The sequence below is a fragment of the Athene noctua genome, chromosome 2 (assembly GCF_965140245.1).
Source record: "Athene noctua chromosome 2, bAthNoc1.hap1.1, whole genome shotgun sequence".
Lineage (NCBI taxonomy): Eukaryota > Metazoa > Chordata > Aves > Strigiformes > Strigidae > Athene > Athene noctua.
The window spans coordinates 127,612,174-127,684,262 of NC_134038.1; the positions used below are offsets into that span (position 1 = coordinate 127,612,174).

The 72,089-nt window shown below is 37.2% G+C and overlaps 1 long non-coding RNA gene across 1 annotated transcript; it reads left to right on the forward strand.

Moving 5' to 3' along the window:
• Positions 1-619: 619 nt before the first annotated feature.
• Positions 620-42,581, forward strand: LOC141957085 (uncharacterized). Its single transcript, XR_012633061.1, has 3 exons — positions 620-720; positions 21,351-21,459; positions 42,474-42,581. It is a non-coding gene; the product is annotated as an uncharacterized LOC141957085 (long non-coding RNA).
• The last annotated feature ends 29,508 nt before the right edge of the window (positions 42,582-72,089 follow it).

A 72,089-nucleotide genomic window follows, 5' to 3' on the forward strand; every position in this document is an offset into this window, starting at 1 on the left:
AAAAATAATATAAAAATTATGATAAGAATTTCTTGTCATTCTGTTTTGTAATTTTTAATATACGAATTCTCAAGATAGGGCTTTTTCCTCTTTGCATACACCTAAATATTCACACAATACTAGTGTCCTGGTTCAGCTAAGATAGGGTTAAGTTTCTCCCAAGCAGGGGGAAGGAATCTCCAGCCGGAGATTCATACCATGCTGACGTCAGGTCCGGCGTGGTGCGGGAAGCTTTGCTTTGTGACTTTGGTCGCAGGAAGCACGGGGCTGTCTGTATCCATTGTGATATTTCTCTGTATATCTTTTGTCTTGTTTACTGTTATTGCTGTTTATTGTTAGTGTTATTGCTATTGTTGTTGTTCAGATTGTATCTAGTACACTGTTGTATTAAATTTCTCCTTATTTCTACCCCAGGGTTTGTGCCCTACTCAGTCTGAGGGTGGGGGAGGGACAACGGCAACGTGGTCTCCGGTCCCGGCAGGGCTTTAACCACCACAACCAGAAATGCATACTAATTTTCAAAAAAAGTCAGGTCCGGTGGCATACATGTTAAATATTAACAAGGTCATCTACTTTTTAACCTTTATTCTCGTCACTGTAGAGCTGACACATCTGTGCTCTTCATAGTCCCTGAGAAGGACATCTGGACATCCTTCTGAGAAGACATCAAAACCCACCAATGGTTTGAGGTTTGGGAAGATGAGTTCTCAGCATGGTCAGGTCAGAAACTTGGGTTCTTGTGAAGTTTGGGGTGGAGTAGACTAATTCAGGGGAGAGAAGGCATAAAGTTGCTTTGGCATGGCAGTGCTAGAAATTATCCTATCTTGTCTGTATATTTTGGGTTGCAGAGATATCCACTATAGAGCAGTTCCAGATACTGGAATTTTCTGTAACTGCAGTGTGGTGCAGGGATCTCAGAGTATACCATACCTCCATTCCCTTTCATCCTTTTTAAGTCAGGCCTTTTCTGCTATTCCTTTTGACCTTACATGAAAAAGCTGCATGCTGAGCATGAACTGTAAAAATCTTGAACTATTAAATTAAAAAATGTACACATTGGCAAGGCAAGTGAGAGGAGGATGGTAAAACCAAAAGCAGGAAGAAAGAGGATTCAAACTCCCAGCAGGATGGAAACTTGTCACTCCAGCTCCACCTGCAACAATTGCCTAGAGAAGAGATTCAGGGCTCTGCTAAATGATGGGGAAGAGAAGAGAGACATCAGGCAGCATGACCAGGGTCTTCAGACTGAGACCAGAACTATGAAGAGGACAGCCATAGTCCGTGGTCTCCAATTACAGCATTTGTGGGGAAGATGCACCTATTTTCCAGCAAAGGAGGTTTGCTGCACCCACCCCTCTGCCGACTCCCCATGTGGGCATCATGAGTCGGAGAGACAACTTAATGATAGATGAACAGGATAGATGAACAGGAAAGAGCAAAGAACTCTGTGATTTTTCAGTCTCAGTCAAACTCTGCTCCCGGACCTCTCCATGTGCCAGCACAGTTTCTGAACAGACAGCCAGCAGTGGGAGAGCAACAGGTTAGAGAATACTTTTATGAGATGGATGTGTTCAATGCCAGAGTTCCATGAGACACACTTAAGAGTACTAATAGATGTATGATGTGATTGCAGACTGTTTATTGTTTGTGAAAAATCATGACAGTTACAATAAATTAACTGAAGTTAACTGAGCATTATCCCAGTTCTAATTTTTTCCCTAAACACAATATAGGTATTTGCTGAACAGCCAATATTGAATTGATCACACTTCACATATATATTTTTTATTTATATAAAATAGAAACTCCTGGCACCTTTTAAACTTTCTGTAATTCGCACATTATCCTTAACCAATGAGTCAGTACTCAGCAATAGGAAAATCTTCTAACAGCTGCAAGATGGTGAAGAGACTTTGTTTTCCTAAGTAAATAGTCAACATCTCTAAAATAAATACTTACATATGTTAGAAATATTTGGGTTTAAGTTTTTGGTCAATTTACTAGACAACAGATACTGTGCTGTTAATGGACGTACTTTGCTTTACTTCTGAGCTACTTTACAGAAACGTCTGTTCCATGGATTTTCGGCTCATAGCAGCTCTTTACCCTAACCATATACAACTGAAAAAGGAGCAAGATTTTTTGCAATTGTTTCAGCTTACTGAATTTTTATGATTTGCAGTTTTTACTGTTGGTCTAAGTCAGACTCGGTGTTCTGATTTTCACAAAATAATGGTGCCAAAATGTGAATTCTAAAGATACCCACATAACTTTTTTCTGCATGAATAGTCCTCTTCCTAATACCTTCTATTATTCTCACAAGTCAAAACATTCAGATCCAGATTCAGCTCCAGACTTTCTCAACTTACAGAGTGATCTGGGTCTTTGCCTTTGGGCTTGTCACACCTACTTGTAAGTGTAGGTACTGGAAGACTGTCTAGAAAAACTTTTTCCAGCCCAATAAAAAGTTCAAGAGTTTTCCATCACTGAATACCAAAGTAAATCCAAACACTCTTCAAGACTTTACATGAGAGATAAGTAGTACCTTTCCCCTTAAGGGAAAAGCACTTAAGGTTCTTACCAAAGCGGGAGATCTATCTTAGGATCTGCCTAATTTTCTCCAATAATTTTTACACTGAATTGATCCTACCCAGACAGTATGGTTTGGTGAGTGTCTGGAGAAGCACACCTGTAAAAAGCACGTGTCAGCTTGCCAGTTTTGCCCTGCCTGACTTTAACTAGAAATGATGTGGATGAGCTGACATTTGCTGTAGAAATAGCTGATTTCCTACTGCTCAAACAATAAATAACAGACATAGATTCACATGAATTTAAAAGAATTTAGGGTTTCCATCCTAGTAAACTTTCTAGTATCTATATCAGTTTAATATCTCGATAAACACAAGAACAGTTTGCAGACTAGCTCCTTAGACAAACATCTTTTTAGGTTGAATATAAAATCCATACTGATGTTCCACTGTTACTTTTCAGTATTTTCAAGAATTGAACACAGATTATATAAACTTTAATGTATCTAATAAATGCAAACTAGCTTCAAAACTTCCCATTTTTACAAAATTGAAAACTGATCTCTTTGAGAAGTTCTACATCTCAAGCCCCACTGAGACACTTAATTTGAAAGTCTAAGACAATGAAGTTGCCTCCCTGGGTTTTTTTTCAGAAATCTATTTCAACAATAACCACCTAGAAAAACTCTTTTTCTGTTACTCTTTGATCCTCTATCACTTCTTTAGCAAGTGCTCATATCTAAAATCCTTTTCCTAAAGTAACAGTTGTTCTTGATTAATTGAAAAGGATGGGGACTCTGCAGGTTTTCCTATGAATAAGCACAGACAAGAAATTATTACATTCACTTCCCAGTTTGTAAGTGATTTAGAAAACTGAATTTAGGATCATAGACATTCAATTGCCTTCAACAGACTGCAGAACATCCAGAATGAAATCTGTGTCAGATTCCACTCTTTAGCCCAAGGAAACTACAAAAACTGGTAACTGAAAACAGCTTGGTGATTTACAAGAATCTAAGTGCACAAGTATAGACTTAATACTGATATTGAGTAGTAACAGTTAATCAAATGACAAACATGTATATCTTATCTCTGAGCTTTGCAGTGCTGAGTTTTCCATGGCCAATTTGCTGCTCCCTGGTAAAGAGTGGATTAGAGAGAATGCTTGATGAATGTTACTGCTGGAATTGTCTTACAATATGAAGGAATAATCACCATATTGAAAAACACACTGTACTCAAAGAAGTACTCTGATCTATTCTGGATTTTTAACTGAGCATGAGTAGTGCCAACTAAAATGGCTAGGGCTGTATATTTTCAGTAGTATTCATCCTGTGCAGAGAATGAATATTAAGAGAGGGTTTTCCCCCACCGGAGGTTGTTTCAAAGCAAATTAATACAAAGCTGAAGATTTCATTTCTTCTCAGGTATTTTAATCAATTACAGGGAAGGAGGGAAAGACAGAAATATATTAATGGACATGGACATTGTCAGGCTCTTCCTAGACAGACCTCCCCAATCATATTTTTGCTGAAATTTACCACTGATGAATTTGCTAGAAAGAAATGTTTTCTGATTATAGACCGAGGACAGTTTTGGAGACTGGACTATGTGGTATCTCTATACTACTTTATGACCCTTTAAGAGGCATCCACACTTCTTTACAGTCATTGCTTAAGATAGCAATGATTTAAAACTATCATCTGTAAGGCCAAACAGATAGTATGTTATTTTCAAAACGATGAAGCAGAGATGAAAATGATGAAAGACCACTGAAAAAAATCATTACTGTAGACACAGGCATATGTGGTTATGAAATTACTCAGGGTGTGCTATTGGTTACCTCATATATTGGAACAGAACTGAGAATAAAAGGACAGTCCCAGCATTATGTCCTAGTAAAGTGAAAGAGAAAAGGTAGCTGCATTTTTGGTTTCCAAGCCAGCTTTAGGAATTACAAAGCATTTCTTCCAAGAAATCTCTAAGAATGACCACCAGGATAGCTAGGCTCAGTTCAACACTCATTTTGCAGATTTCATCTTTGCACTGCCTGTCTGAAATCATCACAGAAGTCACAGATGTATTTCAGCACAGATCAAAGACAAGATATAATTCTACCACTACTAAAAGCAGTACTTGTCTACAATCAAAGAATAAAACAGCAGCATAGCAAGATCATTTTTAGCCTAGGGCTTATGTTTATGTTTCAAACTTAATAATCTTTTTCACTTTGGCCTTGCAAAGGGCAATAGCTCAACACTGACAAACATCACCCACAGAAAAACTTCACGCCACCATGCCTGGCTCCCAGTCATAAGTCAGCAGCATTACCCTGGAAAGGGTATAGAAATTATGTAAATAGACAATGGTAACTCCTCTGTACCTTTTGCAAATTCACAATGACCTATACATCAAGGATTTCCTGAGCCAGAAGTGATCTTTTGTATGAAATAATATTCCTGGACTGACATTTTCCATGAGTTTGTATATCTGCTTTTTAGAGCTCTAAAAGCTTCTGACACCTACTTTTGAGTGTGGCCAACCACCCCCTGGCTGACCTACACATGGTGTGAGAAGTTACCGTCTTCTGTCTGTTCTGAAACTGAGACCTGATCATTCCCTCTAAAACTTCTCATTCTTTTATGAGAAGAAAGGACCATGAATCCTCCTACCTTATTTATCTTCTCTGCTCTACCCTTCGTGTCCAGATCAGTCCTAGGTGGGGCAGGTCTGTTCATTTTTCTCATTTGAAAGATATTTCATACTACTGATCAGCTTTCTTGCCTTCCTAGTACCTTTTCTGGTTCTCCTATACACTTCTTGTATTAGATGAACTACTGCTACACACAGGATTTGCAGTTTGGAATACAGATTTGGACACTAAAGTCATCTTATTTTTCTTTCCTTCAGTTCTTTTTGTAACAATTCCTGACACTTTGTTTGCTTCACCTGCTACCAAACATTAAGCTGAAGTTTTTGCAGATACATTAGATCTCCAAGATCTCTTTCCAGAGTGGTGACAGCCAGTTCAGAGATCATCACTGTCCCTGTAAAATGAGGATTGGTTGTCTCTCATATACATCACCTTGTGTCTATCAGCATTGGCTTTCTAGTGTGACTTCATCACATATTCATCCAGTACTCTGAAATTCCTTCCCAGCTCTTTGCTGTCAGCTTTTTGTTTCTCATCAGCAAACCTTATTTTATCTATACTTCATACCACGTTTAATTTATATTTTAGGGCACTTAGTTTTTACAGGCCACCCAGATATGCATTTATATTAACATCAACTGTAATTCAACACAATGACACATTGTCATCATCAGTAGGCATTTGCAGCTAGATTATCCAGGTCTGTACTCTGAAACAATTACTGTTAGCTTGTTTGGGGGAAAACAATTACAACCACCAGAAAAATGCCTCTCAATATAATCAATAATGTTATTGCTAAAGCATTTTGGAATTCCCAACTTAGGACAATTTAAATGAACTCAAAGTAGAAATTCAAAATATTATTTAATTATTTAATTCAGTTGTTACTTTTGCTTCTCATTTTAGGGGAGTTTATTTTAAAAGCTGATAGAAAATTGAAATGTATGTTTGAATATAAATATTCATATGGAAATATATATTTGGCATTAATATTTGCTGTAAGACACTTTTTTATTATGTTTTCAGTGAAGCATTTCCACAGAATTTTCAGTTAGTTCAAGTGTTTTTGTACACATCTAGTGAGCTTTGTTTTACTTTTAAGACCTCTTTTGCTCTGATATAAGAGTAAAACCAAAATGTTAATTAACTTTATAGCTGCATTCATGCATTCAGATGTTTTAATCACTCACTTTAGACATACACAACTCGGCCATTTGAGCACACAGGCAACAAGAGTTATCTCTATGAACTTGGAAGATCAGAGTAAATGACAGAGAAATGACAAACGTAATGTTTATCTTTCAAACGGAATATGGAGAAGCCCAAAACCACAAGACCCATGGGACTTCAAGTCTCAGAAAGCTACTCGAACCATTTCATTTCTAAAGGGATTAGAAGAAAACAGGGGTTGTAGACCAGAGCTTGTTTTTCTAAAACAAAATCACATTAAACCTTCTCCAGTAGAGTAATGGGGACTGCGTCCACAGGTTCTGGGGACACAGGCACGGGTGACAGATTCCACATTCAATATCCCAGCCTAAATAAGGATGTTGTCATTATTTCGTGTGCCACTGTAAAATAAACTAAGGTCTAGATGAAAACACAATGGAGTTTGTGAAAACTGGGTGGAAAAATTGCTCTTGAAGGCTAATTTTCAGTAGGTCCTTACAGAAATCATAGGAGAGAGCCAATTAAAAAAGGAGAAGGATGAAAATTTGTTGGTACCTCCAAGCTGGTTAGAACAGCCCACACATTGGAGGACAGGCTTAGAATAAAAAATGGTCTTCACAAATTGGAGATACGATCTGTGGAAGATGATGCTGCTTAATAGGGACAGGAGTTCAATATTGCTCCTCAGTAGGTATAGGTACATAAATAAAAAAGGTATGGTAGGAATTCTGCAGAGGAAGATCAGTAGTCATTGTGGATTGCAAAATGGACATTAATCATCCATGTCATGATGTTGCGAAGGGCACGTGGAACAAGTCTTGTCACTACCCAGGCCTCAGCTGTACTATGTCTAGTTTTGACAACCTTGATCTTCAACAAAAGGAGGTCAAACTGTAGTGGAGTTCAGAAGAGACCACCGAGATCAATCACAGGTCTAGAAAACATGAGGAAAGATGCAGTGGCTATGGAAAAGAAGGCTGAGGCAGACATAGTAACCTTCCAGTACGTAACAGGCAGCTGTTAGAAGGAGCAGAACACTCTCTTCTCTGTATGCACCCTGAACAGAAGTAGTAATGGCTGCGAAGCGTGACAGAAGATTTAGATTACAAGTAAGAAAATACCTTCCATAGACAGAGCACTGAAAAAGTTCACTGGGGAAGGTTACAGTTTATCCTCTGACCAAAGTTTCTCAGAATAGGAGAAACAAACCCCTGGCAGGAATGCCTCAGGGCAGGCAGATGCACTAAACGAGCCTCTTGGTGCCCTTTCCAAGAGCATGATTATGTGACATATCACTTGAAGAATCAGAATATCACTTGGCTAGAATTCGTATGTGGTCATTTACAGTATGCAACATTGCTTAGTCAAGCCACAACCTTGAGCCTCTTAGGAGAAATTCCACGATTGAAATACAGATGGGATTCAGTGAAGAGTTTAAAAATGCTGTATTCTTGAGTGTCATATCCAACACAAGCACACCTGCCTGCTCGTCAAGTTGAGCTAGATGTTTTTAAACAATGGAAGGAGACTATGTTAAAAGGTTACCCTTTACGGTAGGCATGTACCTACTCACTCATTAAAAACAAGCACACAAACAAACAAACAAACTCAAAACTGGTTTGAAAACTACAGTTCTCTCACCAAAATTCACTGGTCATCTGGTGTCTTTAATGAACTGCCAATAAAAACAAATTTAATCATTAATTAGACCCTTATATGTATATTTCTTAGCCACTAATAAGCCTGAGATCTCAATGCCACATAATTACCAGTTTCAAATATTTTCATTAATCCAGTTCACATACCATTTACTAAGCTTCTCTGTCTTTCTTAATGATTTTTTTTTTTTTCTGGTTTGATCTTCTTCCCCCCTGTGTTCTCACATTTTTTCTCTAATTGCTGCCAATTCAGTGACTTTACTTTTAGATTGGAAGGAAGAACAACTACTTTCAAGATAACTTTGGATTGTTAAAATAAATACAGCCAAATGTGCATAGCCATCCCTGAAGCTCTTTGTAACAGAGAATAAGGAAATACAAATGGTTCTTTAGGCATGTTTTGAATTCTTGGACTTCCTAGAAAGTAGGTTAATATACTAACATTTAAATCTCTGTGCTAATCTGGGGGACTGACAATGTTGTTATGTATCTGCTCCATGCTGAAACATTCTTGCACTTTGGGAAAAGGATTATTATTAAAACATTTATGAGATGTTCCACCCTTTACTTTTCCAGAAGTTGTTTTTAATCTTATTTTTTAAAAAACATTGGAATTGTGAGTAATCTGTGGTTTAAGGTGACCTGTGAAGAATTGTGCCTAACTTTTTACTGGTTTTGCCAAATAAGCTTGAGAATCTTACTTTAAAAAAAAAAAAAATCCCCTGAACAAACCTTGTTTTAACTTCAAAATAACCAGAATATCTTCTGTCTGGGAATCAGCATTGTTCACTGGCATTGTGTCTGGGAATCAGCTTTGTTCATACTCAGCTGAATAATATTTTTTGAGAACTAAAAACATCCTGTTCCTTTTGCAGCAAGATCAGGCAGGAGTGCACTCACTGATCAGCTAGGAGTGCAGAGGCAAGCTTCCAACAAAGACAGCTTTCCTCCTAAGTGTTTTAGGCACTTGAATTAGATAACTGAGACATAAATTTATAGCCTATAAGATTATATTGCATAAAATTCTGACCCGTTTCAGTTCTCCAGTTGCTGCTTCTTTTATCTCACCAGAATCACAGGGAGGCATGTCATTCACTTCAAATGGTGTAACTGGCCAGCAGCTTAGTCAGTATATCAACAGATAACAGGAGATAGAAATGTCTGAGAAAACAAGCATAGTTAAAGAAAAGAATCCAGCCTTTTCTGTGACTCAAAAGGCTAACATTAGTGCTGGTTTTTTTAAACTCATGTACCTAGAACTACAGAAAACTACCGTAAATACAAATTCAGATTTTTCAGAAAGAGATGTAGGAGGACTGACAGTAAAATTGGCTAGAAGTAGCTAGCCCAGATAAAATTACTAGACTATTCTGCTATACTGCTAAGGAACATATTTTACTCTCTTAAGTCAAAGAAATTTCCATTGACTGAAATGATAGTTTCAGGCTTTATCTTCATGCATAACTTTAATGGCAAAAGAAGCAGTATGCATACAGAAAAGAATAAACCTATTAGTTTGCTTGGCAGGATGTTAAATATCCACTTTTTAATAAGATATCATGATATGCAGAGCTGTATTCAATTTCAGTCTGTTCTATATTTTTAGTGAATTCTGCGCTGCATACCTATGTCATTCAAAGCACTGCTGTTAGCCTGGGAGAAGATGCTGTTAGTGTGAAGGTTGCTGTTAAACTAAATACACGAGTAACTAAACTTTAGCTGAGAAAGAAGACTGTCAACAAGTATTTTAAAAATTGTTTACCAATACAGTAAAAATATTTCTACCCCTACTGGCTAGCTATTGTTCATGCATTGCTACTGATAGCAAAGACAAATGTGCTGTAGGACTCATCTCCACTAAGCTGCGTTCTACACCTCAGTAATGCTTATCCTTGTACTTGCCGTCATTCATGTTACATTTTTTTAATAATCTGATAAAGGAAAAATTAAAAAATCCAAACTATGAATCAGTGAAATAGCACATTTACTTCTTGTATTTTATAAGAACTTACACTTCTTTGTTTACTAGACAAAGTAAATCTAATTACGTTATGTGCAATAGAAATAAACGTTGCCAAAATTTTAAATAGGAAGACCATTAGGAAAAAAAATGTGTTTTGATGTTTTGATATTGCTATTTATTAATTGGGCTTAATCTATGTAAAGCCCGTACTCACAACACAAATAATAAAATCTGAAAATATTTAGGCTGCCTGTGTGCTGAAATAACTGTCTATCAAGGTGACGAGAGTTGTGTCATCACTTCCTTGTATTCTCTTGGCTGTCTTCTATCCATCTCTTTTCTTATACTTGGGGCATGTCAGGTTTAAGCAATCCTGAGTCTGCTTCTCTGATGTTTAGGCCAGAAATCTGTATCACAACTGTATCTGGGGCTGAACCTGAGCTAATATGTCCTGCTGCACCAGGCTGCTTTATCACACAACAAGCTCCCTGGGAGCAAGGCCATCTCTCTTCTGGGCTTGTACATCACCTAGCACATCAGGGTCCCAGGGTCGAGCAGAAGGACTCCCTGGTGCTATAAATGTGAAAAAAAAAAACAGTTAAAACAGGGGCACTTCATGAAGTGTCATCATCATTCAAATCCCCAGAGGCTTAGGTGATTCAAAAAACTCCATCTCACCGTACACTTTGCATAATTGCCTTTCTCATGAGCTGCTTCCTCCACCACTGGTCCCATCCCTGGCTAACTTCTTAATTAACTTTTTTTTCTGCTGACAACCAGGACAGGCTTAGAAAATTCCTTGGTGTCCATAGACAGTAATTTGAAAACTACTGATCATTATATTCACTGCTAGAAGAGAAAAAAACTGTATTCTCCCTTTGAATTCCAGCCTGCTCTAGGCACTGAGATATATTTTAAAAGACACAGGTATAAATAGTTGGCTTCGTCCAAAAATAATTTTTACTATATTTTGTTTTCTTTAAAGTATCAACACATTACTTTTTAACTGAAAATCAAAATTCTTAAAATTCAAATTCCTCAAAAAAAAAAAAAAAAAGCACTCAGGGAAGATGCTTGAGAAGTCTTCTTTTTTCAACATTTGCCTCAAATCTTTCCTAGCAATCCCACTTAGAGATTATTGATATGTTTACAGTGCTATGTTTTTCTTCATTTTAAGCAACCTTCAGCAAATACTGAATTCTCAGTAGACTATAATGGAAATTAACTACTAAGATAGATCAAACTTTATATGGGTAGTATTTTGACATGCAGAGTATTCTTATTCCTGTGTGAGAAGTAGGAAGACAAGTAGTAAAAATCTGTAAAAGCTGCAGTAAGGGATATCTGAGTCAGCTGGATTTCGTTTACAATGCCATTGATCTTTATAATTCAAATGATTATTCCTTAAACCTTTTGAATTTAATTTCATTAGTTCTCTGCCTTTCATGAATCACTTAATTGCTTTTTGGAGAAAAATAATCAATGTAAAAAAATACATTTCATGACTGATAAAAATGTAATTCCATAAAGATTGATTAAACTTTGGGAAATATTCCAGCCTGAACGTAATAGCTTTGGAGAATGAGTCTTTACTTGAATGGAAAATACCACTGCAGTCAGGGCCTTGCTATTAGTACCAGAAGCCTTGAATACCCACAACTCCAGCTGAAGTCAGCTTGATACATGACTGTTCAATACCTCCAAAAATCACGTCCATAACCAGCTTCTTCCATCTGCAGCTCTGCAGTATCACTCAAAAGTTTTACTAATCCTACTGAGAGACATGATGAAGGGGAACTCAGTCACACCTTGTTGGGAACAGATGTTGCAGCTGAAATGAAATATAGGTAAACTGAGTTTACGCCCTCCTGATTTGAATAATATATTTCACAGCCATTCTTCAGAGGAATTTAACCCACTCTGGGTTTTCAATTAGTGCTGCGATACTGTTAAGAAGGCTTATACCAGCACAGACCTCTCACAGACCATTGCCTTATCTGCAGATGGTGACTGGCACTAGAGAAGAGGAGACCAATTCCCCAGTATCAAAGGAGAGTTTTCCAAATCCAGATTGTTAAAGGGTATCTCAAAACTTATCTCACAAGGTTCTTTTTTCCTTCTAGCATTTTCTCTTAGCATTTGCTTTCATAATCCTGACTATTCATCATATATGTATCTGTTAAATTACTTTTTTTAATCCAAAAGGAAATATCAGTGTACTGCAGACAGGGAGGAGATTATAGCAGTTTGGGAGAGAAGAGGCTGTGCACTATCTCTGCTGGAAAACAGGAGTAAAAAACAGAAATGTGGGGGTAGGAGCTACCCACAACAGCTCCCAGCGCTTCCTTCCTCATGACTCCCAGACCCTAAAGCCCGAGCTCCACTCCACACTCTAGGCAACCCTCCCAACTAATGCAAGGACCTTTCAGTATTCCCCGTTGCCTTGATTTCCCCCCACCCATAATCCAAATCCTTCCCTGCACATCCCAATACACTAAGGGATTTGCTGATTTGGCTTCCCATTTCAGAGCTCAGGAGATGGTCATGGCTCTGTCCAGCTGCCAGGACTGCCACCAGAAACCCTCACTGTGTTGCTCCCTGTGACTGAAACCTCAGAAATCTTCTTATTGACCACAACGTACAGTCTGGCCCAGACCATTCCCTCCCTTCACCCTCCTTTGCAAGTGTGTGTTGTTTCACGTAACAAAAATCTACTCAAGGGGCACTCTGAAGGCAGAAAAATGGCATATACAGGGGAAAAGCCAGAGGTAAGGCTCCATATTCTTGTAAAACTTATGGATGGGAATACCTTTGTCAGTCCCATAGCTTAATTCCACCAGGTCTGAAAAAGTATTTTCTTTGCACATTTTAAATTTGCCATATTTCAGAAAAATCTCTTTGTTCTTTTTTTTATGAGGTTGTGAGAGCAGAATTTCTTTATCTGTCATCTCTAAAGTTATTTTTTCATTTTCTATCCTTGCCCCTTGCACAGGTCTTCCTAAAATAGACACTCCCCATGCTTTCAGCATTGTCATTAGAGAGATTTTCAAACACTTAATCATGCTATGACCTTTTTCTGATTGCCCTTTAATTTAACAATATCCTTCCTAAAATAGGATAACAGTCCCTTGTGCAGTAGTTCATGTGGGAATAATAATATATATTATTTTATATTTTCTTCTTTATCCACCTTACTCTCTTGTTTGCTTCTATCACCAGAGGCAGTGTGAGCACCAACCCTCATTAGGCTGTCCTCAAACTTATGCAGATACTTCTCTGAGTTCACAAGACCGGTGGTCAGGTACAGTGAGAGGGAGTTTAAGGCATCTGACTGATTTCAGAATTGCTTCTCTGCAGCTCTGCCAAAGACAGTACAGACCTGACCACTAAAAGGAAGGTGTCAGTGTGACTGGGCTGATCAGATCCAGATGGTATCTGACCCCTTACTGCAGGCCACTACACTGTTGTTCTTTTTCCCTTCAGTGTTTCAGACTTAAACACTATTTTATCCCAAAACAAAACCCATCCAAACCCATGGTATCACAAGCCGTACCCAGCCTTGACAAGTAGATGTCCTTGGTTAAAAACACATATTCAAAGATAGGATAAGGTTATCAGAATGAGATTTTTAGTATACAGTTTCCAGGATTGTCCTGCAAACAATTGTAAAGATTGCAAAGAATTGTAAGATGGATAATACTCCTTTTGGAGTGAGGAGAGAAAATGCCAGACTGCCCTCATCAGAGAAAGAGATGGCATTGAGATAGATGCAGGATGAAAGTTCCCCATAAATGATTTAACAAGGCCACAACTAAAAGGAGTCCAAGAAAAGGTTCTATACGGATGGGGGGAAAAACAGCCACCACTATCAGGAAAGGAAAAAAACCTATGCAAATAGGTAACAGGGTTTAAATACATCAGCTGGTGTGAGAGAGCACAAAAAAAGACCAGCTGTTTATGCTACAGAAGTTTATTGATGCCAAGGGAAAGGTGAGTAACCTCTGCCCTCTCCTTTCTTCTAGAAAGAGACATGCAAGGAAAAAATCCTGTGAAAATGTTAGTCAGAACCATGGTGATGTCTTTCTGCTGTTATATTTAGCTTATTTGAAGTACCTCAGATAAAGACACTATTTGTACAATAAAATGAGTCATGGTGGATCACAATTAAGAGATTGAAACCCTTGCCAAGCACAGAAGAGGAAAATTATCTTCCTGTGTGATCTATATTAGTCTGTGGGATAAACTCCCCAGAGCAATCATATTTGTCCAGAGGTACATGGATAACCAGTCCAGTTTATGGAAAAGTATTCAGTCAGTCAATACTGAATCCATATTGACCCAGAGAAGTGCAAAGTGGTCTGAAACCCCTCCTCCTGCTCTGAACTCCAAGCTCAGACTCCAAGCACTTGTCTGTGAAACAAGGTTGTGAACAAATATCTCGTCCATTTCAAACCTCTGACAATAGGCACAAATTACTAAAAAAAGATGTTCTCTGCACCTTTTTAACATGTTCCTTACATGTTCAACAGTTCAGAAGCCATTTCTTGCAGATGTTTAATGCCACTATATTCTGGCTAATTCTCAGGAGTACTTAAGTTCTAGTTCCCCCTCAACTCTGGGCTTCTTGAAGGTAGAGGACTCTTTGACCATAAATGAGTTAAGAAATTGAAGATGAAAAACTATGTCCATTAAAGAAGTGTTGGATATTGTTTTGTCATCTCTTAGGATCCAACTATATTAATTCAGCTAAAGGTGTACTATATGAGGGCATTATTTAAGGACTGGCAGAGAAAAAGAGGTATTAAAATAAATATAAACAAGAAACAAACTTCTAACCCCTTCCCTTTCCAAAACCCTTAGTAATTTTGCAAAGAATCCAATTTGATGAGAATAAAATAACTCACTGAAATTAATATACAGCATTTTGGTTTGCCTCACATGTATGAATTGCTTTCATTTACGTTTAATTTGTTAGGAAAAGAGTCCTGATAGAGCCTTACTAAAGGAAAATCCACTTTTGCACTCACTCATTGCATTATTATAGACCAATGTGAACACAAAATATCTCAAGAATGCTTTAGGGGGATACAAGCTTCATTAGAAAGATAATCCACTGCAATATGATAAAACATAAGGTAGCTATTCACTCTACCATGGCACAGATGAGGACTTTATTTTAAACCCATAGCAGATTGAATTTTTGCATGATGTTTTCTTTAAACTGCCTTGCTTAATCTAGAAATACATTAAAATACTCATCTGCCAGCTGTGCTGGTTTCAGCTGTAGCAAACTGATGATTAGTATCCTCCTGACATTGTTTTCTTCACATGGAATAAAAAATGACTGTCACAGGATTATAGAAGAGGAAAAAATCTAAAGTTCATTATGTCTTGTCTTTTTTTTTCATCTTACCCTTGAATTATTTCCATAATTAACAGGTCTTGCAAATATCTCTGGTGCAGAAATGTAAAACGCTGTATTTGTCAAGTTAAAAAAAAAAAAAAAAAAAAAGCCACTAACATTCCAATCTCACTAATTTGTAGAAATGCTTTCCACAGCCACCTAAACCGACTGTATTCAGTGTGAAGGCTTGTGATGTTCTGTGATACATTGATGGTCGAAACCAGCCCACTGACTTCAGAAGGTGAAAAGTATTTTTGACTATGTCTGTTCTTCATTGTCAGCCTCCAAGGTCATTTCAAGAACTCTATATATCAGCTCAAGAACTAGACTGGCTATACTTTATGTTTAAAGACATTTTATCCTGACACACTGTTGACAAGTGCAAAGTATTTAATCCTCTAGGATTCTTTTTTTTCCTTTGATATAGATGACAGAGGCAACAAAACCACTGAACTAAGTGCAAGCAAAAATGTTATATTTCCATATAATTTTCAAGCATATACTGCATTTAATTTTTGAGCCTAGATGCAAAATATAAATCCCATGTTTATAGGATACCAAAATCCCTTAGTCCAATTAAGCTACATTTATGTTAGCAAGCAAAGCAGCCCAGCAGAAGTGGCTCTGTAAAGTGAAATAGCTGCTGAGGACCTGACACCCTCCCTGCTCACATTATGTGGGTTTTTTCTGCATCAAACTAGCTGTGTTCTGCTCTCACAGACTGACTGCAAACTTGCCACTGGTGAACTGTTGGAGTACACCTTCCACTTAAGTTCCACACAAAAGGAATCCAGTTCATATGCTCTGAGACTGCTCCACAGTGCAAACCAAAGCACAGTAGGGGAGTACAATTGAGAGGTTCACTGAACTCAGTGGATGATCCATAGATACCCTGCAAGTCTTGATCCCTTCCTCAAAGCTAAAACTTCCTGGAGTGCTGCTGTATATGTATTTCTGAGGCCTGGTCTTCAGCCATAATAGACTACACTGGATCCCACTTCTCTTATTACATCAGGTGGCACTGCAAGAAAACAGGTAGGTTATTATGGCACAGCCCGTAAGGATTAGGTTTCTACCAAAACTGATTACAGAACGGCTTTTAGCCTGACAGACACTTTTGCCTTTCACTTCAGAATGGGTGGGTAGGATTCAGATATCTTATGATAAAAAATCCTGAGGAGACCTTGAGCACACATGGCCTTCTGATATGGCTTATTTTGTCTTAGAGAAGTTGCAGGTTGAAGTCCTTCACTCCCCGCCACCACTGAGGCATCAGTGACCCTGACAGTAGTTTTGCAACGTGGGCACTTTGCTGTTTGATTGTAGTCCACTGGCTCTCTTCATATATATCATCAAAAAGCCACTGGGTAGGGGTAATTTTTTTTTTTTTTTTTTTTTTTTTTTTTTTGATTTTTCACCTAGCGGCAGATCTGAGTCAGTGACCTTGGGATGAAGGGCTCTATATTTCAGTATCATGCTCCCCAAGAAATGCTGTAACTCAGGCTGATGAAATACCTAAAGATACAATATCTCTAGTCACTCAAGGAACTTCATTTTAACTGCAAAGTGACACTACTCTGACTTACACACACCGACTATCTCTACTTTTAAAGACAGAAATGTGATCTTCTCCCAGGTCACTCCAAATACTTCTCTTGATGTTATCCTTTCCCTTCATATCAGAAAAAGGTCCACCCCAAAGCTTTCTCAAAAGCAGGCATGCAGAGAAAACTGATTTTTCTCCTGTGGATTTTAAATAAGAAAAAAAGCATGGCTTAAAGTAGGCTGTCATTTTTCCTTTTAGATGTGATCACTTCAGCTCTGGGACTAGGGCTAGTTGGTAACTCTGCTTGCTTTACTCCAAAGGAGGAATATCAAACATAACAGATAGTTAGATGTTTTTGTGTTTCATCAGACTGCAAGGTGGCAAGTAGATTTAAATCCATTGGCACAGTCTCTACTTTTCTACCACTAATCCAGGGGCAATATCACTGTCGTCTGGAGCAATCACAGATAATCTGCAAAAGGCAATCTGTTTGTGGCACTAAGGACAGGAGTGAAAATGGAGATGCAGTCTACAGTGCAAATAAGACAGCATCTCAGTGAATATAAATACTTAGCTTCCAAAATCCTAGGAGTGAAAGAGAAGAGCTGTCTTTTGCCATTTTTCCCTCCTAGAGAAGTAATAGGAAACCAGCCTTGGTCTGGAAAGTGAGATGAAAAAATGAGAAACTATAAGGCAAGTGAAAGAATAACATCACAAGCAACTGAAATACCTTCTGGATATATGTCTGGGATATGAGGAATAAACAGGAATAACTTGAAGACTTAACTAATTGGTATAACTGGCATCACAAATTCCTCATGGAATATAGTAAGTGTACAGGGAAGGACCTTGGGAGGAGTGAAAAGTACGTGAGATGCATTAGTAGAGTGATTTCTGAACTTCAGAAAAAGTATATCTGATTAAAAACAGTTTTAATGGCTCTGGTTGAGATAAAAAGAAAGAAAGGACAGTGTTGAGGCAACGTCTCTGCCGCTAAATCAGTGAAAGGCTGTTGGATATGGTTGTTTAGAGAAATATCAAAGGACAGCCCAAGAGAGGTAGCCTGTTATTGTCTGGGGTCATGACTTTCCTTTCTGTATTTTGGAACAATTACATTGTGGGGCCCAAAATATTTGCTGCATGTGCTGGAAAAAATCTTCTATTTGGAAGGGGGATTATTACGACAATAGCTATGTTAAATTTGATTCTGATTAAAGTGAGAAATCATTTGAATTAGACACATTGTTGGAAAGAGAAAAAAAAAAACAAAAAACCCAAAAACAGCACTTTGAGAAAATAGACATCAATGGAAAGAATTTATTGACAGGGTCTTTTGCATGGATAATTTGCTTTTTAGAAAAAGTGTGAGACCTGGTGGTTACTGGAAACTTTATGTCAACTACACAATTGAAACTATCATCTCAAAGATAAGAAGCTTAGTAGAAGTCATTTTGACTGTATTCATAGCAGTTTAATGGTCTGAAAATGGAAAAAGGAACTGCACACAGAATGAAAACAATGGCACATTCTTAAGGATATAAAAGAATTGATATGTAGGTTAAACTCAGCAAGGCTAAGGCTAAAATGAGTTATAATTAACAAAGGACATAACAAGCAACAAGAAAAAAAATCTACAAATACACCACACATTAAAGAAGTAAAAGGAAGTATTAAGAAGGGGATGAAATAATGACTCAATGAAGGCTAAAGTATCTATGCCTTCTTTCAATCTTCAAATAAATGTTAACCATGATCCAATACTTAATTAAATTACATTCTTAAAAGATAGGCATGTCTTCATGAATATGGGAAGGGACAGTGAAAAAAAGATAGAGATTTTCAATTTAGCTTAGTCCAATGAATTTCAATTAAGTATACAAAGCGACCACAGTAATCTCTGAATCATAGCACTTACCTTGGAGAGTTGATGAAGGATAGTAGAATTCCCCGAAGATAAAAAGAGGACAATCACAATGTCACACTTAAAAAAGGGGGAAAATATCTCTACTTGGGAGGGTACATACCCTTTTCTTACTTGAAAAACTCTGGGTAATTTACTTAAAATCCATTTATAAGGAACAAGAAAATAAGATGCTGATAAAAAAACAGAAAACATGGATATATCAGGAACAAATCATGTCATATCAATCTCGTTTCTTTCTTTGACTACTAGCCTAGCTGGATAAGGGAAAGGTCACAACTGTGATATATTTGGACTTTAGTAAATCTACTCTAATATCTCAGATAATTTCTAATGTTCTGGTATACAAACCAGAGAATTAACACCTAGATTAAATCTGTGAGGGACAATTTGTAAAAACAGGCCTGCAAGAAACATGGACTGAGAAAAACAGCCTGAGAAAGAGATAAAAGTTAGCAGGGGGAGTGGAGGCCCTCCGAGCTAAGGAATGTCTCAACCACTCTCAAGTAACGAAACTATAGTCACAGGGTGGATAGTGTGGAGGCTGAAGCTCATAAGCCCGCCTGGCCAGCACAGGATGCAGCTGGAGGGGGGAGACCTGTGGAGACAGGACGGCCCTGCTCTGGGGCACCTGCTCAAATTTCAAGGACCATCTGTCCCATGAGTGACCTTTGCTTCATTATCCACAAAACGCATATCAAATTAACCCCCCCGAATATGCTAATGAAGACTAACAAGATCATGCTAATTACATCATCCCATGAAGCACCTTACCCCTCCCCATACATAGGGTATGTGGTATGTGGGTCGACCCAAGGAAAGTGGGTATAAATTGGGGGGGGGGAAGGGGTGGGGACGCCCAGAGAGTGAAGTGAAGCAAAGAAGACAGATGCCTCCTGGAACCCTCACTGGCAGGATCGATGCAGGAACCCAGACCACTGATCTCTATTCTTCTATTCCCTCCATCTCCCTCCTTTCCTTTTTCCCCTTTTCCCTCACTGCTATTAAGAAATGCAAGGCATACTGTACTGCCTGGCACAACTTATTATATACTTAGCCAGTTATCGTGTATCCAATTAGTACACTGCACGAAGTTAATAAATGTTTGGACTTTGAGACTTGTCTCACCATTGGGGATTTATGAGTCTGAGTCACTTGTCTCCCTCGTCTGAGCGGGACATGACAATATCACATTCAGATAAGCTGAAAAAAATGTAGAGAACATGACCTGTGAGGGAAGATTTAGGAAAACCAGATCAGTTTTGTCTAAGAAAGAGCTTGGAGAATATACCATAATAGTTTATAGTACATCAAAATTTGCTCTTTTTTATATATGGGTGTATATATGAATATATATATATGAAGGCATATATATGAAAGGTGAGACAAACAAGCTTGAATTGCAATGTAGGAGTCTGGGGCTTGGATAGTGGAACAAACATTATTAATTTTAAGAATAGATGAAACACCACAATGACTGCCTGCTTCCTCTGGGCATGTAATGCTTCTGCTCGGAGAAAAAGTTTTCCTTCATTTATTTTGAATAAGTGATGATAGCAATATTTCAAAGATGTCCTGTTGCCTTCTAGCAATATTTGCTTCTTGGGTCAACCAAAAGCCTGCCAGAACTTGAGAATTATGCACCTAACACAGGACTTACAGAGACAACTAATCTTTAAGACCAAAATTTATGAGAAAAAAGTTCCTTGTTCAGCAGCTACTTACCCCTGAGCTCATTTGGAGCTCCCTGTTTGGTCCGAAAATTACACATATATACAGACAGGCCTGCTCTTATGATTGCTCAGAACTGCCCAGCCAGAGCTGCAAGGCATATAAGTCCCTTTTAAGCCCCTGTGTGACACAGAACAATGCCTAAATATCCAGAAGGTGAAGACTTCACCACACACCAAAGCACGATGAAGAAATTTAATGAAAAAAAAGAGGCAACCAGACATCCTACACTTTGTACCATAGTCCAGTGCTTTTAATACTTACCCAATATGTCCTTGAGGAAGCTCCTGTTACCTTCTGTCAGAAGCTTATCTAACCATCAGGTTTGAGACTGACCCAAGCCAGGTTTGGTTGCTCATGAAAAGTGAATATCCATTCACTTCTACAGATGTTATTTCCAGAATAAAGTTGGGGCCTGTCTTATTTTGCAGAAAGTCTGTATTGTCCTAGGAGGCGGAGGTTTACAGTAAGGCTACAGTATCTTTCACTGTGATCTTTTCATTTAGGTGATAGTGTAAAGGGTGGCATGGAGAATCACTCTCAAGTTCCCAGCAGACTGAATTTTCCTTGTATGCCATCACACAGCACAACCAGTCCCCAGCGTGTAGGGCATCCTAAGTGTTTTGTTAGACCTTACAAGCATTTCTCAAACTGATGACATTCTTAATGACCAAAAGCAAGGTCTAGTGAGTGGAACTAACAGCATGTCAATACAGCAATTTAGCATATTCACTGAACTACTCTGCATGCACAATATCTCTGGTTTTCTGTTGCAGAGGGACAACTATCAAATGAGGGAGAATCCAGAAATTATTCAGCCAAACAGAAGAGCATGTGACCTATTGCAGCATCATCAGCTGTTTGCAGTATACACTATAGTCAAAGGTAAATATTCTCAGAAATAATAATTATTTAATATTTATGAGACTTACTTTAAAAGGTTAGGAGTTAAATTATTAGAAAACTAAAATTGAATGCATTGATTATCTAACTCCTGAAACAATAGATATAACTTACCATTCAAGCAACCTTGTTCTCTTTATAAACCTCTGCATCCATGTGGGTCAATCTCCATTGCTCATTCATTTCAAATAGCCACTTGAACCTTTCTTTCCAGTTTTGGGGGGTTGGGCTAGGGGCTTGTTGGTGCTTTTCTGTTATGTTTTCCTTAAAATATAGCTGGGAAGCAGCATTTGCAATTAGTATTTTGACATCTTTGTTTCTTCTATTTATAAACACTTACCACATTTTTCCAAATGCTTTCATTATTCAGAATTTTTTGATGAATTATTTCTTCGGATAACTCTTTCTTGTAGTTTTGCACTAGGATCCTGATGTTACTGTAAAAAATTGGAGCTGCTGCAACTAGAGACATGAAATATGTATCTATTTGCATACCATATATACTGTTATATAAGGTTTCATTTTTGTAGAAACCTTATAAAACTTGCAGATGAACAATTGAAAAATTACATCCGATCACAACATTCTGGATACCTTTTTTTCTGATGACAGGTATTTGCCAGTCACTTGAATGGTTTGCAAGAGCTTTCTGATTTCTGCATCATTTCCATAAAGATATCTGAGTTTTTTACTACACTGTCTAGTCATTTCAAGAGAAGGCAGAAAGAAAGAAATGAAAATTAGGACAGAAAATATGACCTTTTAACCACAATTTTAGTGCTTTTGCAAAATTTTATTATCCAAAAGTGTGTGAAAGGATAAATACATATGTGAAAGCTATCACAAACAGGAGTTACATTCCTGCAAGCAACTGTATTAAAGACTTCATGATGTTCTCCACTACTCTGCTCCCTTTCTGGAAAGGAACCAAGACCTATTCTCCTTGTTTGTTTTTGTCATTGCTTCTCCCTCGTTTCAACTTGTCATCTCCTTCTTTCATTCTCTTTCTCTGACATGAGGCTCCACTGTCTGCAGCAGCAGTGGAAGATGGCAGCATTGGCCATGAGAGCTCACCTACAGGCTGACCTTTGTCAGGAAGAGATTGTGCTCCAGCTTTGAGGCAATGCACATCAATCTTCCAAAGGTTAAATAAACTGAAGCCACCTGTGATACAACTGATTCTTCTCCTAGTATTGGTTCATTTTCATTTATATCCTCCTTTAAAACACAAAGCAAAAGATTAGCTTAGTAGTTTCAATTAAGTAAAGTTAGAAGACTCTGAAAGACTTTCTTTTGCCACACAGTTCCCTTTCTTAAGAACTAACCCAGCTTACTTTAGAGAATATATGTATTACATCAACAGTGGAAAAAAGAAAACAAGCCATCCAACTTACTGCTATTGAAATGCTCAAGTATGTCCCTCCTAGTTACATTTACCAGTTTATCCACTCAATACTACCTCAGGGCAGCATAAATTGCATCCGTAGATGCAGAAGCTCCACTAATATTTTCCCCACTCCACGAAGTTTCTACTGTATGTCTTACATTGTCTCTATATAATAATAGTATTGTCAACACTAGTGACTTCACTAGCTTGTGACAGGTTATTCTTTTGAAGAGCTTCTATTCAGACTAGCACGAAGAATCTTTACCATTTGTCAATGAAATAAAACACAGGGAATAGCAGATGCCATAGCCTGGATACCAGAACAATGCTTGTCTCTCTATTTTGTTGTATTTGTGGTGAATCAGTGAAAACATAATGAGGAAGAATGAGAAGCATTTTTTCACTTATTTAAAAGATAATTGAGGTAATTCTATGAAGGTAAAGGAAAGAACTTATTTAACAAAATGTATCTCACTGTAAAAAATAATCTAAAAGCAATATTTTTAGTGATACAAGCAATAAAATCTTGAAAAATAACTTAGCTTGAATATGCATTTACATTCCCATTGCTGACATTCTTTCTTTTTATTACTGTCTTTCTCAAAAGTCCAGAGGTACTCTCATATTCAAGAAAATGTGCTCTTACACAGCCAGGCTCAGACTTGAGCCTGAGATGTCTTTATTGAAGTTAATTTTACATTCTTTATGACCTCAGTTCTTTTTTTGTGCTCTAAAACTTGCAATGAAACTGGTAGAACTGAAGCACTTATGATTTAATCAACCAGTTAACAAACAAGTACTCAGAAACTCATGTTTAACATGCAATGAATGTTCATGAACCACTGAAAAACAAACAGTATCAGGTTTGTGGTTTCAGCTTAACATGGAATCTTGTCCATGAAATCAGTTAATAATGAACTATCTTTTTCACTTATCTGACAGTGCTCTTTTTTTTTACAACACAACCTGCAGCTAAAATGGCATGCAGTCAGACAAGGTATTCCTAAACTTATAGAATGCTGTCCTGTATTGAACACTGCAATGTAACCATCATCACCTATCCACTTTAAACATAAAAAGTCTGGAAAAGGAAAACAAACTTGAGTTTTGAAGCAGTTCATGTAGTTAATAACCTCCACTTTATTGTATGTCACACAATGTTTCTATTAATTGAACATGGACCCCTTTCACATTTTTAACATTCTAGGGTGTCTACCTCACATAGTAATCTGTATCACTAGACACTATTTCAGAAAAACAAACCAAAACCAAACAAACAAACAAACAAATAATGTTTTGGCTTAATGATTGTTACCTTCAACTGGTTGGAATGTAATTTTTATGGCCCATGGCATCTTCTCCCTTTTATCTGTTTCAGAATGCCTGACACTGCTGCTGTCCAACATTATAAAATGTGCTGATATTACATAGATCTACGGTCCTTTAAGACCTCCAGTCATAGTATTTGTAAAGTTCATGCTTAACCATACATACCTACTGATACTGTCTTATTCAATTAGGCCCTTAAAAATTAACTCCCTTCTGGATTTTTTATTTGCACTAAGAACTTAAGTTTATGTTTGAGCTGCTGACTGTGGATGCCACACCAAAATCAGGAATGCAAGTCCAGGTTGGGCATTCAATGAAAACTTCCAGTGGGGCAAATTTTGATATTTTTAATTACATTGAGTAGAATATTAGTCCTCAGATACTGCCAGGAATAAGAAATCTGTGAGACTGGGCATGAATAACACAGTACGGATTTCAGAGGTTAGGAATAACCATAGCTATGCTTGGCTGTTGGTGCAATTCCAGTAGCCCATATGCTTGAAAAATACTGAATAATGGGATTCTTTCTCAGTTTGGAATATAAAATGCATTTGGCAGGTATTAAATATACTCTGTATTTTGATGACCACAGGAATACTAACATTCCCAAGTTTTTCATAGCAAATATGTTTATAAATGTTATTTATTAGCACAAGTCTTGAGAATGAACTTAATCCAAAATGTCACTTAAAAGTGTGAAATTATATCCGAGGTCATTGTGCCCCAACTGTGGCTACTTCAGTGGTACAAGAGGCATTTGTAGTTTTTTAGACTGATTTCCAATATCTTGCAAAATAGGGCTTCTAAGTACAAATACGAAGGTGGCAGATGTTGAATGTTATGGAAGGTAAGTTTTATTAGACAAAATAGTAGAAATTATTTCTGACACAATGAAAATCAAAGAGTCAATAAAAGTTTCATTTTGTGGACAATCAAGGATTTTGGTCCAGAGAACTACTTAAAATATCTGCAATCTAATTCTGTGTCTCTTTCAAGAATTGAGAATGTAATAACTCTCCAACAGCACCCATGTTGAAACACCACAAGTCTGAAGTAGGATACCAGGACCTATTAAACGAAAGGTGCAATTTGGAGAGGTGAAACAGCTCAATGGTGAAAAACAAATAATTTCCTTGTGATTCTGTACATGTACAAGGGATGTAATTTACTCCCTACACTGTATCTAAGGACCAGCCGCCAGGCTGTAATGAACATGGTTACATTTTCAAATAAAACAAGTGGAAAACTGGGAAAGAAGTGTTTGAAATAAAAGATTGACACTCTTAGCCAGTTGATTCAAATTTTCTGAACCTAAAGACATAGGTGTGTGGGAATATTTCTATTCATTTCAATGGAATTTTGTTCTGTCCTGCCTGAAGAAAGCACTGGGAAAAAAAAAAAAAAAAGTTAAAAAAATCCAAATATGACTGCTCACATAGTTTAGCAGGACAGAAATGTGCTTTACAGGTAGTATGTAACAAGCAAATAGAACATATGGCCACCACTGCCAGTCTAGAATTCAATCATACCAAAACCACGTCACAGGTTCTTCTGCTTTTCTGAGAAGCTAAATGTCATTAATCATGCTTTGAAAGGGAAAGTCCCTGTTCTGCTGATACGACCAGGTTATAAATGGCCATGTTATGAAGCACGGTGACAACCACTAAGCCACTCTATACATTCAGCTATTTATTGTTATCTTTCTTCCCTTTTTTTGCAGACTTTCTGATCTTGCAAAACTCTTTAATCTTTTTGTTAATAATTGAATTATAGTTTGAAATTCTTCTTAGGATCTGTTGGAACAAGGCACATTGATGGTTAAATTTAGACGAGATTCAGGCAGATATTTTAGCATGTCTTCCCTTCTAAGCCGACAAAGGTTCATACTAAAAGAACTTTTCAAACCGAGCATTTTGCAAATGAATCTGCTAAGATTAACAGTCACCAGTATAGTCATATTTTGAATCATGATGCTCACACACTAACATTACATCCAAGAAAAGCCATAATGGATCTATGCTACAGTTAAGTACTGAAGTTACATAGCAGTCTGTGACTTTCGGCGTTTCTTTCAAGCCTACACATACATATATATATACAATATATATATGTGGTCTTAAAGAAATAAGACTATATGACTTACAGTGTCCCTCAGATATTGTTGAATAGTCAGGAGACCTATGAATCTGTTGTGAAAGCCTTTAATATTAACATTTTCTCAGAAAAGAGGAATATTGAACACATTAAAAGTAATATGAGACAACAGCACGTGGTCCTGTGCTAACCAATATACAAAATGAATTGCTCCAAAGAGCTACCAAAAAAGTCAAGAAGTATACTTTTAGCAGACTCTAAGGTGGAGAAAATGTCATGCAGTATGACCATACACTATACAAGTGAGATATTATATATATGTATGGTAGGATCTATGAAGAAACTGGCTAAAAACAAAGATTAAAACAAAGCTGCCTGCACCAATATAGAAAGAGAGGCACTTTTACAATGTTAATTTCACAGTGCAACAACACACTTGCAGACTCTTCTTCAAGCTGAATATGTTTTAATGTTGACAGTATTTACCCACCAAATCCTACAGGGAACACTGACAAAAAAACCCAACTGATAATACTGTGGAACCTTCCGAGAATGGCCTGGACTAAGCCAGCTGTCTCCCATTCCTTTGCTAGCACTTTTCAAATTTCATGCAGTAAACTTAATTTTGAAATAGTGTTATACAAATGTATTTGATTTCCTGCACTTGACTTTTGGCAAAGAAAAAGCAAGGTGAACCAGTATTGACAAAGATGGCGTGTATACATAGGTGATTACAAAACAGCACATCAATCTCATTCCATCATGATGAAATAATATGCATGGTGGGCACAACTGCAACCAATGAATAAAATATTTAATTTGACCACCATGAAAAATGAGACAAAAGTGAAGAAGGCAGCAATTTTGCATAAATAAATGAGTATACTTCTATAAATGCTCTCAAGGGACTTTATTATATAGTAGAAAAAAACTGCTATAGGATTTATCATTAAAAGAATCAAAATTTTTTTAAAAGCAGAAGGAGAAGAGAAAGCAAATAGAATGCAGAAGCTATTCAGGTCCTGTTCCTAGTAGAAAAGAAGAAATTCAATCAATAGCCAGGGTGAGATGTTCAGTAGCTGTAAATCAACAGTTTCCATTGGCATAATAGAAAGACATTGATTTACTCTACCTGAGGATTTGGCCCCTAGCATTTTGCTGTAAGTAGGAAGTTCTTAAAAGAAATGTTTAAGACAAAGGTTCATCTTGTAACATAGTACACATCTACCAATCAGAGATGTCAAGTAGATACTAGGTAATTATCCACTCGTGAGAAGATTCTTCACCGTGATAGCAATTTATTCTAGGCAAGGTAGTTCAAAAACAAAAGATGAGGATTATCTGATTGGAGAGCTCAAGCAGTCACATAAAAGCATGTGTCCAATATTAGACAAAAGACCTTTAATGTAGCCAGAACAAAGGTACAAACCCAAGTTATAATTCTCCAAGGTGATCAATGCCCTCCTTTAATAGAAGCCAAGAAAGCTCAGACACTAGCAGGAGAAAAGAAGTTTTACATTTGCATCTCCACTGAACCTAAACACCCTGCCCTTGCCATTTAAGACCTTTAATGCAGCCAGAACTAAGGTGCAAATCCAAGTTTCATCTCTCCAAGGTGATTAATTCCCTCCCTTAATAGAAGTAGAGAAAGCTCAGACAGTAGTAGGAGAAAAGCAGAATTATATTTGCATCTCCACTGGACTCTTAACCTAAACTCCCTGCCCTTCCCATTGGCCTTATCTTTTGACTTCAGTGCTTCTTCTCACTGTATTCAATATACATGAGATTGACAATGCAAGCCGGAAAAAAAGATGCATCGAGCACACATCTTCCACAGAAAATGCACAGGTTCTTGGGTTGTGCTGGAAGACACGAAAAGAAACCTCTCAAAAGCAGACACAGATTCTGTCCATGTGATATGCAGGGTAATGCTTGAGGGAAGTTCTCAGCTGTTCTGAGCCACATAAGCCATCCTCCTACAACACAGCCCACTTAAAGCCTTCAATACCAGCATCTTTGATACCCAAAGTAGAGCTTCTGTCCAATTTAATGTGCAGACTACTTTTTTAGGCTAGTCCCTGACAAAGATAGGTATAGAAGGACTGTGAAGCAGCAGCAGAGCACTGAGAGATCGCTGCTGACAGAACTGCTACACTTAAGGCAACCAAACCAAAGTAAATTTGAAACATTGCAGAAAGTGTTGTAGAAAAGTAGTAGTAATAGTCTAATGAAAATGGACAGGTAGTGAGTTTATAAGATGGACAGTAGCTGGAGCTGGGCTTCAGAATAATCTTCAAGTCCTCCTTGACTATCAGAGTTGAGACATTTTCACTGTCACATAAGAAACTGGAATTGTATGTTCTAATCTACATAACCTTGTCACATACCTATAATCCAGCCTGTTCAAAGTTTATCTGTAGAAAGTGTTTAGAAAACACTACAGTTCCGTTTTGCCTCAAAGATCATGAGCAGCTGGTAGGCATGTGACATGCCTTATATATAGTTCACACTGCCTTCTCCGTGAGAGCACCAGAGGTAGAGGATGAATAGGAGCTCTAGTGATAAACAGGCAACAGTTCATCCTGATGACTAAGAATAAAGAATGAAACACTAAGATCCTCTTTTTTCACCTTCATTTCACCTTCAAAGATAAATTTTATCTTCAGTTTTCTCACAAGAGCATCCTCCATGCAAGATGAACTATAAAAATGCAGTTATTTCTGATCATTATTGTGTGAACTCAAGAATATGTTTCTTCCTTTACTTTAAAGCACGTTAGTGATGTTGCATTCTCAAAATGAGGTCTTAAATCAGTCAAGATATAAATATAAAAAGATTATTTTTCCTCTGACTTCCAAATAAACCATTCATTATACCATATAGCAAATCAAATTGGGTTTAGGTACTTAGCAGAAGAAATGTGTTAACTGTCTAAAATATGTATGCCAAGTTTCAACAAAGAGCACATTTTGCTAACAAGTCGTGAGCTCCTCAGAGATGTAGGTCAGCATTATTTCTGTCTGATTTAAGGGAAGCATTTGTTTGGGCAGCTGCTGGTCATAATCTGAAGTTCTTTTTTAATTGAAGCATTTGTGTCTATTTCCATACTAGCTTTATATGTTGCACTTTTTTTTCACATTCTCTTAGCTGCCTGGCATTCACTGTGTTCATCCGAGGTGCCAGTTAGCTTGTCATCTCCACTAGTCACTTCACCATTGAAATGTGCCTTTGCTTTACTTCAGGAATCAAAGAAATAATTACAAATAGTTAGTAACTCAATGGTCAAGTGGCTTTCAGATCAGAATATGGGTTAGAAAAAGCTAAATAGGGCTTTAGACCCATTTGCAGTTCTATAATCATGTGCTCTGTCTTGCAACTCATCAGTCAGCTCCTTGGAGTTATTTACAGCTTGCAGCTGCAAAAGTCAACTTTATCCTCAGTGACTTTTCTCCACATATAGGTAAGCATATTTTGACTGACTTCTGGTTTAATCACCATTCTCTGTTAGGGAGAGCAAGCCTGAAGTCCTATTGACTCAGAGAGAACAGCTTCTCCCAGGGTCATGAAATGATATGAGAATCTTGGAATTCATTTAAAAATCACTCCTATCCAGCTCACCCAGCAGCAAAGAAAAGTTTGAGATCTCCAAAGTCTCAAAACAAGGAGGCATATCAAGAATGGCTTTAAACCTCATGATTAATTTTAATTTTAAAAAATCTAACACCCTTTTCTTTTGTTATTCACTCAATAAAATAAGTAGTACAGTCCAGGTGGCACCCTCTGCTCTATGTCCCCAGAGAGAAATGAGAAAGCATAGTCATGTGGAGTAAATTCTCCAAGAGTTACTCCTCCTTCAAGAGTTACCCCTTCACATGATGGGATAAAGGGTGTACCAGCCAAGACCATAAGCAAGCAGAGTAGAAAGAGCTTCAGCTCCCTCTTTAGCAGGCTCTCTGAGTCAAAGGAACCAGTTCACAGAGGGCAAGGACCCGTGCTAGAGGTCTGAAGGAAGCTTATTAATTTCATCCTAGCAGGAAATGTCATAACCAAGAGCTACATGGTCACTCACTGAGACACTATCTGATTCCTGATCAGCTTTTGTGCTGCACAGCATCAGGTGCATTACACTGCTTCTCTAAGTGTGAGCACTTAGTGGAAGTGCTGTATTTTGGAAGCTGGTTCCCCTTGGCAATCATTAGAGAGGGGCAGGTTCCTGCCAAGTATTCATCAAATCACCTAATGCCCCCTTAGCTGCAATTCTCTTTCCATGGACTACACAGGGAGCTTGAGAAGTTCTGGCTTCCTGTTTAGCTACCTGTTTTTCCTGCTTACTTCTAAGAGTGTGAATGTCCTTACAGTCACAGTTTGTAGAAAAAATGCTGTTCAGGCCTCCATGATTCACAGTAGGAGAGGAAATTTCTTCCCAAGACCATGTATTTGGCATCCTGTCATTTATATCACACACTTCTGACAGAGATAGCCTATCTTCTGCCTGCTGATAGGAAGACACAAAGTTGAAGTCAATGAATCTTTTGTACAGGAAACTGCAGTTCATCACTCACTAACATAATGTGGAACAGCCCCTACCCACTGAAAGTGCGATTTTCTCTCAGGTGAAAGGATGCCTATTTCATCATTGTGTCATGGTATTTGTTTTTTTTAGAGACAGCAATGATAGTTTAAAATAAGAATTGTTTTCTATCGCTAATAAAAAATTAATAAGGAAGAACACACTCAAGATAAAAACAATTATTAACAACCTTTTCCTGTTATTCATTTCTTTATATATAATGCAGCAGGATTCCTTCCAGACAAAGGTCACAAGAGTCACCCAGTCTGCATACAGATGCATTGCCCCAATCCATCCCACATCACTAAGACACCTCAAAACACCACCCAAGATCTGATACCCTCCAATGGAGGAACCTGGTTTTCCCCATAGGCTATACAGGGGATCAATGACAGATGTAAATGTAGTAAGTTAGTTTTTTGACTGGTTAATGGCACAAGGGCCAGATACCTTTATAGATCTATTTTACAATTTTAAAGTATTTTTACATTTTAGAGAAGTTCTACAGTAATTTCAGAACCTTTCATATAGAATAACATCTTTGCTTGGCCAGTTGGATATGCTGATACATGGTACATAATCCCAAATAGCCATGTGAAATATGTTGTCTGCTGTCACCGTGTGAGTTCAGAGGGCAACTGAGCACCATGCAGCCACTCTTTCCCTCCTTCCCCTCAGGGATGGGGAGGAAAAAATAAAAAGGCTCGGAGATCGAGATAAGGACAGAGAGGGATGACTCACTAATTATGGTCACAGGCAAAAGACAGACTCGATTAGGGAAGAAAGAACATCAGTCTAACCTGAACAACACCACCACCACTACTAATTTACCAATCAAACACAGTAGGACAGTCAGAAATACAACCATATCTTTAAAACACCTTTCCCCCACCCCTCTCTTCTTCCCAGGCTCAGCTTTGCTCCTGATTTCTCTACCTCATTGCTTCCAGAGGCACAGGGGGACAGGGGATGGATATTGTGGTCAGTTCATCTCCTGTGTTTTTCTGTCACTCCTTCCTTCTGAGGGGGAGGACTCCTTTCACACTTCCCCTGTTCCAGTGAGGGGTCCCTCCCACAGGAGCCAGTTCTCCATGAACTTCTCTGACATGACTCCTCCCTATAGGCTGCAGCTCTCCATGAACTGCTCCAGTGTGGGTCCCTGACGCAGGCTGTAGTCCTCCCTCCACATCTGTAGAGACTGCAAAAGGATACTAAACCACCAAGCAGATAATTGAGATCAAAATATGGAAATACGTATAGGGAAGACATACAGGGAAATGTCAAATTATGTTAAGAACGGAGTTTACAGTGATAGTGCCAAACATCTGCCTGTTCCCACTAAAGTTAGCAGAAATATTTACAACAGTAAAACACCCCAAAATCTGACCATTTAGTAAGATGTCCAGAATTAATTTAGAAGACAAGCAGATCTAGTTTTCAAGAGCACCACTTACTCAGGCTTTCTTTCCAAACTCCAAAGCAACTGCTGGAGTATAGCTGTTGAAAACAGAGCATTTAACTAGAAAACTCAGTATGTATCTAAGGCACCAAGTCTCAGACAATCAATTTAGAAAATCTTTGTCCATTTATTTGCTTGTATAAAGCAAATAAAATTAAGCTGTTTCAGCTGCCAAATACACTGAGGGAAAGTGAGACCCTCTTGAAAGTAGAAGTTATCATCAGTAAAATATGGTCATACACGTTATATGCTCTCAGAATAAACCTAATCAGTTTCATATAAAAATAGAAAGCAAGCGAAGCAGAGTGTGGAATGTTACAGAGCACAGGCAAACACAGTTTTTAAACAAGACTTGAAGCTCGGACCCAGAGCTACTGCCTTTGGGCCTCACTGAATTTTTATTTGAGCACAGTAGTGACTTTTATTACTGTTCTAATACACAGGAATGTGTCCTAGAGATTGCACTGACAGCTATTATCCTCCTGGGTGCATCAGAGTAAGGACAACCAAATGGCTTTGCAGGGGCATTTGTTCGAGTGCAGCCAGTGTGTCACAACAGACAACGTGTATGCAGTAAACACCATGACCTGTATATACTATCCTGATTCTCTCACATACATAAGGCTAGAAAAACGTAGCTCTTATTTTTGTTTTCATCTTACATGTTGGGTTTTTATCTGAAAAGACCCTCACCTCAATACAGACTAGTCATAGCACCGAGTCTGGGGATGTTCATTCCCTCTGAAGTAATAAATGGCCAATTCATAACAGGGCTGCTTTGAGAACCAGCAATCAATACAGGCACTAAAGTATGGTTTAGACAGACATTCCGGTTCTTATCGGTGTGCACAGAAAACGATAACACAAAAACACTGATATCAGAGTATTATGTGGTTACCTCATCTCTCTTTACTAGGGGACACTGCCCTTCATCAGTGTCACCAACAAATCAATTGGTCACTTAAGAAGATGTCTGTAAGTGCTCATCTTGTCTCTTGCTTGAAATGTATTGCAACCATTTTTCCGTTAAGTTTCACATAAAAAGGATTTGCTGAAGCTGTGCAACTGGGATAAACGAAAGAACCGATTTACTGAAATAGCTTAGAAATGGTTTAATATTGCAGTGGTGTCAACAAAGCAGATTTTTAAAAATTTCCTCCTGACAACAAAGGAAAAATATCCACTCCAAAGCCACGCATAAAGGGAATCTTTTTTTAAAAGTTTTCCCACCTGTCTGAAGGGGAAAACAACATTCATCTGAAGGGCTTTGAGATCTACAAATGAAGTCAGCACCATCAAATGTATTTTTAAAAGTGAAGGGACAACCAATGCTATAAAATAAAAATATCTTCACCTTAGCAAACCTGACAGAAGAGAAAGATTAAAATAAATAGAAAAATAATGAAGCAATGCTTAGTGCTTCCACAGAGTCTCAGTTTTCCTGGATCCATAGCCCTTTTGACTCCTGAAGCAAAATTTCCATTCCTACCATTGCCGGTTTATGATCCACCACAGGTATCTGAAAGGCCTGAATTAATGGCTTCAAAACTGTAACTCCAGAGTGTCATAGGTAAGACTCACTGCATGTGTGAGGGAGAACCAATATTCATGAGAGTGGCTTTCTGCATATCTGTCAGCTAGACCTCAAAGGACTAGAGCAATGGATCACAAAGTCTGAAAGTCCTCAACAGGGACCACTGAAGGATCCAGCTAAAGTGTCAGGCTATCACACTGCTACTCAACTGACAGCTCCCAACTCACCTGGACAGCGAGACTCCAACATACTGTCTTTCTTGCACTCCCAGCACTGGTTTATAGGCTTGAAGAAATAAGCTAACACCTTCTGCCTTCCATATGCACAAGGCTGCACCATATCCCAGATGCACACTTCCCAGTCTACAGTTAATAACTAGATAATTTTGTAGCAGACTGTCTTTAAATCTGTCTCATACACTGATTGACAAAGACACTTTTCCCTTTAAGGGCAGCTTTTCTCCTCCATACTGTTTTACTTGCTGTAAGTGAAAGCTTGAGCTGGTATCACAACTGTAAGTGTTGTTATTGAGTAAGAAGTTAGAAAATAAGTTCAAAAACATGATACTAAAAGAAGCATAGTCAAATCGTAAAATGCTTATTGTCATATATCTATTCAGGATTGCCCACAGAATCTTATCACCACTGCATAACAGTTTTGGTCCAGTACTGAAGACCATGAAGCACAAGCAATAACACAGTAGGTCTACTCGAAGACAACAAAAACAGGCATTGTCGGAGGATAAAATGTCACATCTTGTAAAAGCACAACTGGAGTGCTCATATTAAACTCAAGCATAGACAAAAAGGATGAACTATGATATCAAAACTATAAATATAATGGCTAGCAAGGAAGTTTCCAGAAGTCACCAGGTGTTTAGCCCTTTATGTAAGGAAAACATGCTCTTTTAATGGCACTGTCATTACATAAGATTTCCCACATGCACATAATGTGAGAGAGCCCAGACAACATTTAGCTCTGCAATGTAATACAACCACATTAATGATAATCCATTCATCTCAATCATTTTTCACAGGTATCTTCTGCATCATGGAAAATGTGAACCCTGGTCTGGGGATCTGTTCACCCTGTAAGCATGTCTATACCTAGTTCTTCAGTCCTGATCTCAAGAGCTCACCAGCTACCCAAACACAGAACAACTCTTACTACAGTTCCATATCTTTGGCTCTCAGTCTGTAACCACTATGTCTGCAAAGGCTGTAAAATATTTCAGCACAGGACATGGATTCTATTTGCATGAATGACAAAATTATCTATATCAGGGCAGCTGAAAAGGTGTGGATTATGCTGTGTGACCTCAATAGGGTTCAGTATAAACTATGAAGCTGTTATGGTAGCAGCTGGAAAAATATCTTTAATATCTCAGGAGGGGGCTGATAGGCAGTCTCACAACTGCCCATATCAACCACTCATTTCTAGAAATATGGTGCCATTTAAGACACTACAATAGGCAGTGAGTATTAAAAAAACCCTCTACAGGAAAAGCTGTCTAAACTGCAGCTAAAGAGATAGCACTGTTTTTGTTTCAACTTGGACAGATTCTTCGCTTCCAACAACTTTTTTTTTTTTTTTATTCCATTCATGCTAGCTGAAATTATCTGTGCTCTTAGAGCACTATTTTCCACATCAGACCACAAGCACTATGCCTTAGCAATGGCCATTAGATTTCATTGGTCAAGGTATCATTGAGAGCCCACACATACAATGCTAGGACTGTAAAACAATCCAGTCTAAATGTATCCAGCAAATAGGAAAGGGGAGTTCATATTTATATTTCTCTGGACTTCAGAAGTAGTTTCTCCATTTAGTGGTTATTAAATCAACTTGAATAGCAGTAGAAGTAGAATTAAATACTTAAGATTCTTACACTCACTATAGTTTTAGTTTATATCATTTTCATGTTTGCTCCTAACATCTTTTCTCTACAGTTTCCTCACTACCTGATAGGCAACAACAAAACAAATTAAATAAAGAAATAATTCAATAAAAAGTGAATTTATTTTAGAAAAAAGAGAAAGGTTTTAATCTTCTTAAATTAGTCCTTTGATGTGGATAATTTTCAAGACTGGATCTAATATTATAAATTGAAGGATCATGTGAAGTTTTGTCCTTAGACTAATCAAGGTCCAGTGAATCTTCTGAAGAAAATGAAGTGCTAATAATAGGAGAGAGTGCAAAGCTATTATGTATCAAGGGCCAAAGCCTCCAGTGTAATGAAATAAGCAGAGCATGTCTGCAAACTTAGGCAAGGTAAAGGCAAACATTTCTATTGCACATTTCTTTAAAAGAAGATAAAGAGCACTGAATCAATAAATCACTGGAAAGATTCTTATTTTGTACAAGCTGAAGGTCAGTACAGGTCATTCCCACTAAAGCAGACAGAGTTTGTTAATTTAATCCAGCAGATTTGGCAGGGAAACCAAACAGGGATTTAATCAGCAGCAGAAGGTGGTGAACATCTCTGAAAATTTAATAATCATTGTGCCAGACAGTAAACATCATTATGGAAAGTAAAAAAGGAAAGAAAAAAAGTGTCCCCTTTTCATGCTGTTCATTAACTTCTTCAAACAGGTAATAAATGATTTAAAACAACAGCCTCTGGAAAACAGAAACACCACATATAAGAGCAGCCAGTCAATAGTTTAGCACATTTATGATGACATTAAACTTCTCTTAAATATAGCTCCTCCTTCTCCTGTATTGTAATTCTTTCTTTAAAAGCTGCCTCATGAAGTAATACTGCTATTGCTCTAATAAAAAAGAGATTAATTTACTCTTTGCTTTTTTCAGTTCACAGAAAGACAAGAAAATCAAATGTTTCCAAATACATTCCCCTATATTTTGCAACAATTGCCCAGGATGGGATACTGACATGTCAAGCTCTTCAGAACTGCTAGTATTTTGTCTATTTGGGGTTTGGATTATCTTTTCGTTTTCACAGTACAGTATTTGCAATAATGCCATCAGCATTTTATTTCAGCGATGAAGTTATTTCTACCACAAAACACTTCTTTAAATCAGTCTTTCTGTTTCACCTACATCTAATTAAATGGCTTTCTTCGCCATATATTTATTATATACTCATATTGTAAGAGGATAAATTCTGTCCTTAATCAGCAGAAATTCAGGTAAGCTGATGTGCTAAAATAGTTCATGTCTTCCACTGACATAAGACTTAATCCTTGTGGTTTACAAAGGAAAGTCATAAAAAGGACATTTATATTCTAAATTAAAATAAATCCTTTGCTGAAGTCACACAGATGATTCTGTACCCAGTAAAGTTACGTTAATCTGTAGAGACCTCATATTCACACTACTTAAATTTCAGACTTCTGCAAATAAAAAGAGAAAAAAATGTGTATCTGAAAGTTTTTTGAGACAATCTTCTGTTCATACTGGAAAACTCGGTAGTTCAGAATTCCAAGCTTATATATCTATGGAGGAAAGTTAATTATTTCTCAATTTCTCCATGAAATGACATTTCAGAATTTGCATAATATTCATTATAACCAAATTTCAAGCAATCTTTGATCAAAACCTCAATCTTCCATTTTTAGGAAAAAGAACACTTTTTTGATGATAAAAACATGCCCACCAAATAACCTTTTCTGAATCAAGGAGACATCCAGCCACAAACTAAAATATGCATGTTCTTCACCTCAGTTAAAATGAATGTGAGACTAGTAAAGTAAATAAGACATTTGTATCCATCATTTTACATTTACATTGATAGGGTAAGAAAACAGAAATTGTGAATGGATTCTCCTGGCTTGATCTCACACTTCTGTTGGTTAAAAGGAAGCCAGGCAAAGACAATTTGGAGTTAAAATTCAAGCACTCTGTTAATTTAGTGCTTATTTTCATCTGAATAACAGAAATAGTTATGCTGCTAGTGACAAGAAATAAAACATGCTGAAATCATCTTTGATGATGCTCAAGGTGTAAATTGCCCCTTTCATCTGAAACAATTTAAAGTACCGCATATTGCTGCTTCAACAGAGAAATGTGATTTCTGTTCAAGCCATTGACAGTATCCAACGAGCACACAGCATACATGAAATACTACTGACATAGCCAAGGATGTGGGGACAAATTTCAAAGCATTATTAATTCCTGCAAACAGGACCTCCATTTCTTTAATCAATTCACTTGCGGGAACCACACTCAGCATAGTGCTCTCATGCAGTGTAACTTTATCTACGGGGGCTGAGGCAGACTGGGGGAATTGCAGCATTCACAGAGACTGGGAATGTTGCTGAGGTATTGCACCGTTTGCTTACATTTTTTCGTGCTATATTCCACAAAGAACCTGAAGCAGATCCATTGCTGGTGGTGTGTGGAGAGGGCCATATCAGAGACAGAAAGCATCTCAAAGATGCCATTGTCAGAGTGGATCTCCCACAAATTATTTGTAGGATACATCTACATTACTGTTTCTGTTCAGATCAGAAAAGTACTTTTGAACTGAATCTCCTGACCATTCCCACTTACTGCTCTCCCTGTCACATCTGAGGGTGGTTTTGGACCACATCAGCTAGGGCATTAGGGCTGTTAATGAGGTCCAGTGCACAGTACCGAGCAAGGCAACAGCAAAACCCTTAAACTCTACATTCCATCTGTCATGTCCTCTGCACCAACTGTTTTGCCCTGCAGATCTACTCCTACTTTGTTTCAACACTTGCACACAGGGATGCAGCCAGACTGCTTTGATCTATCTGAGGTGGACTGGGACAGTAATCCGTGGTTTCCTTCACAAATTCCGAAACTAACTTGCAATAGTTATTCTGTGCAAAAGGCGTTTCATTCATTTGGATGGATGTATTTTATTTACCATAGTAATTCCTTCAGTATAAACACAGTGTTAGAAAACTGTGATTTTCTAAAAAAATGAGACATCCAAAACCTATCAGATTTCATTGGATGCTGGGCACCTAACTTCGGTGAAGAAAATCTTGAAGTTTGTCATGTGGCAAGTTCACTAAAATGCCTTTTATTAACATTTTTACTGCAAAAGAAAAATGTATGCAGGCAAAAAATGCTTTACTAGCAAACCCACTACTTGCTAGAAATTCTTGGTAATTTGATACACCATGCTATTCACAGCTTCCCCTTAACAGTGGTAATTGAGTTAGGCCTTTCTATTACAAAATGCAAAAGCAACTACAGACTTGGCTCCAAGAGTAACTCCTGTTAGTATGAACAGTTTAAGATGTATGGCATTGCAAAAACAGTATCTGTCAGGGTAGACAGCACCCACTAGGCATTTTCAGTTCTATCTCTATGTAAACATTTGTCAATTCAGTGTTGTACTTCACTCTATTTGCTGAGAAAACCTTCCAGATAAAAATGGATACTTCAAATTTTCAATACAGATTTTGACTTAGAAAGTCTTAAAAGATCATGTATAAGATTATTACCTAATCACTCAGAGGTGAAACAGAAGAACAAGTCTCAAATTTTGCAGAAATGATAAATGTTTGCTGCTTCAATTAATTATTTTTTTTCAGATCTGATAGTGCCCTCTTTGTCATAAGAAATTATTTTAGACATTTCAGTTCATTGGCTAAATTTCACAAAATTCCAAAGCTACATTTTGTTCCTGAAGTAAAATATTGCAAAAATAAAGCTAACTTTTTAAACTATTTTAGAGATGATTCATATCTGATAAGCTGTGAAAAACTGGAAAGTTACAAAGGAAAAAAGGGGGATGTAATGAATTTAACAGAAATGCCACATGGTTCTTTTTTAATGATGTTGATATTTTAATCCTCGAACAAATGTTTGCAAGGTTCCAAATGTTGGCTGGGAAATAAAAACCTGCTAATTATTTTGCTTCAAAAAAAATACCTTTCATCCTTCAATAGATCTTTTTAAAATCTATTTATATCATCTGAACATTATAAATCATAGATTTTTAAAAATACTGTGATCATAAACATACCTGAGATGTAGATCACAGCCAATAAAATGATCTATTAATTTTATTTTGTGGGATACAGTTCTTTTATAGCATTCTGAACTTTTATATATTTTTTCCCAGTAAGTTTTGCTGAAGAGTTCTAAGGTTTTGCTCATGAAAATGAGTTTGAGTACTGGATAACCTCTGCATCTAACAGCACACAGCATAGCAAGAGGCTAACACAGTCTATGGGGATTAAAAGCTCAATGGAAAAAGATCATCTTAGTGAGTTTAAAAATCATATCCCTTAGAAAACAGGTACATAAAAGCAGTGGCTGTGCAAACTCTTACTTCATCTCTTGGAAAGAATGCCTTCAGAGATACTCTATCAGCTCTGAGCCTCTCCTGTTTGTTTTCTGGAGAGAGAATGATTTACTGATTTTGGTACATAGTACTTAGAGATGAGTGAAAAGAAAAATCTGTGGAATTGGTTATACTTCTGTTCTACAAAACCCAGAAAAACTATACTGTAAAAATTATTTGTTTGCCCTTTCTCCTTCTTTGAATAAATAATAAGAGGCTGCGATCCTGCTTCAACTTCCAAAAACAGAACAAGAGCAATCTCAGAATCAGGATCTTAGACAGGGAAAAATTCAGACCAATTATCCTTATCTTCATTATTTTAGAGAACTGAAAATTTTGCCAGGATATTATACAGTGCAAAGAAATATAGAGATGATGCCCCAAATTTCAGACAAAGGGGAAGAAGGATGTCAAGTTGAATTTTCAGCTATCTTGATGAAGGCTATGCACGTTCTGTGGAAGAACCTGTTTAAATACATTTCAAAATTTGTTTTAAAGAGGTGACATGGCAGGTACAGATTTTGAGAAGAAGTTAGCCCTAGCAGAAGACCCTGTAGAACAGGTCCTCCTGCCAGTTTAAACCATCTCAGCAAAAACAGGGGATGAGTCAAGGAATACCTTTTCTATAGATTTTCTTTAACTTTTTTCCTGGACTCTTAACTCTGTGGGTGGGGGTGGACTTTTCCTAGAGGTGTGTGTATAAAAAGGCAGTGACAAGGTGATCTATACAGCATCTTGCTCCATCAGTAGGAATTTAAAGTCTTCCGTGTGACCAGTAGCTTGTGTCTTTGGAATGGTGCTGTTTGCCTCTTGCTGTCTTCAAGATTCTTCGGTCTTACCTTCTTGAATAGTGCGTAATAAAATTTACTAATAAAAAGAAGCAAGAACTTTGAAAAAGCAAAGTTAAGCTTACATGTGAAGATAAACAAGAAAAACTCTGCCTGAAATACACCTGAGAGAACCAGGCACAACAAATATCTTGTTAATCTTGGTTATACAACTAAACCTGCTGAAAACAGGCAAACACTTGCAAGGTACTTTTTTCAAGTTGTTACAATGAGCAGTACCACTTCCCACTATTTAGTTGTTTCCAAAGATTTAGATATGACCTTCCTAGTAAGGTAAGGCAACACGGCCTATGTGTCATATATGAACTATGGAGTGAGCTAGAATAATGTCCACCTGCCCTCATAGATCTCATAGAGTTCCCTAATGACTGATAAAATCAAATCTTTCCTCTGTTTCTGTCTAAAGGAAACGATGAAGTACTGAGATCAGTTAGCCTTTCATGGTAGATTGTCCACTCTAGAATTTAGTCTATAGGCTTAATCATGTGAATAAAAATGCAGCCTTCAAAGGTTTTGAAAAAGATTTTAGCTTCTCACATAATGTGATGTTAAGGTACAGATAAGTACTGTGTGGAAGCCCCATTAAGACAATACATAATTTAGATTTTGCATATATCCTTAGCTGTTTTACAGAACACTGAATTCAATTTAATCCCAAACATGAAAAGCATGAATTAATTAAACAATATATTATATTAACACAGATATTTCTGATTCTACTTCTTAGCCTTTTATGGTAGAGTAAGCATTTCCCTGAATTAATGTACACTGTTAATAACAGTATTTCAAGGAAATGTATTTAAAGATGTAACAGTTTATTTGAAGCAGCCAAGTAAAATGAACAGCTATTCAAATATCTTCTAAAGGCTGTACTAAACATGTGGATTGTGTCCCCCTTTCCACTGTGGAAGTTGAAGCAAAATACAGGATTGGTTCAGGAACCGGGCAAAATTACTTCCAAGTTGTGAAACATCTTTCTTGATCCTGCTTATTTTATCACTTTGAATGAAACATTGACTGAGAACCTGCTCAATGTCTGTGAAATTGAGACCTCCCCACAATTACCTTCCAATACTACCAGCAGGATTCACAAACGGTATACAGAATTTCTCAAGATTATCAGTGCGTGACTCTAAATAAGTTTCTGCTTTCAGTACACAAGAAGTCTGAATTCAGAAGGTATTACCTTACTCCTAAATATGTCAAATCCAGTGAAGTTGCAGTTTCAATCTTTAATACAATTTAGCTGTGCAGAAACAACTGCTAAAATGGCAGTACTCAGTGATACAAATTTTACACTGCAGAGTTTCTCAAATTTTGGCCCGTTTTACTGGCAGCAAAGTGACTATACACTGGATAAAAGGGAAGTGAGATGATAATATATGTTGCAAAAAATATTCACTGGTCATGTTAAATCCAGCTGGGACATATAGAGCTCCTTGGAAGAGGTATGATATACAACTTTTACACCTAAACATCTCTGTTTTATTAGAAACATTTGCACTATAACAGAAGGAAATTGAAAGGAAAGAACAACCATGAATACATGAACAAGAAGAAATGGATCCACCGAAGAAACAGATGTTATGAAGAAAGTATAGAAACAAAATGAAGGAGGCCACAAAAACTCTGGTTATTGCACTCTGTAAGTGACTACATTTATGAACACAGTCTTTATTATGAAAGGCATTTATGTGCCAATCATTATTCTGAGCTGTGCCTACATGAAAAACAAATCTCTATTGAATACAATCGTTGGAGTTCAATGTGCACCCACTTCTGCCTGCTTTGCCATTGGGTCCTAGATCCTACAAGGTCCTTTACTCCAATGTCCTTTATAATACTGTGCCACTGAAAAACTTGCCTTTTTCTCATAACCTGTCTTTGATTTCTGATTGCTTTCCTATGTTATTGCTCTGATTAATCATTTTAAATGACCAGTCACCATTTGCTAGTGCAGAAAACCAGCTCATTTAACCAACTGTTAGCATGCTGATTCCTCTTTTCATTTTCTACCCAGTTTACTGCCATATACAATATTTAATGAAGCTCAGCATTCCTTGATTGATATCTTTTCAATTTCCTTTCAACTTAACAAGCGGCACTTCAAAGCCTTCCTTTGAACCTGGAAAGTGGCTACACCCAAACCTTTTTGTATACCTTAGGAGAGAGCTATAAAACACACTCTCCTTGCAGAAGGCTTTCTTCTTTGCTTGTGCTGTGAAAAACTCTTCTCTATGTCTATCATCTGTTATATTAATTGTGCTCCCTACCTTCCTCTGAAGCATTGTTTATTTCAGGCTTAATTTATCTACTTATTTAATTTACACCTGTTGTATATGCAATTATGACTATATTCTTGTTTCTAGATCCTTTGGTGGCTATTGTTACACTTTGTTCAGTTACACTGTAGTCAGCTGGAAATGCTTGTACATGGCATAACTCTCTCTGAAGATGTATTTGCTTCATCCTTCTCATCTAAAATAAAAGTTATTCCAATAACAAGAAAATGGGATACAATATGAATATGGTTATGTCTTATAGAGATACTTTGAAATGTTCTGAACAAATTCAGAACATTTTATGGAAGAGGTCAATATGGAAGCACATCCACTATCTGTTTTGAATAAAAGAGTGATCCAGTTTTCTGCACCCACCTGCACAGCTCAGGTGTGTGAGCAGTGGGAAAAATTTCTGTTTCTGAACAGCAGTTTCACAGAGAGACCTAACAGGAGAAAATCTCAGCTGTAGTTCTTTCTCTAGTGTTTCCTACCAGCTGTCTTCAATAACTCCCACACGTGCTGTATTATAAACCCAAGGGATGTGACAGCCCTCATTTCCTATAGAAGCAACTTAAGGATCTCGAGAGGCTCTTGAATTCCATTCCAGCATCTGACTTACTTTGCAGCTTGGGAGCACTGGGTGTCAATGCATATGTCCTTTCCTGTGGATTCTTACTGAATACTAATGAGAGTAGGCTTGAAACTGAAAACTGAAGAGAGGTAGGCATCCTGCAGAACTGACATTAGAATTATCTCCACTTACCTATATGGTTTTAGCAACAGGTTAGCGGTTAGCACAAGATGTATCTATCTCAATCCGCTTGAATTATAAGACGATTTCTTTTTAAAAGATAAGATAAAAAACCAACACTAGCTTTGGTCTTGCAAGAGCATGCTTCAATCCAATGCTGTTTTTTTTAAACTATTTAATAAGTGAACAGAAACTAGAGGTTTTCTGAACCTAACACAAATTTCATGTGTTCAATTTAGCTTTCCCCCTGAAGCTTTTCATCATGCACCACACAGAAAACAGAATAAGCAAAGACAAGAGCATCCCTGAACAGGAGTCAAGCGATTTGTCATACAGACCAAAGAGGATTATTTGAAATAAGTCAGAATCTGAAAAAAGTGTTGGGGTGTGTGTGTTATTCATATGTTTATACAGGTTATCACCTTGTTCAGTATTCTAGAGGTTCTCAGAGATGTCCATTTCTAAAAGTCCCACAAACTGAAAAAGCTTGATTTCCTATGAAAGCAGCGTTGTTATGATAGACTCATGATAAGATCACGGTGCACTGTAAATTATCACTCATCAGGTTTCATGACTTCTGTTTCTGCCATGACTGAGTGTATTTGTGAATATTCTTTTTCAGTTCAATTTAAATTTTCTCATCCAATTACAATATAATCATTCTTTCTCTTTCAAAAAACATATTACTTGTTTTCTAGCATAAACTTCATGAATGACAATTGAAGGATATAAAATGCTATAACAATTTTATGCTATTGCTTGCTGTGATTTCATTGGGCCTACAGCTTCTTTACAGCTTTTTTCTTACTTATAGTCCATACTTCCTTCAGACTGCTTAGTACAAGGTAATGGAAAATTTGCCTGGATGATGCCAAATTTTCCTGATGTAAAGAAATTGTTTTACACCCTCCTCTGACCAAGATTCAAATCTTCATATATCTCCAGGACCTGATCACAGTCTCCATTGTGGGCTGACACATTCCCTCTATGACCTCTATTTTCTTTAATGTAACCTTTAGGAACAGCCTAGTTTTATGCAACCACCATTAAAATCTCATCCTCTTTTCAGACAACCTAGTTATAATTGACTCTTTATTAGTTTTTCTTTTTTCTGACTCTTTTTCCTTAGTACTCCCTCCATTTGTTGATATTCATCTAATCACTCTCATTAGAAATATATTCATCATTTAATTTTGGACCCTTGTCCAAGATTCAGTCTCATCTATCAGTCCCTACCTCATATGAAAATTGAAAGCCTTGTTAAAGGCATGAAGTTTATTATTTGATATCACATATCTTTTATCCATATATTAGATTAAAAGTTTGATTCCGGTTTAACTAGAAGCTTTTGAAAGTCTTGCTACCAAAGAGATACAAGATATATATGGTGATACTGTGAAGTTGAGGTGAGATTTCTAATGGTGTTGAGGCTGAGATCTTGAATGGTTTTGCTCTTGATTTCTGAAGGCTACAAACTTTAGATAGCCACAACACAATCCTGCTCAATAACCCCTTTTCTTGCCATGGCAGAGAGAATTCTTTATTTTCCCAGCACAATGGGGACCTTCAAAAATACAGTGGAACACAGAAACTAGCTAAGGACTTGGAAGTCAAATGTAGCAAAGGACAGCCCAGATTTAGTGTACAGACATGACTAACATGGTACAACTGAGCTCAGTGAATTTTGAAACAGTACATGAGCAACTCATGTCTTCAGTCAGAAGAGAAAATACCTTTGATCTATGAACATGTCAAAGACAGGCTGACAGGTAGAGTTATATTGCAGGAGGAAAAATAAAGCAAAGTAGATTTTTAACTGTGGGAGGAAAGAAGTCCACTGCATCAGTTTCCACACTGTTATCAGTTGTTCCACTGCACTAATTGTTAGCGTCCTACTATTATTGAATTAACTCCTCAGAGATAACCATGGTACACAGGAGAGCTGAATGCTGTGGCCCTAATTCTGCTGTGTTAAGGGTCTATAGTATTACTGTGCACACAGGACTCCACATGTCTGAATAAGAGAAGGCCTCATTGACCTTAAAAGTAAAGTTTTATTCCAGTTCTGTTCCCAGTACTGTACAAAGATATCAAAAAGATACACAGTAGATGATTGTGGATATGCCTAGCTGAAGCATATCCACAAGAGCCATGTTAACTGATTTCCAGACTTTCAATAGTGTGTTGTAATACCTGTCTACAAGAACAGATTTTATATAATGGGACAAACTCCACATGTTTCTAGAGAGGATGAATTTCTGTTTGTCTAGTAGTCCAACGAGAAAAAAAATGGTGAGTAATGGTATGCGTAGAAGCTTGAGAGCATGTGATAGAGCCTGTAACAGTTACCATAACACAGTGAACTAGGGATGCTGGAGCAGCACTTGGTCTTGAAGTGGGGAAAGAAGCTGAAAAGACAATATATTGAGAAGAGTGACCCGAAATGGCCTGGGAACTAAAGATCTCAGAAGACAGCAGATGGCATGAGAGAGACTGAAACTTAGTAACTGACAAATGAGGAGGAAATGTTTTCATAACAGTATTTAATTGAAAGTCTGTTCAAACAGAATCCAGAAAGCTTTCAGAGTCATTATGGTTTCTCTAGCATTTCTACATCCATTAAATGAACACCTAAATGTTTGAATAGTAGCACTCAAAAAACTAGTAGCAGGTAGTAGAGAGCCTCAGAATCCTTTATCTTGTTCCATTTCACTCCTTCGGACAAAAGAACTCTTACCATCTACAACAATAAAACTCAAGTCAAAAATTTAATGTGATAAATACATTAGTTTTGTAGTGAAATCTCAGGCAGGCTAGCATGACCTTGATTTTGAATGAAATCCTGAGAGCAAATTGCACCGGCACAGGATCCAAACTCTCCATGGACCACACTACGATAAAGATAAGATAATCCTCTAGATGAGCAGTAATGCCAACCATATAGAAGTCAAGGTGTTTTCTGGGTCCAAATCAGAGAAATCCCATCTGCAGAGAAATCCCAAATATTTGCTGCATTCCTTTTCCAAAATAAAAAATGGAAGAACCCACAAAAATGTCTCCTTTTGAAATGGTGGAACTATGGTGGAGATAATCCGTGGATAGACTTAAAGAGGAGAAAGGAATAGGAATATAGGAATGCAGCAGACAGAACAATCTGTAGCCAGAAGATAGTATCTGAAAGGAGTAATTGACTTTAACTACAGAAAGAAAAGGCATTCCTGGATTCCAGGTAGGGTGGGACAATGACAATTGCACAATGTGTATATTTAAAAGGATGTTGTGAAATCCAAGGCAAACACTGAAGAGGTTGTTTAATAAATCAAAAGGGAGCTGTTCCATACAGCTGCACAATAGCAAATATAAAACTTCTAGCTACAGACAAGAAAAATGGTTGTGCAACAACTCGATAATATTAATAGCCTGATAACTTTTAAAAATTAAAACTTGAAGCTAAATGAAAAGTTATATAAAAATCCTGCCTGAATTTACTAAAGATAAATCATTCCAGATCCCTTCTTCAGTAAGATAACTGATTTTTAAGTCAAATTAAATATAAACAAAGTTGACTCCAACAAATTTTCATGTGTTCACTCTATGAGAAATCACTATTTAAAATGAAGACAGAGAATCAGCTACAAGAATTGAAGGTAGGTAAGAAACAGACTGAAAATAAAATAATGAGTTGTTCTGAAAAGAACAGTTGTCAGTGTAGTGGAGTTCTTTAATAAACAGTCACCATTAATGACCAGAACATGGTGACATTTTCTAATGTACAGTAATTGATAACACGATAACTCTGGATGACTGGAAACTTACACAGGAAGAAATTATGTGCTAGGAAACAAATATAATTTATATAGAACAAGGGGCAAGGACCCACAGTGAGGACATAACAAGTATTTCTGCTATAACCTGAGAGCTCATCAGTACAGAAATACTAACATGGAAGAAAAAGAACAAGAGTGTCTTAAACTGTTGGTCAATTTTAGACTAGGATTTGCCTCCCGGTGTAATGCCTCCATGGAAAGCACAAATAAGATCCTAGGTTATATCAGATGGAGTCAGCATTCCTGTGGGAATATGGAAAATTACTGCTATTGTACAAGGTGTCACTGAGAACTTATCTAGGTAGACATCATTCTTTTCACAAAATATGAATTCAAAATGAAATGATACTGAGATGATTAAAACACTAGAGAAACCAGTACTACTAGAGAACACTATAAGAATTTGGCCTGTTTAGCTTAGCAAAATGAAAGTGAAGAGTGGGTAAGATGGGTCTCTACATCAGAAGTATAAACACCAGAGAAAAGAATAATTAATGAGGACAAAAGACAACACATGCACTGAAATAAATGGGTAAAAAGTGGTTATAAATAAATTTAGTTAAGAAATTAGGACATATGGGGGATGTATTGTACCCATATTATCTAACGGTCATTATGTCCACAAACAGAATTTTATCTCCATAAAGACAACAGGCTAAACCCTTAAGATACAGAAAGGAAGTATTTACATTTGAAACAAAGACTTACACACATGGGGTTTCAAGAAACATATGTTTTAAAAATTCTGACGCTTAACTTCAGGCTCCTCTAATTCTTAGACCCAGTTAGAACTCACCAGCAAGTCCTCTGCTTTCTTAGTATTTGCACCTAAAAGATACTACTGTGCTGAGACAGGAAAATTACTTGCAAACTTTGTGGAATTAAGATTCAATTTCTATTCCATTTGCAGAGAACTTTGTGGACCTGCTGGCCAAAAATACCTTTATCATCCCTTGAGTGTTAAACAAAGCAATTTCTTTAACCTAATGGATAAAGTGTCTGTCATATATTTCAAAAATGTTGTGTTCACATCCTGCTGGATTTGTATTTTCATTAAAAATTCTTTGTGTATTTCTTTCTTTCAGTGTCAAAGGGTTGTCAACATAGCCATTTATTATTTATTATTTTCAGCCTTCCTCTTTTTTATCTTTGTTTTTTTAATCAAAACAAACAAATTGTGTCAACACAAGAAAAAAGTACTAAACATGAGAACAAATGAAAATATTCTCTCAGTGATTGGATGCCGTATATTAAACACAGTAGTCCCTCTGCACGGATTAATAGGACACACACTAAAACAAACAAAACCAGACAGCAGTTAAAGTCAGAGAGAAAAATATGCAGAGTAAAGAGGGGAAGGAAATAAAGAAAAGGGAAGGAGACATGTGGATTTAACTCCAGCTGTTTGCTTACATCTCCAACTATGAAATCCATTGAACTGATTCAAAGGATCTCAGACTCCTTAGCAATTGCTGTTGATTCAATATTCTTCCTTGTAACATCCCACAGCCACCAAAATCTAAACAACTATTTGTTCTACACTGTATAGAGACACCATTTATTAAGGTCAACAAGGTGTATTATAATTACACCATTATCACACCAGAACTTTGGAAGACAGAGCATGAAGAAAAACCTACATAATGTTTCTTTTCCTACGCCTTCAACATCAGTCAGTTGGTTCAGCTTATATTTCATAAGGCCCCTGAAGTGGCTGGGACATTAAAATATTATTTCTATTAAAACTGAATGAGATATATATGATGGCCAAAGATTGCTCTTTAATATCCCATGTTGCTCTTTTTCAAAGTGATCAAGATGTTTCTTCCCAATTCTCATTACATTTTTTTAACATTATGTCTGTCTCAGTATACATATGAACATGTACCTGTGTGTGTATAAATAATCCATATATATTTTTTTTACAAAACATAAAAATATTTTTTTATAAATATATTTGTATAATTTCATAATTCTTGTCTGTGTGAACTTTGGTGTGTCAGTGGAAACTAACACCATGTAGTTGGCAGTCTCTGTATATATAGTAACACTTTCAGTAAGGAGAAGATTTGGGTATTTCAATGGCATAAATATTTTGGGGCTTTATTCTGATGTAAGTGATATATCTAAATATATTGCCTTATTTCAGTACATGCTAGTCTTCTTGGCAGCTCAAGATAGGTGAAATCCAGGCCTCAGTTACTAACCAAGAGATATTTCTGGAGGTGTATATATACATGTGTGGCAGCCAGTCTTTTCTCAACCTTTCCCTTCAATTTTTAACTTGAGACTTCTTCCACATGGGATGAAGACTAAACTGATGTTGATACAGTAACCTACCCTTTATCTGACAGGTCCAATGAATGAATACTGCAGATCAACTGACTTCTGAATTCCAGAATCACAGTATAAATAATGGAAATCAAGAATGTAGGCAATGCATTTGTGATTGGTAAAAAGTAGACATTTTATGGCCTGGTTCATTATAAATATGACACCACTACAGCTTTAGAAGCCAAATACTTTCAGACAAGCAGATAAGGGTAAGAAGGCAGTTTCCATTTTTAAGGGTATTCCTGATTTTCTGAAATTAGTGTCAAGGTAGGAATCTTCCTGAGACCTTACTTAAGCTTGGTAGAAATAATTTCCATCTTTCTTTTCTCAGAGAGTCTGAGAGGAAAGACTGTCATTTAACCAATTCTCAGTTAGTGTTTGGTGTAATAAAGGCATTGATTTAGCTGTTTACATTTCTTAGCATTAATACCCTAGATATTTCAATGTCATTTGCTAAACCTCAAATTTGTATCTATCCCATAACAAAGAATTTTCTGAAACATTTGCACAAATGTTATGTACACAGTTCTCAATGCTTTCTCATCATCTGGAAACAAGTCTTCATGCATTTTAGAACAAGCATATCCTCTGCGTTAAACTTCTGTTCATTTGTTGCATGTGTGATACAGAACACAACAGCTGTATTACCCTGGGTTGTCCTTACTAGCACTGCCAGCAGGATCTAGAAGAGTATCAAGGATTGTCCCTCTTTAATAAGAAAGATTCTCATCTAATATCTATTATTTGCTTTAATGAGGGGTTAGTATATAAAAATTTAATCTGATTCTTAAAGGGGGCATTGAATCCCTTTCCTTCAAGGGTTAGGAAAAAAAATCCCAAGCAACCGTATCTTTTTTCAGTGTCCAGGAGCAATGCTACCAAGCATTCCTTCAAGCACAATTACAATTATATTTTTGAGTTGTCTGCCCCTTGCCAAGACTGAATAAATCTGACCTGATTTACGTGTCTAATTAGAGTAATAAGAGGTTTGGGGGTTTTTTTCAGCTTACAAGCCAAGAGCTCTGGCAAGAACCTTTGTCACAATAGATCAAGTAAATTGAGCAGCAATTTGTGCCATTCACAGGTACCTTCCAAACTTCTGTAATGAAGGTTCTTCAACTTTCTTAATTGTTCCAACTCTGTAGTAAATTTTGCTTTTACTTACCAAAATGTCTTTGTCTGTGGAGGACTGTCATGTGCTATGGCTAATTCTAGCCAATGGGTTGATTTTTTGTATTAGCATTCACTCAGCATTGGTGTTTTCACCAATATCATTCTTCCTTAATTTAATTTTAACATTTTTCTTTAAAAAAAAAAAAGAATATAGGAGGTTCATAAGAGGAGATTCACAATATCTGTCCCTATCTACAAAGTAATGCTAAATGTTTTGAATACACGGGGACCTCCATAAATAATTCAAAGACTGAACAATGTTTGTGTTTTATGGTTGCAAAGAAGCTGAATTAAAGGCTTTTGGGGTGGGGGGATGGGCGTGGGAGTTGCAAAATAAAAGTTGAAAGCTACTGTCACACTCAGCTCTTTGACTTAGACATGGTGACAGGCCAAATCCCCAAACAGTCTTATTTGAGGATAAGAGACAGCTACTGTTGCTTGACTCTACTCCACTCCAACTGATCCTAAAGTCAAGTAGACCAGATGAAAAAGTCTTGAGGAAACTTGCTCTATCCCACGTATTTAGTGGTGAGATATCTCGATGACCTGCTGCCTTTAGGATGGTTGTTCACTGGTCTGACTTCTGTATTTAATAGCCTGCATACTAGCTCTTGCAGCTTACCAGGAAAGCACCCATGTTTCTTAAACATGGGAAAGCACCCATGACTTTGTGTATAGATGGTCCCAAGGAAGCTGCTTCACATAGATTCTTTTTACTCTCAGAGATTATAGACCCCCAAATTCTCAGCTTCATCTGGACTCTCCCTATAATACTATGTGAGTATTAAAGGTTAAAGCACAAAAGAAGCTAGTTTGTAAAGATAAAGTTCACACAGTTAATTACAAACTTGTGAACTGTATTGCAAATAGTTAATACATTAAAAAATGCATACCTAAATTTTAACAGCAAAGTGGTTTCTTCTTAGGTGCTCAAGAAGTAATAATCAACCAAAAACTCTTGTTGCACAAGCTAAGGGTGCAGATTTCATCAAATTACTCCATCTGCTGGGTGATTCCCTCCAATCCTGGATGATTTCTCTTAGACTGTGTATTCCTGTCCCTTTTTAATGCAAATGAAAATTCAAAGCTTGATCAGTGTCCTTTCAAAGCAAATGAAATATTCAGGGTTTGCCTTTGATATTCAAAGCACTTCCCAGAATCACGACTCCCTCTTTTCTCTCTCCATTTCCAGTTTAAGAAGAACTTTATATTGCAATTTTAACATATTCTTTCTTCCACAGAAGGCACAAGACAAATGTTTTAACGCTTTCTTGACTTTACTAGCCTTCCTATGTTGCACCTCATGAAAAGTATAAATATACAACAGTTTGGCTAAGCTTATGATTTCTGGTGTATTGCTGTTGTTCTATGGAGACCATTCATGACACGTTAGAAATACATATGTCTGACTTTGTAACAGATTACTCAGACTTTGTGGCTGCCTCCCACCCTTTATGCATCCTAACCCTCCTACTGAACAGTCTTCCTTGGACCTAAACTCAACTGTTCTAAACAAGATACTGTAGCAATTCTACTTATGTTCATAAGTCAGAGTCTTCCTGTATCTTGCATTCAGTCATGGTTATCAGTTTTTATATAGGGCTGCCCCATACACCCCCTTTTCGAGATTTGTCCACAGGCACAAAACTTTCTGTACAGCCTTCTCTCAGTCATGCTTTTTGTATCCTTTTCTGAATATCAGCACTACTGTCCATCTGCAACCATGTTCCTCAGTTTTTGATGTTAGTTCTCCGAGATGACATCTCGTATCCAGATGTCTCCTTCAAGGTTCCCATTTAGGGATAATATTGATCCTGTGGAATCTACATCCACTGATCTTCATTGTGTCTTTCCTTCAGTAAGTTGCCTTCAGTTCTTGCCTCTGAAGCATCATCATCATTCTTTCTAGCCCATGTATTCAAAGAACAGAGCAATCCTTCCTCCAAAGTCCCCTCCAGCTGGGCATGTTCTGGTTCCTGGGTTTATTGTCTATTAATCCTTCTGCACAGGCTAATTCTGATCCTCCTTTATCCTTCATAATCATTCATGTACTGACAGAAACCGAAAGTAGGAAGTCTGCCTCACATCCTCAGCTACCAAACCACTTTCTCAGTCATGACAGACAGTTCCAAAACAGACAGCAAACCAATCATACACACACAGATTCGCTCTCTTCTTAGGAACAAAACTCACTCTGCTTGCATTCCAAGTACGTTCCAGGCAAGCAAGCTCTTGGTCTTTTTTTCTACTCTCTTTTCTGTCTTCTGTGCACAATAAACCATGAGTAGACTGCCAGAAATGTGAACACTGGCCTACTAATAAACACGTGTTTGGAGATATAGTTACCTTGTTTAACAGAAGGTACCCTCAGCACAGACTCAGCAAACACATTGTGAACTTTTTTTGCATTGGAACCATCTATTATGGCACATCAGTATGTCTGTATTTAACCTGATTGCATTTCTGTTTTATTCGTGATGCTGAGCTACTGCATGAGTAAATAAAAACATACCTCTAAAGAATCAATTGTGAAAACTGGAAAGTACTATTTCCTATATTAAATAATAACAATGTACTTTCATGTAGAAGACATTTATGTGAAGACTTCGAAGGGATGTAGCTCTAATATCAAGGCTTTTGTGGTCTCCAATATGTTGCCCCGGCATTTTAGTTCTTGCAGGTCAGTGAACTATTCTACTGGAAAAGTAAAATGCAATGACCAAAAATATTTGCAGTCTTGAATCAGGATTAGGCAAGTAACAATCAAAATTTCCATTCTGGAAGCTCTAATTGATCAAGAAAGACAAGTACTAAGTGCAGACACATAAGAAAGGTGCTGAAAGTTATCTGCTTCACTAATAAAATAACAGCATTAAATGAAATGCAATTGGGCTTGAAGATGCCTCAGTGAATGCCTAGGGTTTTTTGACATTAAATGAATTAAACAAACTAATTACTTTGATGTTTACTCCTAGCCTGCTCCCCCCCCCCCCCCGAGATTTACCAGCCAGGAACGGTAGAATGAGGCATCCTATCATGCTTGGTCTCTGTTCAACTAAGCAAGGTATCAGGTATCTCCTGATCCTTCTGTGCTGCTTTTGCATGCAAGTGTTGAAAAGACTCCCATTTCAGGCCATGCTTGCTAGGCTGTACTAAAGATGGCCCTAGATAAGCGTCACCATATCTTTCTATGGGTTTCATGAGAGGGACCAGGTTCAAAACACCACAAAGGCAAGTGATCCAGCACACAGATAAGGCCTAGCCCTGAACTTCACAAACATTTTTATCAGTTTATGTCATTTTGAAATTAAGACCAACACTCACATATGGAAGATCTTGATCAATGTTTCTCTACAAAGAGACCTGTGCAACCCAAGCTGTGGATCACATTCCTTCAGGGAGGAAAGACAAGCAGAGCACACATAAGACACAGATGAATCAATATCCCTCCCTACCAACCCACCCAGAGCAAATTAAAACTGCCCTCCCACTTTACAAGCTACAGAGAAGAGTAAGACAGAATTGTATATATTGCCTTGAAATGAATCCCCTTAGCACACAGCTAGAGTAGCACAACAAAATGTAATTTATGTCTGTTAGCACAAGCTTGAGTTAGCACAGCTCAAGGACTCAAGCATATAAAAGTTCCTGAAAGGACCAGTGGGCAAGAGAGCACCCTTGATCAGATAAAGACATTCCTACATTTCCATGCACCAAAGAAGGGATAGAAGAAACTTACTGTGTCTTATATTAAGACAGAAGAGACACAGGGAAGAAACAATGACGGCATTTATATAGGAATCTGGTACATTGCCTTCTACGCTCTAATAAGGATAGCACCTATTCAGTAGTGGTATTTCTTTTATTTACTATAACCTGTCTATTACATTTCAGGCACATATCAACAACTTGCTGAATTCTTGCTGTAAGACTCAACATTCTGTGCTGTTCCCCAAGCAAAACTGCAGAAATAATTGGTCTGCAAGAAAAGCATCTACCAGACTGAAGAGAACATACCAAGTTCACGTGATAACACCTTTAGTACCCCTTTGTAACTCTTATGAGACGCAGTGTATGAAATTACATTTAAAACAGGCTTAGATATAAAAGGCATGTTAAATATATACCATATGAATAAATACCATATGAAGACTTCATTGAAATCAGTATTATAATAATTTCTAATAGAAGGTCCTTGGCAGACCAGTTGAAAAAAAAAAAAAACAAACAAAAAAAAACCACTGAACGGAGACACTGAAGTATCTTTACACTGTCTCTATTTTGTCTCAGGAAATTTGCATAATTGATTGAAAACACCATCAATGAGACAAATTAAAATAATACCTCTTCTTTGCCTAGGAGATTAGAGTTTTCTCTGTTTAGTTCAGGTGGAGCAAAAAGCTTTAATTAATGGTTACTGATTGCCATGCTTGAGAAATTTAAAGGACACATGAAACTTAAATGGCTCATGCCTGCATCTGCACAGATATGCCTGTATTTATGTAATACCCAAGTTTCTTATACATGCATAACTATTTCTGACCCAAACCCACCAACACTTTGAAAAACATGTCCTGAAAGGATGCATTCCAACCTTTTCACATCATCAATATATTTTCTTTACTCAGAAGAAGATCAAGCGATTTCATGTGAGTGAGACATTCTCTACTTCTGGAAAGGTCAGTATCTCTGACCTTGTGAGGGGATCATTGGATACTGATATGTCTGAGCATCACCAGTCCATCTGTCCATGACTACAGGGCAAGATTCAAGCCGTTCAGCCTAAATATAAGAGTCTTATTGTATCAGTGTGAACTCATCAGTTAACACAGTCAAACAAAGCCAGATTAAGTAATATTAGTAACTGAAAAGAAGATCACTGAAGATCTTCAGACAGAAGGTAGCTATGGAAGATTGACTAATGAGCTTACAAACTAAATACGTAGCCCAGTTTCACACCTTCACCTGACACAGAAGCAGAGGTATCTCATGTCCACCTGGAATCAGGGTAACACAGAATCTGGGTGAAAAGGAGACTCAACATTGTGTAGAAGAAGTGTAGAAGAATGTAAATTCAGGTTGTTCTAGTTTGTACAAAGTGGAGTAGCCCAGTGGTGGCTCTATCTTGTCTGAGATGGTTTGCCTGCTTAGGCAGCATAAGAATAGAGCGAAATAAAAGAAGCAAAGAGTCACATGGCTTCAGATGTCATAAAGGGTGCTCTTTATACGAATTGCATTTACTCTCCTGGCACAAAATACACTTGTTCTTCACTAGAAAAAAAAAAATATTTCTGCAATTAAATAATATGTGAGTGTGTCAAATAAGATTCCTCAAGTAGCACTGCTCAGATGTCCTGTGTCTACTTCTTGCTGTCAATCATGCATACTGTATGGTCTCCAAATGCTGTCTTATCACCAGCACATCCATTTTGCCAATCCCAAATTAATGTAACTAAACTTCTGAAAGTGAATTACCATGCTCTGCAAAAAGGTCTTCCTCAGGTACCAAAGTTCGCTGCAGAAATAAAAGCTCTTCAGAACTGCTGCATGATAAAGCACTACAATACTCATATAGTTTTCCAATTTCCTTTTAGGTAGAACCCTTTAACTACACTTTTCCCTAGTGCAGTCCTTTAATTTAAAATTGATTTCCTCATCAAGAAAGGTGGCCTAATTGCATAAAAGGCTCCTTAGTGCAATGAACAATTAGTAGTGTTCAGCGTGTTTTAGTCTCAAAACAGCAGATGTCAACAGTCCTGAAGATTTCAGATATACAAATCAATGGCACCATCTGAAAACTAAAAAGAGCTTGGTTTATATTAGTCTAACAACTAACAAGAGCTTGGTTTATATTTTGAGTAATATGCATTTGAAAAGAACACATCACTTCCCACTTAGAAGCTGTATGTTCTTTTTATTTTGTTCTTTACCGCCACTTCCCATGGTGTAAGAAGCAAAAAGTTTTCAACACGAGGAAAGGTGAAGCCTGCTTTAGGCTCTCAACATGAAGTTTTATACCAAGGGTATATGAAGGAACATAAGAAATTGGACAAAAGTGCTTAGTAATTGTTTAAAACAGCATTAAATGTTAATAAAATTGGAAAGTTTTGAAAAAATGTAGATTCCTCTGCTGGCAAGAAGTGATCCAGCTAAGATAAGCTCTGCATAAAAGTACATTCTTATCATTAAATGTTTGTAATTGGCAGCTCTAAATTGTTCCTTCTTTATCCCCCTATATGCTGTTTTCTTGGTTACAACATTATTGGCTGCTAATTTTATTTTTGTCCTGTGATAATGTATAAAAGTTACTGTGAAACTAATGTGAACATACTGTGAATTTAATGTGCACCTCTTGCTGTTATTAGATAGGGCTGCAGGGCAGGCCTGCTTGGGTTTACTGCATGGATATGTTTTATTATGTAACAAACACAGCTAAAGCTGATAACAGCTTTAGATAAATATATAATTGAAGATATTTTTCTGTCTGCAGGGGAAAATAGAAAACATTCACTGTATACCTTGAGAGGGAAATAAACAGCATGAACTAAGGAGGATGACCTGAAAAGAGATGTGTTTTGTACACAACAGGACCAGCTAAGTCATCAGTCCTTTGCATAACAGGGGTTATAGACAGAGATAAAATATATTATCCAAAGATTTATTCAAATCAACCATTACCCAGAGATGCTCCATGTCCCGGTTTGAAGTTGTTACACACATTGATAGCATTACCACACCCTGACTGGGCTTCAGCTATTTCATAAAAGCCACATTTAGTTTGTAGATTATCCTTTCAAGTTTCCAGTCCTAGGCACAGTTTACAGTGCAGTCAAGCTCCTTATCACCCCTAGATCCAGGCATGCATCTAGTCAACCCTCAGGACTGCAGCTTTCACAGAGAGGAAATCCAGGCATGCTGGCCAAATGGACTTTATCAGCTAAGCATAGCAGTGGCCAGTGTTGATTCTTGGCATTACTGATGCTGATGCTATGGATGTGGCAGTACAGAAAATTTTGTCCTCAGGACAACTTTTCTGTATTCTAAGGAAAGCCATGTCTTAAACGATAACCAAAATCTTAGTATAAAGTGCAGTATTACTCTAATGTTAATCAGACCTTCTATATTCCATAGCAAAATCAGGACACCCACATAGGATTTAAAGAACCATGCTTTAGATTAGTAATTTTGGCATGTTTGGAACTAAAAGGGGTGTACCTCATGAGTAAGATTAAGGACAATATGTAGTTGGATACCTGTTTCCCAAAGAAATTCACTAAAATTTAAGCACTTGGTATATTTTTGACATTTCAACTTATAGAAAGATATATATATGTGTATATATATAGTCTCTGAAGTTTCAAGAAAGCAATATCACAGATGGCTTTCCTCTTCCTGAAATAGTCTACATAAATTTTCCTGGTTTATTTTTTTCAGTACAAGAAAGTCTTCCCCTCTCAATTCAGATGTAAAAAATGTATCTGTTTTCATCCACATCAATTTCTTTCCAATTGACTGGACTTCCTTATCCACTATATACACCTAGAGAAGAATTTCAGATCACCAGTGACCTCATCCAAAAAAAGGAAAAACTTTGAGTTTATGTGGAACAATAGGAATGCAACCAAATATGCTTCTTCATTTTTTTTAATTGAAGGACTGCATAAGATTTCTGGAAAAGAATGCCCAGATACTACATTCCATTATTCTTTGGCAGCTGGGAAAAAAGATGGTTGTTTTAGTGTTTGCAAATAATCATTTTACTGTTATAACTATAAAGGATATTTTTTTAGAAATACTGCTTATCATCTGCAGCCTACCTTCCCACAGGCACCTGGTCCCTGCACCACTAATTGTAACACACAAAAGGAAAGACTTTGTAAAAACACTTTTTGAATTTAGGATGAATTTCGGAATATGATATTTTATGTATTATCAAAAAACACGTATTTTGTCTTTTTTTTATTAGTTCCCAGCTATATTTTCCAATGCTTACCAAAGCCTTTTATATATGCTTTAAGTAGATGACATTTTTATAAGGCAGAAAAGGAACCAGAAGTCAAAGTAGGTCCCATTGTCTTGATCAGGTAACAAAGAAAGATGGTACCCAATCAACAAACAAAAAGGGATTTATTCTCCTCTAGGCATGAGTCCCATCTGCTGCAAGGCTGCTGTCAGGAACATGGTGGCATTTGCTTAATTCCACAGAGGAATCTGAGCTCATTTAAGCACTGAGTTTCCTCGTGATGGGAGAACCAACCAGTTTGTCTCTTTCTTGCCTCAACTCAACCTGCTCCCAGCACATCCTTCCTCCACCTCAAGAGCTTTATACATCCAGCAGTGATGATAGCAGTACCAACGAAAGAGTGAAATTAATGCTGTTGAGAGGGGCATAGATTTCCTTAGAGCCACATCTGTCTAGAGAACTCTGCAGTTGCAGGAGATCCACAATAAAAAGTCCCATCTCAGGGAGACAAATCAACAGTGCTGCAATTTTTGCCTTGCCACACAGCACCGAGGGAGCATCACATTGACACAGGCAAAGCTAATGAAAGAAGCTACAGTCATCTCACGGGTAAATCCACCTCCAGGCATTTCCAGCACTCATTCCAATGGGGAAGCAGCTCTACTGACTACGAATCATCTGAGGGTTTCTCCCATAACGACTCCAATACTCCCAGGTAACTAGTTAAATCTTTTATCTGGCACCTGTACTCTGACAGATTAACACAAAGAGAAAAAGTTCAAAGTATATACCTCTAAATGTGCCTCACTCAACATGAATTTAACAAAAATAACAATTTCCATGTGTCAGTCTCTGCAAGTATTTAACTATATGTTAATACTATATGTTGATTTCCTTTCATCTGCTCAGGATTCATCAATAGTTTGCAAAGAATTTAATTAGGACAAGTTAGCTATTTACAATTGCTATCAAAACTGTACAGACATTCCAAACTGAGCTAATCTAAGAAATCTGTAGCTCTGAGTCCTGGAAGAACAAGAAACCCAAACCACAGAAGCTCTACAGCATCTTTATTTAATAAAATCAGAAATCTCATACATTCAGAAAGAGATGTGGTTCAGGTAAACACATTTACTGTGTCTCTCGTCAGTGGCTTTCCCTTGTTGACCCAAATAATAGTAAGAAAAAAAAAATCTTAAATAAATGTACTGAAAGCTGGGAAAACAGGAAAAGCATTCTCCAATTCCCAGTGTGAAATTAAAGGATTGCTCTCAGTAGAGTAATGATTGATTTTCCCATCCTCACTGTCAAGCTAATTTGTTTCTAATTTTAATGGGATTAACCTACACAAATTATCCATTGGCCAGTAAAGGCTTCTGAGAATACAGCATTTTACAACACTGCAGCATTTGTAGGTTTAACTTCCAGTTTATTAAAGGCTTCCAAAATAGCAGTTAGTATAAACTATATTAAATATCTCTCAAGGATTTTGCATTTTTGTTTTTGAATTGGGACCTGATGAACATCATGTGATGCCAAGGAAATCTGACCTTCATGGCATGAAAGTTTCCTTGCACAGAAATCTATCACACAATGGAGTAACTTCCCAGAGGACAGGCTGTCATTTTTTTAAATATCTGGATCACACTTTCAGTAGAATACTGACTAACAGTATTATTTAACCTCTCTTCATATGGAGGACCATTTACAGCTTTTAAAAAAAAATACTTAAAGACTGTCTTGTACAGGGTTCTCACAGTACCTTGTCATTTCCAACCAAATAAAAAACAGACTAAATGTTGAATATTCAGTTTCTTACTCTTATTGCCCAATATTTTATTTGCTTAATTCCTTATTTATATTCCAAGGACAAGGTAGCTGGTTTTTTACTAATTTTTTCCAATACAATTTTTTGATGTCTTAAAGACCAACAGTGATCCATGGATTACAAATTGTGAAAAGCAGCCATACAGATAAATGAAGCTAACTTTCACAATATATATTGCCCCTAATTTCCATAATATATTTTACTAACATTCAGGAGAAAATGCACTGAAAAATACACAGAGCCATCAGAAGACATTTACAGGAATTTCACCTTGCCAATGGACTAGACCCAGAAACTAAATCTGAGTCCTTCAGCAAATGATGTTTAAAAGTATGTGTGTGTGTGTGTGTATACTTCAAATGTTATGCTTCTGTGCAAATGAGGAACAATTTAAGAACAGAAAAGGAAACGAAGCCCTAGGGTATAACTACTTGAGGAAGAAGCTATCTTTTTAATTAGTATTTTCTACGGAGCACAACTAGAGTATTTAGCTACAGTAATAACTAAAAAGGATAATAAAGCAAAGTACATTTTTAGGACTAAATCAGTTGCTGGGGAAAAAGAGTGCAATGTCGTATATGTTACTTAACTGGACAAATAATTGTCAGGAACAGCTGAGGAAAGGCCACAGGTGATGTACCCACACACACAATAGTGAACCAAACATCCTTACAGAGTACAGCCAACAGAGCACAGCAGACAGAGATTTCACCAAGTCCAAAGCACTCGAATGCTGTCTTACCCCTTTGCTTCACCAGTGACTCTCAAACCGAGCTAGAATCAGAAGAGCAAGAGAAAGGCTGTTTAGACATGCAGAGCGTGCATTGGGAATGATGGATGAGCAGTGCCTTGGGTGTTCCCATCTCCATAGGAAGAGCTATCCGAACCCTCTGTGATCTATTCTCTGAGCAGCAGGAGACTAGATCAAGGCAAAGACATTCTTTCCCTGTCTTACACAGAGTCCCACAAGAGTCAATAGCAGGCTTTTATCGAGCAATGAGTTACTTCAGCAAGTCAAACTCCTTTTGGAGTTTTTACATTAACATGCAGCCTAACTGGTAGCTTTTTTAAAAATAATGCTCTTAAAGCTTAGGTGAATTAGATTTTCCTTTTAAAATGTTTACTATTCAGATGTAGGATGGTGTATTTTATGTGTCTTCACTGCCACCTTTTGGTCAAACATTTTTCTTTTTGCTTTTCTTTTTTTAATTTATTATTTTTTATTTCTTTTTAAAGCAATACACAAACAGCAATGTAACAAAACCCAAAAACAAAAACCTGAAAGTATATCCAGAGCAAGAGAATGTGCAAGATGATACAAATACAACTTTTCAGTGTCAACATTTCCAAAGCCTAAAACAAGAAAAAAAAAAAAAAAAAAAACAAAAAACAAACAACCAAGAAAAAGGTCAGATGAGAAAACCACCCAAACCTATTTTATCCTAAATTCAGTTACAGAAAGGTTCACTGCCGTTGATTCACAGCCCTCCTGAGGTACTGTGATTGAATAGAAATTTATAGAGCTGTCTCTGGATATGCTGAATTCAGAGCTAGAGTATACTTGCTTTCTCTCCATAGATCAATGACTTCCACTAAATTTTTTTTTCTTCTGATAGCTGCTCTTTCAGCAGTATTAGAACTCACATTTTTTCTATGTTAATACACAGCAGAATCCTATTTGATGATGAAGGCTGCTTGGCACCACTAAGAGGCACACATAATATTTGAATAAATTATTATTATTATTATTATTGCTATTATTATTATTGTTATTATTACCACTACATTAATGTGAAGGTTATACCGCAACAGCACTTAAAATGTAACTGGAAAAGACTTCACTATATGCAGACATGTAGTAAAGTGTTTATTCATGACAAAAGTATTTACTGTTCCAAAGAAAATTAGCAATATTATTACATTTGTTGATTCCTCCAGTAACCTGTAATGGTTTTCAGCATTGAGGAGCCTCAAAAAGGCATGGAGCTGGCAGTCAGCTCTTTCCTCTTGCTTCCTGTAGTCTCAGCAAAGGGTAACAGGGAAAGGCTGAGAGGAGGAATGGCTATCACCATCCACCCTGTTATTTCCACCCAGTGAATGCTTCTTAAGAGAGCAGCTCTGACTGGTATTAGCTAAAATACTTTTCAGGCTGTTCTAACACATGCTACACAGTGGCAGAGCATCAGAAACTGCTAATCCCTAGCAGTCTTTTCTTACAGTCACCACCCAAGTCATCCAGTATCCTCGGGAGATATAATAGCTTCTAAGTGAAGCTATTTTGCATTCTAATAAATCAGGGGGAAAAAAAAAAAAAAAAAAGTATGTGCAAGAGAGCTGAACATTATTTTAACTTGTACCTCTACAAAAGAGTCATTTACAAGTATATATCACAAAGATATTCTGGGATCGTGACCCAGAATGTGCCTGCTTGTTTATTAAGGGTTTAACTCTTCATCTGTTAAACAAAATGTTACACAGACAGGAAACACCATCACTACTTTCTGGCTGTCATGGTGTTGGAATGAATATTCCTTCTCTGTGAGGCTGTGTAACATAAAGGAACGTGTTGTAGAGAAGCGTGTCAATCTGTAGAAAGACCATATACAAGTGACAGAGGCATTTGTACGTTGGTACTACACACTTCATATAAGTCTCAGGATTGGAATTTAGCACATCTCAAGCCTAGTGAGTATAGCAATTGCTACTACCCTTGCTCTGCTCTAGTATTTGTACTTAATGATCTCAAAATATTTTCACAGACGTCAGGATGAACATCCTTATGTCAAAGAGGGTGAAACAGAGACACAGAGCACACATGAAACTTTTCCAAAATCATCCAACAAGCTGCCAAAAGCGGCCAAGAAGGAAGTCGTGACAGTCCTACCCCAGGATGATTTCCTCTAGTCTACTGTGTCTCTCCTGCCAGCCATGTAGTGGATCCTCTGAGAATGCTCCCCTGGGACACTACCCATGGTCGGCAGTGTGCTGGCTTAGGGGACAGACATTCGGTTGAGAAAACTCATATGGTGAAGTAGATGGGAAGCACTGTTGTGTTAGGGCTCATACTGCTGTACATCTTGTCTGGATAAACAAAGTGAGCATCATGGAAGATATCATTCTGAAATCTCTCTCCAGCATTAATAATCATTTTAATATTCCGGGATTTGTCAGAAGTTCTGATGAGCAGAATATGCTGACTCATACACTGGCACCTTTGTTTTCGGGCCCCTGATAACTCAGTGGACTTATGTTTATAGTGGATTTATGAAGTAAACAGCTATTGTAGAAACAGTGAATGAATAAAAAGTAAAATTTAATAAACTCAGTGAAAATATTAGTTTGCCTTACTGCTTATTTCATCTTGCTGCCTCCTTTATGGTAAGTTTAGACCTCCATTATGAAGCTTTTAATTACAGAGATTTCATTGCTTAATTCTACGTGTTTATTACTTCAGGAAGGCATTTCAAATAAGTGTCTAAAACTGTTTCATGTCACCCATTTAGTTTATAAGGAAATAATTGTTTTCACTGTGTTTTTATGCTTGTTGGACATGACTTAACCCATTTCTGTAATTAAAACAGATTTACTTCTGCTATAAAAACCATAATTGATACAACATTTTAATTGCCATTTGTTGCTAGGAGTGGTGGTTGTATTAATGCTCAGATTTAGAGCTGTAACAATTTGACAGCAGCTTAACAAGTTATTGAACATCAGCTGAGTTATGGTAACTTTACATGTGCTTGTTCTTAGTGCACAGCAGATGTGAGATATTGCAGCTTAACATAAACCACAAACTACACAGAGAGCAAAAAAAACCCCACCTCTGTGGAGTTTCAGCTGGACCCTGTGCATGTTTGCCATGGAAATCTCAGAGACATTCTTCTCTAGTGTTCAGCTTCAGAGGAAAGCAAGCATCAGGTCTGACACTGACCTTCACTTTGGAGCTTGTGGTGTAAGAGCTTCTTACTAAGGATACAAAGTCTGTTGAAGTCAGTGGAAAAATATCTGCCCTTGACCTCAATGATCTTTTGATCAGGCTTTCACCTCTACAAAAACTATGTGCTATTTCAGTGTGAAATGGATTGGGGAAACAGTGACATAGGCCCTCAATTCCATCAGAAGGAGGCGCTCACAAGAAAAGATGTTCCATCACAGCTAAACACTAGGAAGTGGGGACCTCTGACTTTTTAGATCACTAATGGAAAGCTTGGCTGCTACAAGCTGAAGGGTCTTAGAGCTGTATCAGCATTGTAGCTAATTTAGTAATAAAACTAGGGGTGGAAGAAAAACAGCTTTCCAGAAAACCCAAACTAGATAGACACAACACTGGGTATTTGTTTGTTTTTTCTCACCCAGTGCTTTCCTTTATCTTATTAGAGTTGGACTTCATGCAGTTTTTTTCAAAATGAAGTCACCCACATCCAAGTTTCAGTTTCTCCCAGATAAAACAGACCAGATGAATTAAGACAATGGAAACAGCTTCTTCCGCTTAATTTTAGTCTTAACATAAAACAAACAAACAAACAAACAACATCTTCCACTGAAGTTTTATCCTTTAGCCTACAGAAGGTGGCCAAAAAGGGCTGGGGGGAGTGGGGAGGGGTGGTGCAGGGAGGGCAGGGAGAGCAGAAGCATTTTACCAAAAAATAGAGTAATTAGGTTTCCAAAGTATGTTATTCTGAAAAGGGAAGGTTGTCACAGGGAAACAGCTGGCCACATGTAGAAAAGGCAACAGATGGGATGAGGAGAGAAAATATACAGGAAGCAGTTGTTGTTTGTTTCACTGAGTCAAAATATAACTTCATGTCTTTCAGAAAGATAGCTAGATACACTGGGGAGAGGAGGAGTGCATGTGTGTGGCTCCATATGTAAACACACATACACTGTTATAACACTGCTGTGGCAGCGACAGCCACTAAAAAGTTCAGGATTTGTGAATGAAAATAGAAGGTGACCAGCATGACATTAAGGACAGATGCTGTTTCATGGGAGAGTTTTGCCATTTGCCCATACCATCAAATCTCGAAAGCCTTTCTAGCAAAAAAAAAGGGCTTGGTTGCATATGGGATTAACATTTCTCCTGTAGATTACACTATAGAGTGCTGCTATTAAAGGGTAAAAACTAGGAGTATTTGTATACAAAATTTTAAGGACCACAGCAGCAAGCTCTTTCAGTATGGAACATTCCAGTATCTTACACATGAATGAAATTGTCCCATAATTTACTGAAGAATTTCCAGAGGACACTCTATAGGGCTAAAACAAGTTCTGTTGTGATGCCAGATAAGGAACAATTCCACCAAAAGTAACATCACAAAACACCAGTCTCAGGCAGATGTGATGCTGAGTCAAGCCCACACAGTAGAATTAGGCATCTCTACCAATCATTTTCAAATTACTGATTTAACTTTAAATACGAGACAACTTCTCTCTCTGCTCCAGTGCAGTGCCATTTATTCTAAATCACATGTACTACTCTATACCAAACAGATTCAGAGGTTCATTTAATATTTCTGTCTTTACAATATAACTACATTTTAGAGCAGGAAGACTTGTATGAGGAAACATAAAAGTTTTCTCCTATATAATTTCTATCCTTTTTCTTCATTATAATTGTATGTATATATATTTAGTACTGCCACAGTATTTGACTTGTTTATGAAAATCCTTGCAACATGTAAATGTTCTTTCTAAACTCGTATTTGAAATTAATGTATTACCAAGAGAATTTATTTCATGACAATTTATTTTGCTCCACTGATCTGTTAAATGTGTTGCACCTCTCTTCCTTTGAAAGGCATTATAAAAAAGACCAACCTCTCACTTTTTCTAGAATTACAAATAGCTATGTACATTTTATACAATTTTGTGTGTGTGTGCAAAAACATACAAAGGCAACAGTTGTGTTTTTTCTTCAGCACCAAAGCAGTAATAGTTGGGCAGTATGAATAAAACCAAAATTGGATAAAGTTCTATAATTTATTTTTATGACTTTGCCAGTACCTTTATTGAAATGTAATCAATCCCTTTAACTATTTTTGTACCAGTGACTTTTAGATAACATAGATACATATATTTTGAGTTCTTTTTAAACAGGATAGTCAGGATAAGTGAAGAAAATAAAGATTTCCAATTTCTGTCAACATAAAATAGTCATTGTAAGTCAAAAAGGTTGACACTCTATACTATAAAACACAAACAATACTAAATTACAGGTTTTGAAAGTACTATGTTCTAACTTTTCCTTCTGTTTTGGGAGTGTATATTAGGATACGTTGCTGGGATTTCTGTTTTTCTGAAAGATTTTAATTTACAAGATGTGGCAGTCAGTAGAACTGGGAACCATTTAGTCATGAGTCATTCAAAAGGAATATCATTTACTGACAAAAATAAGAGGTTTATGGCTTATCAAATTAATTCATGAAAGAATATTCATTAAATACTTCTGTAGCAGTCATTTAGGCAGTTCCTCAGAGATGCTAAAGCATCCTTAGGAGTATCAGCCTACTTAGGTTTCTTAGGTGTGCAAAGCACTGCAACATCTAAAAGTTAGATAGATACCCTGCAGAATGGAATTCACAAAGCTCCAGACAGTTGTTTTAGGCAATAAGAAAGTGCTTGTAAACATAAATGATCTCTTAAGTGAGAGTAAAGGATTAATAAAAACACTCAGTCCCTTGTAGGTCACCTAGTAACATTCAGGAGCATAGATCCTGTCTTTGAAGTCTCTATTTTTTTCATGAACTGTTGACTAAAGAAGTAAGGGAAATGTTGTCAGCTGATGCAGATTAGGAAGGAAAATAAAAATCACGTTGTAGTTTTGCCGAAGCCAAGACTGTTACAGATCCATACTGACAATCAGGAAACTATGATAATAACTCATTTTAAGAAAAACCTGTTTCCTGAGCTTTGCTCAGAATGAGTTTCTCTACTCATCTTCTGATACTGTTTCTGAAAATAGATAGATGAGACATATGCAATTTTTCTACTAAGTAGTTTAAAAATCTTCTGGCTTGACTCTCACTTCTTTGTGAAGATATTGCCAAGCTTTCATTTGGTAGCCTGCAGTGATTAAATCCATGTCAATGTCTGTCTTTACTTTCACTGCACTCTCCCTGCCTCCATTTTCACTGAGATCTCAAGTAGAACTGGCGGAGGCAGAGTTCTCAGAGTGCTGTTAATGGTAAGTCACCTTAGGTCAACAACTCTAGTAAAACAAGTGTGCCAAAGAGAGTAGCAACGTAGCAGAAAACCAGACTTCTACTCTAGACTTCAAGTGCGAGCAATAACCAAATAAAAAATGACGTGAAAGGAGATTTCTGAGTACACTTCCTATGATATGGATTTAAAGTTTTCGTCAAACTCTTATGCCCATCATTCAACCTCCATGTTCAAGCTAGTGAACTATGAAGTCCAGTTCCTGAATGTTTAAATGGAATTTCCTGTATTTCAGTTTGTGCCCATTGTCTCTTGTTCTGTCACTGAGAAAAGTCTGGCTCTTCTTTACTCCCTCCCATCAGGTCTATGCATAGATAAGATGTGTCCATGCCTTCACTTCTCCAAGCTAAGCAGTCCACCTTCCCTTATGTCAGATGCTCCAATCCTTTATTCATCTTTGTCATTCTTCATTGGACTCATTCAAGTATGTCCATGTCTCATTCATACTGGGGAGCCCAGAACTGTACACAGCACTCTAGACGTGGAGTGCTGAGTAGAGAAGAAGCGTAACCTCCCTCAACCCACTGGCATTGCTCTGCTTACTGCTGCCCAGGATATTGTTGGTCGTCTTTGTTGCAAGGGGGCCCATGTCCATTTGGTGTCCACCAGGACCTCCAAGAGCTCTTCTGCCAAGCTTCTTTCCAGATGGTTGGCACCAGCCTGTTCTGGTGTATGGGTTTATTTCTTCCCAGGTGCAGGACTTTGTTGAACTTCATGAGGTTTCTGCTGGCCCGTTTCTCCAGCCTGCTGAAGTGACTCTGAATGGTAGCACAACCATCTGCTATGTCAATCACTCACCCCACTTTTTGTGTCTCCTGCAAAGCTTATTTCTGACTGGATGGCTGTTAGATGGAAGCTTACAGTTTTTCTCTGGAGTCTGCAGCATGCTAGAGCCTGCTGTTCTTGCTCTGCCTGAGGTCCCTGCCTCTGTTCCAGCCCTGCCTCATTTTCTGCTCCTGTTCTTCCCTGAGTCCCTGCTCTGCTTCTAGAGTAGACCAGTGTCCCAGGCAGCAGCAAAAAGTATGAACGAAGATTTCAGCTCTTGGATTATTTCTGACAATTAACTTCAGCTATCTGCTGTTGTTTGTAGTGTGTAGTCATGCAGTATAACTAGCGCTTCTGCATGTCAGGAACATTTTAATTTTGACCATGGATAGTATTTTTGAACAGTCAGAATCTTAAGCTAGAAATCCAGTATGTAGTTTTGGACAAAAGATTTTTTTCTTTGTAAGTAATAAAACTGTCCAGACTTAAAAATACTCTTGCTCTAAGAATTTATAATTGGTATAAAGTATCAATATTAGCACTGAAATTGTTGAAAAAATAATTTCAAATCTGGCAAAATATCCAACTTAACAAGCTCTAATTAGCACAATTATTTCCATATTGAAGACATATGTGTAATTTTGTTGTCAGTCTTTGCATGTGAGTAACAATTCCCTTACAAGTCAACTATAAAAAAAGTATTAATATAGTAGTTCCACATAAAAAATTTGACCACAGTCTGATGGTAGACAACTTGGAAGCATTATTGCTTTATTTAAATTAATTATGGTATTATTGAATTGTTAATAATGATTAAATTTTACCATAATAAAAATATTTAAGATATTAGCAGGTTCTGTTCCACATTTGTTTAGATCATATCAAATTTATAACAAGTGTCTGATCAACTTAGGGTATTTTTAAGTACCTCGGTACCTTTAACGTAGTGTTTTAAGAATTTCACAGCTGCACACTTCTCAAAAGATGTCTCAAGAAATAGCCAAGAAATGACTTATAAATTCTGACAAAGCTAATTCATTGTCTTCCTTCAAATCTTTCTTTAAAACTAGGACACGGTTTTTATTACAATGGCATCCAGCGGTTGGAACTGCTATCATCACACCAGAGAGTTATCACCGCAGCCTGACATCCTAACCATCATCATCTCATTATGTTCCTAAAACTGTGTTGTTCAGCTCTCCTTCTTCCCTATATGCTTGCATCACCCCTCTCCTGTTGTTTCGAATGTGAAACCTACCTTCCAGCCTGCAGAGAAAGCATCAGTATTTGTGGTTTGTGTTTGCATAGCATCTAACACTACGGACTATGGTCTGTAAGCATTATGGTAATAGGCCAAAAAAAATTATGACAAAAACGCAAGGCATAGTGTGAAAAAAAATCCTTACAAATTGTAAGAATTTTAAAATATGGTATCAGAAGCAGAAAGATTTTCTGAGAAATTTCTGAGGTAGAAAGACTGGGAAAGGACATAGTTATGGGAGGGATCCTGAAACATTTTGACAATTTTGTGGTCTCACCACATGCTTTCATAAGTCCTCAGTGGAAAATATAATGACATTAGAATGCCATTCTTAAACCACAAAATCTATCAGAGAGCCATAGCTACGGGCAATAAACCACACTAAATGTTTTTCACAAGGTATGTTCCAAAGCATCTTAATTTCAAATTACTCTTGTAGAACTATTGTAAAAATTTATCTTTTTTAGCAATTAGAAGTAATGAATACCCATATATACCACAGCAGAAAATATACCACCACTATTTGCTATTACATAATCAGACTTAAGCAAATGGTTTCCTGTAGGAAAAAAAAAAAAAAAAAAAAAAAAAGCAAAGGCAAAAATGTAAAAGAACTCTTGAACTGGGGTGAGACAAATGCCTACCTGCATACCCAATATTCTATCTTTGCTCAGTACCCTTCCCCTGTGAGTTCATTCCTCCCACTGTACACTTTACAATTTACAGTCTTGAAGTGCTGCAGCTTTTTTGTTAATCTGTATATAAATTACTGTTATTTTTATTGTCAGTGGTTTGATAATTGTAAGTATTTTATTCAGTCAGCTCTACACTCCAGTGACGTGTGTGCAGCAAACTCATGAAATCATCACAACACCACAATCAGAGAAGTATCATAACTGCTTCAAAGGATAACAGTACAGTTTTAGATGTTATAAGGTGACAAACACAATGAGAAAGGCAAGCATTACTTTAAGAGTATTTGATCATACACAAAGAATATCATTATGCCTGATTCAATGAAATTTTGTTCTTAAATATCAAGCAAATACTTCTGTGTTGCTTCCAAGAAAAAACATTCCTTATCAGAAAGGAGTTCTGTGAAAGGTGTAAGTTCAACAAACAAGGAGTGGAAGTGCTTTCTCTACTTGTCTATACATTATATACTTGAAATACAGAATGTAATTTCTTTTACAAAGAATGAGAAAATAAAATACGGCTATTCTCCCCTACTTCGAGTTGTTTTTCAACTCATTTAATTGAACTTTAACTGAAGCAGTCATGTGGTCTTTACTTGTACTTTCAACAGTGTCTTGTTAAAAAATTATTTGGGTGTCATGTGGCTCTATTGATTTCTCATAATTAAAGTGAAGTAGTACATAATTTTGTTTATTACAGGTGTTGGACTGGATTGAACAGCCTTCTCAAACAATCTTGAACCTCTGGGATTTTTCACTGTATTTCTTTTCCTCAGCTTCCTGTAACTTGGCACTGATGACTTAAATCCTCCAGAGGAATTCAAGTATTTCAAGTAGTTTGAGAGCCACTTCTCTGGATCAGAATTTGTGTGATAAATCCAGGCCAAGTAAGAAATTTGTTTGACTTTAACAATGTTACTCACTAAGAACAGCTGGTCCTTTACTTCACATTCATTCAGCAGGGGATACAGCAGTTGTCTGCTTATCTGATCTCTTTCTATTGTATTC